General features: G+C 33.4%; 7 protein-coding genes and 1 long non-coding RNA gene across 27 annotated transcripts in view; 3 read left to right on the top strand and 5 right to left on the bottom strand.

The window, feature by feature from the left end:
- The window catches only part of LOC129305856 (phospholipase A1 PLIP2, chloroplastic-like), a 3870-nt gene extending 1392 nt beyond the window's left edge, over positions 1-2478 (bottom strand). The window contains exons 1-4 of the mRNA XM_054946018.1: positions 1563-2478; positions 410-913; positions 109-168; positions 1-16 (exon numbers count right to left, since the gene is read on the bottom strand). The exon at positions 1-16 is cut by the window's left edge and continues 401 nt beyond it. Of these exons, the coding sequence (XP_054801993.1) occupies positions 1-16; positions 109-168; positions 410-913; positions 1563-2189 (1207 nt within the window). The 5' untranslated portion in view covers positions 2190-2478. The remainder of the gene's footprint in view (positions 17-108; positions 169-409; positions 914-1562) is intronic.
- A 5121-nt stretch (positions 2479-7599) lies between these two features.
- On the bottom strand, positions 7600-12230 carry LOC129306893 (dnaJ protein ERDJ3B). 2 transcript variants are annotated; one of them, XM_054947685.1, is made up of 10 exons: positions 11821-12229; positions 11598-11746; positions 11373-11508; positions 10932-11043; positions 10245-10361; positions 9963-10049; positions 8732-8791; positions 8564-8641; positions 8220-8291; positions 7600-8138 (listed from the first exon to the last, which is right to left on the bottom strand). In XM_054947685.1, exons 1-10 carry the CDS (start codon positions 11889-11891, stop codon positions 7980-7982), a joined length of 1041 nt encoding a protein of 346 aa, XP_054803660.1. In that variant the 5' UTR covers positions 11892-12229; the 3' UTR covers positions 7600-7979. The 2 variants fall into 2 exon arrangements, with proteins under 2 accessions (XP_054803660.1, XP_054803658.1); XM_054947683.1 differs by having other exon boundaries at positions 11598-12230.
- Positions 12231-22293: 10063 nt separating this feature from the next.
- Positions 22294-24570, top strand: LOC129305126 (myb transcription factor 42-like). Its single transcript, XM_054945060.1, has 3 exons — positions 22294-22551; positions 22646-22775; positions 23437-24570. Exons 1-3 carry the CDS (start codon positions 22419-22421, stop codon positions 24341-24343), a joined length of 1170 nt encoding a protein of 389 aa, XP_054801035.1. The 5' UTR covers positions 22294-22418; the 3' UTR covers positions 24344-24570.
- Positions 24571-35941: 11371 nt separating this feature from the next.
- On the top strand, positions 35942-39935 carry LOC129307479 (uncharacterized). 14 transcript variants are annotated; one of them, XR_008592387.1, is made up of 9 exons: positions 35945-36559; positions 36808-37328; positions 37467-37522; positions 37765-38171; positions 38277-38367; positions 38476-38633; positions 38728-38851; positions 38938-39037; positions 39171-39935. It is a non-coding gene; the product is annotated as an uncharacterized LOC129307479 (long non-coding RNA). The 14 variants fall into 14 exon arrangements; XR_008592390.1 differs by having other exon boundaries at positions 35951-36559; positions 36808-36875; XR_008592383.1 differs by having other exon boundaries at positions 35944-36559; positions 36808-37522.
- Positions 39936-42062: 2127 nt separating this feature from the next.
- On the top strand, positions 42063-49642 carry LOC129306138 (uncharacterized). 4 transcript variants are annotated; one of them, XM_054946519.1, is made up of 22 exons: positions 42063-42134; positions 42884-42963; positions 43063-43149; positions 43244-43294; positions 43391-43508; positions 43606-43662; positions 44306-44370; positions 44463-44546; positions 45044-45094; positions 45228-45290; positions 45397-45443; positions 45694-45763; positions 45857-45919; positions 46693-46785; positions 46877-46915; positions 47280-47429; positions 47511-47588; positions 47679-47764; positions 47953-48001; positions 48074-48154; positions 48563-48656; positions 48844-49642. In XM_054946519.1, exons 2-22 carry the CDS (start codon positions 42913-42915, stop codon positions 48906-48908), a joined length of 1542 nt encoding a protein of 513 aa, XP_054802494.1. In that variant the 5' UTR covers positions 42063-42134; positions 42884-42912; the 3' UTR covers positions 48909-49642. The 4 variants fall into 4 exon arrangements, with proteins under 4 accessions (XP_054802494.1, XP_054802495.1, XP_054802492.1 ...); XM_054946517.1 differs by lacking the exon at positions 42063-42134 and adding an exon at positions 42170-42467; XM_054946518.1 differs by lacking the exon at positions 42063-42134 and adding an exon at positions 42171-42467 and having other exon boundaries at positions 46693-46782.
- A 177-nt stretch (positions 49643-49819) lies between these two features.
- LOC129306139 (uncharacterized) lies at positions 49820-50657 on the bottom strand. The gene has a single exon (XM_054946521.1). The coding sequence runs from the start codon at positions 50518-50520 to the stop codon at positions 50026-50028; it is 495 nt and encodes a 164-aa protein (XP_054802496.1). The 5' UTR covers positions 50521-50657; the 3' UTR covers positions 49820-50025.
- A 5179-nt stretch (positions 50658-55836) lies between these two features.
- Positions 55837-56939, bottom strand: LOC129307388 (uncharacterized). The gene has a single exon (XM_054948327.1). The coding sequence runs from the start codon at positions 56552-56554 to the stop codon at positions 56282-56284; it is 273 nt and encodes a 90-aa protein (XP_054804302.1). The 5' UTR covers positions 56555-56939; the 3' UTR covers positions 55837-56281.
- Positions 56940-61420: 4481 nt separating this feature from the next.
- Positions 61421-69098, bottom strand: LOC129306086 (uncharacterized). Of its 3 annotated transcripts, XR_008592124.1 has the most exons (10): positions 68835-69096; positions 68535-68665; positions 68311-68396; positions 68081-68175; positions 66314-66410; positions 65819-65933; positions 65555-65709; positions 63947-64072; positions 63530-63844; positions 61421-62339 (listed from the first exon to the last, which is right to left on the bottom strand). XR_008592124.1 is itself a non-coding variant. In XM_054946431.1 (9 exons), exons 1-9 carry the CDS (start codon positions 69014-69016, stop codon positions 63629-63631), a joined length of 1203 nt encoding a protein of 400 aa, XP_054802406.1. In that variant the 5' UTR covers positions 69017-69096; the 3' UTR covers positions 63418-63628. The 3 variants fall into 3 exon arrangements, 2 of the variants coding, with proteins under 2 accessions (XP_054802406.1, XP_054802407.1); XM_054946431.1 differs by lacking the exon at positions 61421-62339 and having other exon boundaries at positions 63418-63844; XM_054946432.1 differs by lacking the exon at positions 61421-62339 and having other exon boundaries at positions 63691-63869; positions 68835-69098.
- Between the last annotated feature and the right edge of the window lie 1202 nt (positions 69099-70300).

Below are 70300 nucleotides of genomic sequence, written 5' to 3'. Positions count from 1 at the left end.
CAAGAATATCCAGCCCCTAAAAAAATCACAAAATACATCTCGTTTTTACCAATTTTAAGAAAATTTCACGATTCTTATCAACAAAAAGTCGGAAAAATTAATCATTACCTCAAATTGAACAGGCTCAAAAAGCAGATTTGCTTGCCAGGATTCTAGGGACTCAGAACCCTGCACATTGAAATAATATTGTAGGAGAAAAGCACACCACCAAAAAAACAAAAAATCCAAGTTTGGCAAAATAATCTAATCACATGCAACTGTGAAACATCACATTACACAACTAGCTATCAGGAACTTGAGTATTTGTATTCTGATCATACTTAGGCGTTTGAGGTTTTACTGCTAACTTCAGCATTTTATAAATTATATTAATTAAAACAGAAGCACATAAAAAATTTATTTGAGCTACCTGAATGACAAAAAACCTAGCACCACTCTGGTCATCATCACATATGAACCATTCACAGGGTGATGAACTTGTTGAGTTCAAATCATCTGCAACAGCCTGCTTCACTTCCTCCTTCGCAGCAACTACTGCTGTCACCGAATCAGTAGTTGCCATCAAAGAAGCTACCTCTGTGTTTACCATGCTGACACCATCAACACTTTCACTGCTTGCTTCAAGTGAACCTTCACCAACCCCATCTTTTGAGGATTTAAATGGAACTACGCTCCTGGTCTGAGCATGGAGGTATGAGGCAGCCGAGGCAGCAACCTTATAAGCAGCCAATGCACTTATCTTGGGTCCGGTGTTCTTTTGTTCCTTGCTTTCTTCTCTTTCATGCTCGTTAGTTTCTACTTCCTGGGTTTCAGCTGACACCCGATTTTTTTCAGCCTTTGTGGCCGAGCGATCTTTTTTATCCAGTGATGAAGTTACAAAACGCAGTCCATAATGTTTCAAGAGGTTCCCTGGCTGAATCAACAAAGCCAACATATAAATCAATGACAGAGCTTTGTAAACATGTCTTTTGATTATACATTGCAAATGGAATTTTTTATACAAAAGATTATGAATCAAGCCCCATCTACTTGCTTACCTCAGAACTATATGAAAACGGCAAAACGTCAATCAGGTGACATAAGTTCCGAGTATCATATTTGTCCAAAAATACATCCACTAAAATATTTAAGATAAATTGCTCCATATCATTCTGAGTTATATGAGCAGAATTAGACATGACACGGGGGAAAAAAACAAGTATTCGGGGCTATACAATTTAAGCATGACATTCATATAAGTAGATATTCAAGCAATGCGATGGAAACAAATCATTCATATTTCAGAATAGTCGCATCCGCATGAAAAATTTCACGAGTTTCTCAAATTTCGAGAAGCCAGGCGAGATTTGACACCTCATAAACCCATTGAAAGAGTACTGCCCCATGTCCTGCCCTACATTGCCTTACCCAAGAAATATGGAATGTCCAGTCATTTCTCGTAGAGAAATCCTTGTCTCCACTAAAATATAAGGCGATTAGCCATGCAGAACAGAACATATGGTATTGACAAACTCCGATAAAAAACAAAAGAGCAAATATAAGATAAAAGAAAAACATCATACCTTGATCTGGGGTATACAGTATGCCAAGCTTCCCAAGTAGGCCATCTGCGCATACAATCTAGCTTCAGCTAACGATACCCTCCGAAGCATCCTTGAAAATGAATCCCTATCCAATGGAATCTCTTTATCACCATCATCAATCTTGCAAGCATCACATGGCTCCTCATTATCACAGTCAGGCCCCTTTATTTGATCGTTAGCCCCTCCCTCCTCTTCGATTTCCGCATCTTTATCACCACCGCTACGCATACCGTTACCCTGTTCACCCCTCCAGATAGATTTGACATGCAAAATCTTCAATACCCAGTTCCCATTCTGGCCCTCTGGAATTATTGTTCCGTTATCTCTGTCTTCTTGAACAGTTTTTTCTTCCCTGTCTTCCACCGATACGGCGTCGTCGATGGCTAACCCATTGTACCTGCTATTTCCACTTCCGCCGGGCCAGAGAGATCTCAAAGGGTATTTAAACGAGAATCTCGAAAAGACGGATTTCTGTGTCGATTCCTCCGTCGAGGACCGCCCAACCGCGCTTACCTGAGATGGGTTTGTCCGCGCATCCAAGGAGCCGCTAACCGAGATCGCTGGAGGTATCGCAGTTATACTACTTTTAAAACACAGGGCATCCATTCTAGCTTTATCTGGTTTGCCTCTGTTCCGGAAGTTCCTTTTTCGCTTTATGTAGAATGTTGAGAGAACGGTCAATTGCAGTGGACGATCCTATCAAATTATGGGCTATCAATAAACACCAGGACCCGTTTTTATTCCCAGAAAGTAGGCTTGACTTCGGTTACCTACTTCGTCTGCTTCGTTTGGTTCTGTATATTACAGAAGAAGAAAGAAGAATGAAACTAAACGAAGGGAAATGCGTCAGGCGAGGATTGAAAGGAGAGATGCGTAATTAGGGCGTTTATCAGGTCACCAACTTTCGTTTCCCTGTCATAAGGATTTTGTTCCTGCCTGATTTTTATATTTTTATTACTTATTACAAGTTTATTTTATAATTTTAAATTTTAATTTGATGAAAATTTTAGACTTAGAAATTCGAGTAACGACGTCGTTGGGGTCAAAAGAGAGATTTCGGTGTTTGGAATTTGCATTGAGTCTCACGTGGATAAAGGGCATTCTGTCGGTTAGTGCAACTTTGGTATTTCGTACGAAAGCGCGTGGACGGACCCACTCACCGATAGCCTGCCTCTGACAGTTGCCGAGTTTGTCAAGGATGTGCCACGTCAGAGAGTTAGACGACTACTGACGGGTCCCTGACCGCAAGCCCGAACCCTCGGTCTTCCTATCTTTCTGTACCTACTAGATGCTACATCACGCTCCCCGTTACCATTTGATCCACTCGCTACAGAAAAAGTTACATTTTTTTCGAATACACGGCAGAGGGGGAAAAACCGCATAAAAATATGAAGATCTTCAACGTCATGAGGTGTTAAAAAAAAGAAAAAAAGAAAATGTGTTAGATTGTAGGGGGTAACTCAAATAATAGATTATAAGAGTCAAGTTGTATTTAAAAAAAAAAGTTGACCTAAATAAAAATAAATATTTTTTAACCCGTATCAAATAATCTTTAAATTATATAAGCTAAATTTGATGGATTAAGTTAGCCCATTTTACTCATATGATTCAGAAAAGAAAAATAAAAGGAAAAGGGTTGGATCTTATGACTTTTGAGATTGATGGGGGCTTGGCTTGATTAGCTCAATTTATACATTTTGTATAAATTTTATGGTTTAATACTTTGGTGTGTCCAGCAATAATTTGAAAATCAGATTAAATTAGACGGTCAAATTGGTTCAACTATCAACCGGATTAACAAGTGGCTTGGCCTGATCGTTTAAGTCGTTTCATGGGTTGACTCATTTTTGAATCAGCTTTTGAATTAAAAATTGGATTGAACTGGAAACTAGGACGGGTTTTAAAAAACCGGTGTTAGACTTTTCAAAATACAGAATTTTTTTCTGCACCAAAAAGAGACCCTGAACAATAACCTAACATCTTGACGGTGGAGGAGGAGGACGCCAGTGGAGATGAAACAAATAAAAATTAAAGAGAAGAAAAAAAGTATATTAAGTGGACAACAAGAAGAAGATGACGATGATAATATTATGGAACCTAAGCTACATTCAAGAGAGACGAATTTGTTGTTACAGCTGTTTTTATTTTTAATTGAGAGAGGCGCTGTGGAAGAGGGAGGTGGGATTGAAACTAATGGAGAACCGAAGAAGATGAGAACAAGAGAGGGATACTTTTGATTTTTTAATGATAAGCAAATATCCATTGATTTTCTTTTGACTGAGCCAAAATCCTTCGAACCATTGGATAAAATGAAAGGAGAATGAGTAAGCACTTGTCAGAATATTAATATTAAATTTAAAATTTTAAAACTGATATGTGGGTATTGAATTTGATAACATTATACGTTAAAAAATTTTAATTTGATATTAATGTTTTCACGAGTCTTTACTTGTCCATTCTCCCTTACTCCTGAGATAAATGAGATGTCCTTAGGCAGCGTGCATATCTGTTCTTCGTTTGCCGCGTTTTTTTTTTCCCCCAACGTCCTGAACAAGAATTTGAAAAGAGAAACCTTTTTCAAATTTTGTCTTTAAAATAATATTTTATACTCTTTTTGTTAAAAAAATATAAAATATTTTTAATTAAATTTCATATTTTAATAAAATAATTATTTATTTTTAAATTAATTTTTTATTTTCATATTTATTCCTATTAAACATCCTATAATAAATATAGTCACTATTAATATATATATATATTTAAAAAAAATATAATGATTACACCTTAAAAGATTAAAAATATCTTATATTTTTTAACATTCAACTTCTTAAAAAATATCTTACATTTTTAAATGGAGTGAGTATACCTTAAACATAAAACTGATTAATAATAATTTAATTTAATAAGGGAAAAGAAAGTCATATTTAAATTTATTTTTAAGTTATCAAAAAATTTGACATTTTATTTAAAATACATAAATTATTATTTATATATAATATTATTTTTATTTAATTATTACATTATGGATTCAACCAATGAACTAATCAATTAAATCATACAAATAATGAACCACTAAAAATTCTAGTTTGATATTTGTCTGGTTGTTAAAATATTGGCATCAAAAATAAATTATGAAAATAAATTTAAAAATACAAATGGGTTGACGGATTGATCATTTAAGCTGTCAACCTTCAAAGGTTGAGTTGAATGGTGCCTTTTTTAAGGAAAAATTAGTTAAGGACCACATTTAAAAAAATTTTAAAATTTCAGTTCAGTCTAAAGTAAAAAAGTCAAAAGAATTTTAAGAGTAAGAAGACCAAAATGCCCTTTACATGTTATGCATAATTTACTAGTTGTTAATTTTCTAATTCAACTTATTTATTTATAAATATGAGTTATAAATTACATGAGTTAATATGTGTCTCACTCGGATCATGATCTCCTTGGAGTGGGAAATCAATAAATGTAGAAATTGCCACTAAAATTTTAAAAAGATAATTTTAAAAATCTCTTAAAAAATAAAAATAGTTTATAATAATTATAATAGAATTCAGGAGTAGATTATGCGTGGGAAAGGTGTTAAACACCTCACATCACCTATCCATGAAAACGGTTACCTTAAGTTGACTAAATAAATTTAACATGGCCTTAAAAGAAATTTAATTACCTTTAATAAAACAAAAAAAAGAAAAGAATAAGAAAAATTAAAAAATATTTATTTGTAAGTTGAACTTTATTCAGGATAAAATTTTAAGGCCTATTTATCATTTAGAGGGATCAAAGACCATATAATTTGGTGGTAAAAATACGTGTTAATTTGTTTCCATTTTTTAGAAAAGGAATTTTTTATTTTTTAAAAAATTAATCAAATTTATATATTTTAATTTATACTTATTTGAGAAAGGAGTTCTTCTTGAAAAAAATATTGAAATTCATGTGGAGATTCAAAATATCTCATAGAAAAATTAATTTATTTTATACTTGCAAATATTCAAAAATCTCACATGACATAGAAACCATTTTCCAATCTATTCATTTATGACAAAAAATTTATTCTTAAAAAAAGATTTCTAAACAAATCAATTGAACATAATGATTGGTGTGCTTGTAGTAGCATATTGTCACACACGGCATGCCAATCGACTAGTTACCTATAAATATTTTAAAAATGTCACACGATATGATTAGGAGAGAAAACACATGAGAGTTTCAAATCAAGTATTAGAGTGGTGTGTATTAGAGGAATATACAATAACATGAGTAGTTCCAAAAAAAAGTAAGGAATCAAAACTTTGAAACTTTACCACTTATAACAATTTAGATAATTATTTCAATCTCCATCTCATATGCAATAAGTAAAAGAAATGAATGGTCAAAATATGTGTTTGAGTTTGTATGGGTGCACATTTAAAAAAACCACACGTAATTCCTATCCTTCCACTTTGTACAAATGAAGGGATGCACTTGGGACGAAAATTAATTTAAACCTTTTGGTTGAATCTGATTGTGAGGCAGGAAAAAAAAAGTGATGAAAAAAGGGAGAAAAAAAAGTAAAGGAAGCAAAAATGATAGAGGTGATATTGAATTAAAACACGAAATGGGAGGGGAACACAAGGCACGCTAGCAAACATATATACACATACAGAGAGGCGCATATGCACACGGGACACTAATACAGTGAATCAACACAAGAACTTTCAAAAAGGAAAAGAAGAAAAAGAATCATTATTAATCATACGCCTCAAGCCTTCGAGATCACATATGATCCTAAGTATGAGAGCATCGGCCTTTCCTTAGAAGAAGAAAGTGATCTCATCCCATTTGAGATCTCATCCCATATTATAATATAATATGTCCCGATGCGTTATCTTTTGGGGCCAATAATATGTGTCATTGTTTGCTGCTTTGCTTGCATACTCAGGAGACACGATTCATTATCCGTTTCACATTGAGCTCCCGTCCCCTGCTTTTGATTATCAACTATCTGCGGGAGCCATTAGGTGTTGTCGGAATTTGGATCTTTCCAAACATGTCCTTTTAGACATTAATTTTCTCTTTCCGCTACTTCTTCTACATTGCCTTTATTAAACTTATTTAAACTTAAATATATTCATTTATTTCAAAATTTATTTAAATTACAATTAAATAAGTTTTGAATGTTGATTAATAGAATTTCGTTATTATTCAAAATAATAATAATAAGACATCCCATTATCAATAACGTTGTAGTTAGAGGTGAAAATAAGCCATATCCCTACTACACTTCAACCTACTTTAGGTTCAATTTAACATATTTACTAAATAAGCTTAAGTTAGATTTATGCATTTAATTAATCCCATTTAATTAAATAAGTCAGGCCTAATTTTTTAAGTTCTATTCTACAAACTTAACAGGCCGAACTATTTATATATATATCTACACATATGTTATATATCACACATACATTAATTTTACTATTTAATTTTTAATCAATCTATTTTTCAAATTTTAGTTATGTTTTTAATTAGATTAAACTTATATATTAATTTTAATATTATTATTTTATTATTGTATTGTAATTGATAAATATTTTTAATTATTATATATTATAATTGATAAATTATGTTATAAGTTTATATTAATAGTCCTAAAGTATATTTAAAACATTTAAAAATAAAATGTGAGCTTATTTAAAGAGCTTATTTTTAAGTAGGCTCTTAAATAAACTTTCAGGTTAGGCCAAGCTTTAGATAGATTCAAGTTTGAGCCGTGAAAAAAACCTTATATGAATTTCAGGTCAAACTCAAACCTTAAACTTATCACACAAGCTCAAATCTATTTGATCAAAGTCTAGCTCAACCTAACTTATTTTTACTTTAGTTGTAGTCTTGAAGAGAGACTTCACGTCCCCAGCTTGAAGTCCAGATGGAAAACAGGCTCAATCTTCAATCCATCTCTATCTTGGGGTGTGTACTTTCTAGATGTTCATGCTAAATTATACGCAGAGTGGCCAATGTTTAGTTATCATCACGAATATCCAGTAAGAACAATCAAATTCGTGGCTTTTGATCTTTACTGTTTCACTCACCATAAGATAGGGCCTTCACAAGCAGCAATTTCTAAGAGGAACTCCCTACCTCTTCTAGGCTTAAACGACAATTTCAACCCTAACAACAAAGGCTAAGGATCCATGGTTTGTTTCGGATCGGGTTGGACTTTCCTTTTATCTTGACAAAAAATAGCACGCCTAAAAGGGCCGTGTGATCCACGAGATTACAACACGAACATTTATATGACAGAAAACCATCACCCACGCGTCAACTAACCAGAGAAAGAAGCCCCAGCTAACATTTCTCGTAACTACCTTTCTTTTGGACGAATTTCCCGTAACTACCTAAAAGCATGTATCATGTATCCTAACCAAGAATTGCTTTCATCTTCGTTTTCTGCTCCTCCGTAAGTGACGTGGGGAACAAAACCTCAAAAGTTACGGAAAGGTCCCCTTTCTTCGTGCTCATATGGAACGGCATGCCCTCTTCTTTGAACTTCCTCACTTCCTTTGGGTTCGTGATTTTCTGCATAGTTAAAACAGTCTGTCAGATGTGTGCTAGCTTAATTCCTTTCTAAAACCAATTGACAGACGGGATGAATATCACCTTCGAACTGATGTCCACCATATGCTCATCCAGGTGTTTAATGGTCTTCTCAAAACCTACAAGAGCTTGAACCTGAAAGAAATAGAACATATAAAGGCTTAACTTTGAGGTTTTCAGTTCAAATGCTGATACCAACAAGTAGAAGCCAAGAATATATATATATATATATATAAAACGCGAAGAGAATTTAAGGAAACTAATAAAATAGATGGGCACAGTTATACAAAATGTCTTCATTAGCGACAAATTCTAGCAACTGGTAGGCTTGTCCCCCTCTTTGGACTGAACAAGCATTTAGTAGTTTAAATGTTTAATACACATATCAACAACTGAAAAATACTTACCAGGTTTATAGTAACAGTGGCGTGCAAGTCATTCCCTTCCCTTCTGAAGACATCATGGGGTGCTGTACGGATGCGGAACTATCCAAGTTCCAAAATATAGTATTCAATATCAAGAACACAAATATATATGACAGACGATATATAAATACAAAAGCAGTAGTTACAAACTCTTAAATCTCCACATTCGCCATCAATCATCGGCTCTCCATCTTCATAAAATAACACTTCCTGTGTAAGGATAAAAACTTGTAACTCTACATGTCAATGATACATCATCAACAGAGAAAAACATAAGTGAGTGTTAAGCCGTTCAATATTCCAATTTCCAAGTACCTTGAAAGGCTACAAACAAAGGTCCCCTCCCCACTCTTTGGCAAACGCTATTTCTCTCACTATCCATTTGCTGTCAACATAAAATCTAAGGCCCAATAGTCAGATGAAACAAACCCAGTCAATAGAATCCAACTCGCCAGCAAATTATTATAGCAACCAGCTCCATCATCTCTTGTTCTCGGTTCTTCAAATTTTTCAGGAAAATTCATCACTCATTCATTCTGAGAATGAATTTGACGAAGGATGGAAAAAGAACAATGGGAGTGACATGATCAATGAAGTGGGTACTTGAGGTGAGCATGAGCCGTACTTTTACTAACTGACCCAATATTTGCTGGCCATTAGGGTTTTTCATAGATTTTGATGGTGAAATAAAATAACAAATTTGTTTATCCCCTTTTTCTTCCTCATTCTCCCTCCATCTCTTTGTTTTTCCCTATTTCTCCCTCATCTCCCTTTTCCCTTTTAATTTTATCTACTTCTCCACTCTTTCCCAATGGTTCTACATTACAAAATCTTTTTATTTGTTGGGGTAACTACAGTACTGCACCCAACCTGAACATACTTTCTTCAATTTTTCCAATAGTTCTGGATACCCTTTCGAGTTGACATTAAAAGCTACAATATAGCGACAAATTCTCCTGAAATTGAACTCAGATCAATAATGGCATAAAGTACTTGTATGTCTGCAAATGAGTCGAATATTTTCTCTCAGTACAGTGGTATGTTTAAAATCTGGAAATCAAGATTGACTGAATTTTCCATTCCAATCAAAAGTAAGAAGTTAAGGACCAAAAATTGGCAAAAAACAGCCTATACTTTAACCATTAACTGATGTTAATTAAAATATGTACTGGAGTTATAAGTACTTAATGAAAAACAAAATAATCAGTTTAAGGACACAAACTAATATTGGTTTACAATTAAGATTCTTTTTGCAGTTTCAATCATCACCCAATCAGAGCATTAGTGTCTTTAAAAGCTTTCTCATAGCGGAGAGCATATGTGCGAACAGCTTGTAAGAGGTAATGATTTAATACTAAAGATAACAGCTTTAAAAGTTTACCTGCCCATCTTGCATGCCTTTCTCAATATCAACAGTGATGAAATACCCCTCCCTTTCATACTTGACATTAGGACATTGCTCACAGACCTGTAAAAGTAAATTCAGAATGATAAGTGAAAATCTCCACTTATTTTAACCACTTGAACAAAATAAACCTGCAACACCCTTAAAAAAAAAAATTCCACAAGGTGATGACACAAGAATTTGCAACTCTGTATTATAAATCAAATATTAAAACCTAAAATGATAAGTTCTATCAACATTTCTAGAGAGGCTGTTCACCTGCTCTGTCATCTGTTGAAACATTCCAGGACCAATTTGCTTGTGGTAAACCTCATTTCTACAGTTACAACGCCTCTTCCCAGGTGCTGGCTTTAAAACATTCTTTTCTCTCCAAGCCTGATAAGTACAATGAAAAAATACAGAGTGAAGCAATCGCGTAAAACCTCAGAACTTCTAAACTTCGTGTGCCAAGACTAGAGCACAGTGAGTCAGTGAGTTAGCACCTAAACTGAATATCACTATGATTCTTGGCTATGGTGTGCTTCAAAATAAATGTATACAATGATATCATACAGTTTGGGACATAGAACAGAAAAAGCAAATACAGAACGTGCTCCAGGAAAATCAAATCTAAGATGATGTGTGGAATATCCGAATTAGAATTTAGATAACTGAGCCTTGTGAGTAAACAAGGGTTTAAAAATAGCAGCTACTAATTAAGTTCTGCTGTTATTATGCTAATTTAGCCTCCTAAAATAGTACGCATTATCATTTATATGAGAACCAATTTGATAATTTCAAATTTGATTGCATCCAAATTCCAGCTATATGATGTTCTGAAATATAAATATGGTAACATTTGCGTATCAGCAGAGCCCTGCCCCTGCATCAGTGCCGAATGGATCTCATCAATAGATAGAAGGTTCTATTCCATTTTACAAGAACAGTTGCTGCGCATGCCCGTACCTTCAAGGAACCTCCCATGTACAAATCTTCCAGGGTTGCATCCAATTCAACAATGACATCATCACCTTTTACAATTCTCTCTTCCTCCTCCATTGAACCTCCACCAAAGAAACTGAAAGAAGCAATCTAACTTGTGAAACAAACCACATATTACACGCATAGAAGTATATCAGAAACAAAATAAGTACTATTGCCCACAAGGTCAACCAACGGTTGGATGAGTATATATGGAAAACAGTTAGAAAATTAGAGTATTTATGTGCCTCACTCTGCTCAGGTTTCATGCATGTGCACATTCTGTGATGCTGATGCAAGAAGAAATTAGGCATAAAATTTTGTAAATACTTTTTCAAATATTCACGAAGATATCACGTAATCAAATAGCCTTTTTAATTCACCATGCCCCAACAGGTTTGATGACCTTGCATATATAGGACTTACGTGCTGAAAATGTCTTGGAAGTGCATTCCCATTCCGCCACCGCCTCGGCCCCCACTAGCAGCATGCTGTTTCAAACCCTCTTCACCGTACCTGTCATAAATACTTCTCTTCTCGCTATCCGACAATACTTCATACGCTAATGCATAAACAGTCAGAGAAAAAAAATTAGAACCAAAACAAAAACATATTTAACTGCCCGATACGAATCAACCAATCCACATATACCATTGTTGATCTCAGCAAATCTCTTATTAGCTTCTTCGTTGCCCTGATTCTTATCGGGATGATACTTCAACGCCAGCTTCCTGTAAGCCCTCTTTATCTGCTCGTCGGAAGCACCCTTCGACACTTGAAGTACATCGTAGTAGCTCTTTCTGCAACCGGTCGAATAAGCAAAGGAGTAGTGCCAAATGTATGCATTGTTGATGGGAGAAAACAGAAAGAATACCCGGCAATGACGTTTACAGTATAGCACAGAACACATAACAAGAACAGAAGCTTTTCTCTTCGAAGCGCCATGAATGTTAAGAGAGGTATGGTTATGGCGAGAGAGTTAGATCTCTCGAAATGCAAATTTAATGCCCTAGAATGAGATCTCGATTCAAAGTCGAAGCATCAAGAATTCAAAATACGGAATTAGGTTTTTCAAAGAGGAGTCAAATGAAGAAAGCCTTGGATTATTGAATCAAGCCCGAATTCTGTTCCTTCCTCTCCTCCCTTGTTATTTGGCTGTCTTGGGTTCCTTCTCTACTGGTTTTACAGTTTCCCTGAGCGACTCCTGATTCTGAAAGTGATTCGGACGATCTTACACGGCAGCGGCATGCTCCACTAGACTCTGCAACGTGTTTCGTTTCATGAAGAACTTGTCCAATCTCGCCAGCCAGTGGTTGATTGAGCCAATTATATCACTACGCGTGGATATTTCCTTGCTTTCCTGGCTTATAGAAAATAATTAAATTAAAATTAAATAATTTACCCAAATTTATCAGCCGTAATGAATTCAAACTCAATCATAATCATTTTTCTCAATTCCCCTCCTACCGTAAATATATTTATTAATATATAATTTATTAATACCATACACATTGTTAAAAAAAGTTTACTTCATAACTTCTGCAAAGCGACTTCTAAATACAATAATACAAATATTATCAAAAAATCATAAAAATATTATAAAACATAATTTATAAGTAAAACCAAAAGAATCCATTTGTTAAATCTTAAATGATTTATCTTGTCAAAACAAATTAAATGATATATAAAGTAGGGGTGAGCAGACAATCTGCAACCCGTTAAACCCGCCCATACCCAAATAAGACAAGCGGGTTTTCACCTGCCCATTTAGTTAAAAAAACAATCGAATTATTTTTACAAGCTAGCCCGAATTTAGTTTAAACAAGCAAGATAGACTACAAGTTACCCCTTGAACAACTTATCCTATCCTATTTACAAGTAAGTAGATAACTATATTAAATAAAATTTGCAATGATGCATTTTGTCTCCTTCCCTTGAGAATGAAAGGCCAAAGTCCAAAACCCTCATTCCATAATCCAATCGCTCTCACTCTCGTTTGTCTCTGACTCATTGTCACAGCTACTCACCCTCGTCCAATTGTCTCCCCTTACTAGTTATCATTGTTGTCCCTCATCTCTCTGAGTCTCTGAGACTCTAATTATCACATCAATCCTCTTGCTTCTTCTCTTCAGATTGAAAAACCTTGCCGACCGTCGTCTCTACACCTCCCTTAACCCTCGTCATTGTCATCCCTCAACAGCTAACGACTTAAGAGTAGTGGCATTAGATTTGAAGTCACAGGGATATCATCATTGTTGATGTTAGTTATCTTCTCGTCACTACCTACTTTCAACCTCTTAATCTTGACATTTGTATCTCATCCCTTTTCAATAACAGCTTCCCTCATCTTGTCTCCCTCATCTCTCAAACTCATGATGTTGAACTTTAAAGCTACTCACCTGTTCTTCTTCGTATCTCGCTTTAGTCCAGATATTCAACAGTGGCACGAGCATGATCTGAACTTGAAAACTATTATGATATTTTTTTTGTTTGATTTACCTCTATTATAGTCTTTTAAATCTAAACTTGTAGGTTTGCTATCCTTCTTCTCAATCTAGGTGCTTTGATCTTGTTACATGTTTGGTCTGCACTTTGCTACTCAAATTTCTGATTGTCTTCCATTTATTTGAAGCTTTATCTCCATTTGGATCATTTTAATTTCTGACTCATTTTCATTTGTAATGATTTCTAATGCAGTAAAAAAGTTCAAATTTAATATTATTGTTGATCCTGGACAAAGAAACTTTCACACTATGTATATGAACCGTTTCCCCTTCTCAAATCTAGTATAATGCTTAGAATTTTTCAACTTTTGTCTTTATTATCCACATGGACATTCATAAGAAAAAACGGGCTAGACAAGCACGTATTTACCCACCATGGCTAGACTATCTCATTTGAGAATAGGTTTAAACAGGTTAAGCACAGGCTAGCCCAGCTAGATAAAATGAGGCAGGCTACAAGCTCCCCGTCGAGCTAACCCACCCCACTCGTTGCTCAGCCTTAACATAAAGATGCATATTTAAGAATTTTTATCATACAAAGACACACATTTAAAAATTTTTACTCCTTTTATTTTTTTTTAATGGAAGAATTGAAAATGAAAGCTCATGTCCTTAGAGGTATGATAATAGAAATATGATATCTCTTCCAACTAATTTTAACATAGGTTTAAATGATAATTTGAACCCTAAATTATATATCCAAAGGTGATTTAAATATTAAACTCATTTTTTATACATTCTGACTCTTACATAATTACACCCATAACAATCCCCCTTATTGTTAATTAAGCAACTGGCTGTTACTTTTTGATTGGCGGGGCCCATAAATGCATTACTCTAACTCTCTTCACCTTTCTCTCTTATACTCTCTAACTCTCTCTCTCTCTCTCTCTCCTTCCCTCTTTTCTCACTCCTTCACCTTATACTAGAACTAATCCACAAAATGGAAATATTATATTTTTCAGAGTCAACAAAGAATTCAAACCAAAACCACTTCACATAACAAAAGTAGGGGAAACCCAACCAAGTCTACAAGCCAACAACTCAATCAAAAAGTCAAGGAAAAACAAAAGAAAAGGAAAAATATTAAAGAAGAAAAGGGAAACAAAAATGAGGAAGCAATTATCCTATTGGAGGATTATGATTATACCTTAAATCCCACTAAAATAGCTCTCCTCTCAGATCATGTGATACATGCTGCCACTCCCTTCATTATATTAAGTATTATGTCAACGTAAGCCTTCTTCAATGCCATCAAGACACAACTTCCAAAGCTTGCCAGATAACTTGAATGGTGCCCAAAATAGTTAATTTACAAATAATTCCCAAGGGTATACATTAATAATCCAATTTGAGCAGTTTCCAACATTCAACTCCACAATCTCTCTTTCATCGAAATTACAAAACCACTCCCAATAATACTTAATGGATTTACTAGGTCCTAACAAGTCATATTATCATTAACAAGCCATTGAACCACCATTAATGACTATTAAACACTCCCAACAACTATATTTATTACCATTTTTGAGTATTAATGGTTCTAGAATAAGTGACACATATATACATCTTTACACTTGTGCTTATTATGACCATTGTTTTTACACATTGAATCTCATATAAGATCCAACCATAGAGAGCTTCTTAGTTGTTGGTGAACGCAAGTCACTTACACTTATCTGACTCAATCTATGTTAAGTATTTCCTTCCTTTGACCCTTTTTTCTTTCAATTGCTAGCCTCCCCTGCCCTTATCCTATGCTTCTTTGGTCTCCTTAGTAGCTTGGTAATAGGTGGTGGCTCCTTACTCTATAAGTTTAAAGTGTTCTAAAATCTCTTACCTCTAACAAATTGCAATTTCTCCCTATAACTAGTCAAGTACAAGGTCTTATGATACATGGCCTATTACAGGTCTTATGATTCAAAAATACAATGTGCCTATCTAGACCTTCGATTACATCATAACCATTATCTCCATTGAAAAATATTGTGTAACTCATAGCTAAGAACATATTGCTCTTAAACAATTCTACAAACACATTTTGGATTTTCTTTCCACTTCTTTACATTTTTTTCAATCTCTGCCTACTTACTTATTATATTTACTCGAACCCCATCAAAAACATTTTTATTATTGGCAAATATATAAAATCATCGATCCTTACATTCAGAGATTCACTAGAGTTGTTGTCAACAATCCATGTTAAACTCTTTATAGTAAAATATGCTCTTACCCATGTTTGAGGGGGTTGTGATATCGCTGCCTTAGCTGCTTGCTTGCTCAATCTACTAAGAGCCTTCATATTATCCTTGAATTGTTCTTCAAAAGTGCTCTAAGCACATACAGAGATTTTTTTTCTCAACTTCTTCTTCCCTTAATCTCCTACTCCAATATGCATATAAATGGCATGCACAGAGTCTTTATTCAGCATTTGGAAGCACTTCAATTATAGCAAAGTTCAATCTTTGTAAATGAGCAATAGAGATATTTATCATATCAAATAAATCATAAGTACAAAAAAATGCAAGATTCAATTATACCTTATGCATATTAGACATGAGAGTGACATTATCTCAATTTCCTAGATCCTAATATTTTTGTAACCATTACAAAAATCATTTCCAATTAACTTTGTTCTCCTTTTGAGTGAGAGTAAGTGCTAATGGAAACAAAGAGTCATCAACATCAAGACTGATTGCTGATAATAAAATGCCTTTTGCATGCCCCTTCAAGAAGGTCCTATTGAGACTAGTAAACCTCCTACAACCACTTTTCCAACCAACTTATTAGAAAAAAGAAATCAATTTTAAGTACCATGGTATTGCAAACAAGTAAGCAACTCAAATGGGAAAACCTAAAATTACCCTACATTATATACATCTTATTAAACACTAGTTCACCATGCTTTAATGCATCCCTACTCAGCTCCATATTCATGTCAGATCCATGATTGGAAGTCCTCAACTCAAAGACATAATATCTTAAGTTGGCAAATTCATCTTTATAGCTCCCTCTATTTCTTCCATAATCAATCTCTTTACCCTTTTACGCTTGTGAATGCTTACATGTAACGTCAACTCATCTACAGTGTCCTAATTTATGTCACTAATATTGTATTACGGCCTCTTTTACACGTTGGTTATAAAGTACCCAACTAACCACTTTATAGATGCCTTATTATTCTTGTATACTTTAAGACATTTGTGCTTATAACATAAGGTCCTTAGAAACGTATAACCCAAAGAGGTAGGTTTTCTCACACCTAGCTTTCACTTTTTAGGGTTCACTCTTAATACAAATAAGTTTAACTTCCGGTTGTATAGCATACCTATCTATGGTACTCAACACCTCCTCCTTATTAGCAAATGCCATGCCCAACATGACAAATGACTAAGTTTGGTCCATAAAAGTCGCTAGGCCTTTTCTCCTCTTTTAATGGGCCACCACTATTAACATCTAGGCCTAATTTTTCACTATCTAGGTCATCCCCATCTTTAAGGTCTCTACTACATTTACTAAATCCATTATCCACTCTAATGAAGTCCTTAACTTAAGAATCCTTACTCTAACTTTTAGTGTCTTTACCATCACTTTTAATTCTTCACTGTCAGTCTCCTCATTTAAACTTAAGCCATCATTTACAGCATTGTCGTGATCAATATATTAACAACATCACTCTCAATCACTTTTACCCTATATTCTCACCTCACATTGATGTAAGCCAACTACCAGTAATACAAAAATTGTCTTTTAGAGCATGTCTTTTGAAGTGCTTTTAAAAAAAATGCTACTAAATAGGGAGGTTAAACCTACATGAGCTTTAATACGCTAAGTCTTTAGGAGCGCTTGCACTCCAAAATGAAAGGATAAAAATTAAAAAAATTAAAACCTTTCAGAGCCCTCATTTACTGAGCGCTCTGATAAGTTTGAATACTTTTTAAAAAAAATTGAAAAACCTTTTCTAAGTGCTTTATAAAGGAGCGCTCCTGAAGGGACATAAAAAATGGGATATTAAAAAAATCCTCAACCTCTCAGAACGCTTAGAAAAAGAAAGCTCCTAAAATGAAAATAAAAAAATTTTAAAAATAATATTAATTATAAACCCCACCCCCTCGATACCCATTCATCAATACTCTTCAAAAAATAAAAATTATTAGCCCTTTGTCTCTCTTCACTCTCTCTTTAAAGTTGACATATTATCTACCCCCATCACCCATGCCATTGTCGAAGGTCCTCACTGGAGCACGATACATGTTTCGCCATCGTCTATCGTCACTCCATCCATCTTCTCCATTTACAAAAGCCAAAGGGTCGTGATTCAAATCTGAATCGCATATGTCTTCTAAGCTTCCTCTCACCATTTTACCGTTGATGGTGCTTCTTCCCTGCTCTATTGCTTCCTCGATCTGAACTCTATGTAAAGAACCATTCTCTTTATTGTCATTCCCTACAAGTATCCATCCCTTTTTTGCTTGAGCGTTGCGATGAGCATCTCTATCAGTAGCCAAGAGCAACATCCATTATAGTTAAGTGAGTGACAACTCTATCATTCCCCTTCTTTTCTAAAACGACGGTAAGGGTTCTTCCTTTCTAATCATGTAAGTGTTTCTTGTGATTTCTTCCTAATTTTATGCATTATCTTTTCATATATGAATTGCTTTTGAATCGTGGTATGTTTAGTTTTCAATCCAATTATTTCTTTATTGGCTGGTAGTTTGTTTTAGCTTTTTGTCAAATTCATTCTATCTAATTTTGGTTCAAGAGGTAACGACAAATCCTCTCATTACACGAGCAAATCTTGAGAGTAAAAGATTTGATAAACCATAACTAATGAGTGTGTTCACTTGACTGTAAGGGAAGGATTGAATATTGGCAGCGTTGAACCCTTAGACTATTTATGAATAGTTACTTGAGGCTGAGATTGTATAACATCTGTGGACTATGATAAATAGGAAATACGAATAATACCTTTTTGCTTATAATTCTAAGTGGGCATAACTAATGATTAATTTGAGAATGTGAGAGTAAATTTGGTAGAATTATTTATTTTCTGGTTAAGAGAGCATATATTTTAGAAGAAGTATACAACTTTTTAAATTTATGTACAAACTCCTCTATTTCTTGTAGTGTTTTACCGATTACTTATTGTCTATAGTTAAGCTAAAGTTGCTAGATAGCAAAGAAAAGGAGTTGGTTCTTGGTTGACTATTTATCACTGATGTTTTCTTATCTTGGTATTTCCTATTATTATTATGTATCACTCATTTGAGTTGATTTTGCATTCATTTTTTTGTGAATATTTTGTATTTATATTTGTGAGCAAGGTGGCCAAGAGTCAACTAGTAAAAATTACTCTATTTATCAAGCCATAGCAGTAATTTTCCTATAGACGTGATTGTCATTTAGAGCATTCTTATAGGATATAACCTTATTTCAAGTTGAATCACTTCTAGATAGTATGAAATGGGATAGCAAAGGTTTAGTAATGGTAATAGCTCAAAATATGAACATGGGAGCCATTCTTATACAAGGTTTTACCAACAGAGATGCTATAGTTGCAACTATATCATCTCGCAAGGCAACATTCTATAGTTGGTCACAATCAACATTATGGACAAAGGGAGAGACCTCTAATAATTTTACTAATATTCATGATGTCTTCCTTGATTATGATCATGATTCTGTAAGATCCTTTTTTCCTCTCCATACTAAATTGTTTTATTTTGACTTTAATAGTTCTCATGGAATGTAATCACTTTTCTTTTGTAATAATGTCTTTTAAATTATATACATTGGGAAGCTTGAATGGCCAACCTATCACATTAGATTAGAGACATGCTATTATATATCCGCCTTTGACTTGTTAAAAAAGCAAGAGGTTAGCTTGAATCAATCAATCATTGCATTTTTAATAACCAATTGATTCACTAATTTGGGTTGAATAATAATCTTGTCTCTTTTAGTTAGTCCTTTTTCAAACTTTTAGAGCTTGAATAATAATACTCCATGAAAAGACTCGAGGAAGATATAAAAAATCAGAGGAGGGGATCTTATAGTATAAAAAAATTATTGTTTCATCTTATCTAATCAAAAGATAGGTAAGTTTTGGTTTTTGTTTGATAATATCATATATTAAATAATTGTACCAAAAAATTATGTGTGAAGTTATTTGTGTTGAAATATTAAATTGTAAATAGTATGATTAGTATCTAACTATATATATATATATATATATTTTATATTATTTATGTTATCTAGACTTTTGTTTTGTGCATTTTTTTCAGGTTGGCATTATTATAGAATACAATTTTATTCGTTTTAGATATTATTTTTGCTCTTATAGTCCAATATTTAGTAGATTAGATTGGATTACAAATCTATGTACTAATTTTGTGATTAGAGTGGTTGATTCAGATTGTAGCTACCAAACTCAAAAACATTGTATTTTATTAAATTTTAAATGAAAGTTCATTATTTATTGTTTTATGGTGTTTAAATTTCAAATATTGTACATCAATTTATGAATCATGTAATATTGTAAAACAAAAATGATTGTTTAAAAAAAAATTGAGCCTACGAGAGTGCTTCAATTTAAAAGCACTTTGGTAGGTGGATTTATGGGAGTGCTTATACTTAGAAGCACTCTGGTAAGTCCACTTACGAGAGCGTTTCTTAAAAAATGCTCCTACAAGTCTTTTTTTTTTTTATTTGTATGGGGATGCCTATAGGGGTACTTTTTACAAAGCAATCTCGTAGACTATTCCTATAATGCTCCAAAACATATAAGAGTGCTTTTGAAGCCTCTTGTAGGGAACATGAGTGCTTTTGAAGCACTCCTGTATGTTCCAGAGCGCTAGCTACAAGGGCTCTTTTGAAGCGCTCCCGCAGATGAAAAATAAGCACTTCAAAAAATTTTTTTGTAATAGTATACTTTTCCTTTCATTGCCTCACACTCACCACCTATACCTCTACTTCCATCACCAGTGCCCTTTGACTTAACAAGATGATGGGGTTCAATATGACTTTCACAATTACCTTTAACTTCTACAAAGTCATTGGTGCCCATATACTTAACACACTCATCATCCTCATCTTTAACGTACTCAGATATCTCAACTTCAATAGCTTGAACGATAGGCACATACTTCGATATCAACTAAGTGATTACCTTCTCGTATGGCTCTTTGCGTCTCTTCACTTACTCTATGAGGTCATCAATATAATTTCAATCAATACCACCAGGTTGCAAATGAATATTTGGAAATGCCCCTCCATTATTATCCTCTCTAGAACACTTAACTCATCTTTGAACCCAGACCCATGTATAGACATCTTTAACAAAATAAACAAAATAGGGTTTTAGACTATAAAGATTGCTTTCCTTACTTGGAAATCGACTGCGGACAAAAGATGTGGAGCCTTCAATTGGGACAAAAGAATCATCTATGACATTCAACACAATGTATGCAAAGCTCAAGCCAGAGATTCAATGTCCTCTTTTAACTTTTTTGCCTTCAAGCCCTTTTTGACTTTTTGGAATTTTGAGTGATTAACCTAAAAACTCATTCAATTTCAAAGAAAGTTATTTAACTCAAGCCCTCTTCGACTTTTTAGAAAATTTAAGCTAGGCAATTTCCATTTGTGTATCTCTAAGCCAAACAATTTCCACTTATGTACCTCAACACATGTCACGTTGAGCTAACGTGGCTGCCAAATCACCACATTCCGGTTGAAAAATGCTTGCTAATGGTCAACATTCTAGATCCGTTAAAATGAGTCGGCATTGCACATTTGACAAACTTTGATGGCAGCATTATCCTTTTTCTTGGTTTAGGGTGGTGGACTCACCTGTCAAGATACTTTTGGGGCAAATTAATATGCACCTTCACTCTAAAAGAAACTCTATCTTCTTTTTTGGGGGTGGACTAGATAGTTTATTTGTCGGGATCCCTTCGTCCTTTCACGGTGGCCAGATCGGCCCAAATTAATCAATGCAAACTAAAGCTCGAGTAAAGTCTGCAACGTCATGACTCTTTGACTGCACTTAATTTAGATCCATGATTTGATAATCATATCCTCGCGTAAGCTTGTAAGTTATACCGAATTAAGCTCGTTATCAGATTATTTGCCATCTAGACACGAACATGGCTCGACTGAAAGGAGTGGGAGATGTAGCACTCGTCCGAACTAGCTAGGGACTGATTACCCGTGCGCACATAGATCTTTCATGCTGTATCATAGAGGTGATTTCGGTGATCTTAAAAATGTGTAAAGAGAGTATTTTAATTAATTTGTTTGTTAAAAGGGGCCTGCATATGACAATGCACCCTGATAGAAAAGGATCCCTTCTTTTAATAAATTAAAAGATCTGCAATTACACGTAGAGTTTCGATATTTGGCATACAGTAGAAAGAAGACTATATAATCAATAGCATCTGGCAAGAATCACATACGATCCAGCTTCAAATTAAATACACATATGCATCATGGATGCAGTGCCAGGTAGGTCTAATTTTGATCTATATACGTGCGCGCGCGCGCAATGAATTTGATTGGAGCGGGAGCATGCAGCATATATAGTCCTATATCCAAGCATATTCAGGAAGTTGCGCATGAATTAGAAGGAGAGGCGTGGGAAGGATGCGTGTGGAAGAGTGTGAGCATGAACGTGGTAGACGTGGAAGCCCCGCAAGGAGGCATCGAAGGTGGACGAGCCACGATGGTGTTATTCAGACACAACGAACGTGGCACTTTGTGCCACCACATGTATCTCCATCAGCACCCCTATTCCCCTACGACCCCACTTTTCCCAGCTCTATATATTAAATGTCGTCCCTTTTTGCCTATCCGTGCTCATGATTCAAATATTGTCCTATCTGGACCTCATCCCACTTGGAGCGAGCGAGACCTTCCTCCTAATCTAACCATTATATTTATTTGGCGCTTTCTGCTTTCTAGCTCAACAGATATGGGAAGAGCACCCTGCTGTGAGAAAGTGGGGTTGAAGAGGGGCAGATGGAGTGCCCAGGAGGATGAGATCTTGACTAAGTACATTCAGGCCAATGGGGAAGGCTCTTGGAGGGCTCTGCCCAAGAATGCTGGTAATACATTATACATACTTCGCTCTCTTTGAGGTTTTCGAGTCGTTTGTATCTATTCATTGATCTTGTACTGTTGCTCCTGTCTCCTTCGAAGGACTGCTGAGGTGTGGGAAGAGTTGCAGGTTAAGGTGGATCAACTACTTGAGATCTGACCTTAAAAGGGGCAACATTTCTCCTCAGGAGGAAGAGCTCATTATTAAACTCCATTCTTCTCTGGGCAACAGGTTAATAATGTTACTGCTATGGTATATATGGAACTTATGAAACAAGAAGTTAAACCCCCATCAATCTCCTCCTAATTTATTTAATAATAATTTAAAAGGATTTTTTTTTAAGGAAATTAAAGTCTGTATGAAGTTGTTTAATTTTTCGCATTATCCATTTTATGCAAAAAGGCTTACGACAAGAAAACAGCAAAACTACATATTATATATAATTACACACACACATATATAAAGCTCTGTTTTCGAATCTGCTTTTGTTTTTTTGTTTTTTTGTTTTTGTAAGAAATATGTTAACTGGGTTAGTCTTCTCCAGACTACACATCTATACCGTTTAATTTTCTTTTGTAAATATAAGGGCACAATATTTTTGAAAACAAAAATCAAGAAGTGAGAATTATGTGTAATGAAAGAATGAATCAAAATGCAATAACAATCCGAATGCTTGTATATTTAAATACATAGATATGTTCGCGCATGTAATTAACACGAAGAGCTCAGTTATATAATAATAAGAACCCGAGTCGTACGCCGCTAAAGTAATTAAAAGGAGGAAATTGGATCATGCATGGATAACTGCATTCAATAAGACTGTGCTGGAGAAAGTGCACAAAGGAGGCTAAGAGTCTTGTTGGAGCTGGAATATGAACACGCTAAATTGCAGGTGGTCCCTGATAGCGAGTCACTTGCCAGGAAGAACAGACAACGAGATAAAAAACTACTGGAATTCTCACTTGAGCAGGAAAATCTACGCCTTCAAGAGGCCGGTTGTTACGGATCAGACTAAGCAAGCAGCTGTGACCACGGACACAGTCACAGCCAAGCCGGCAAACAATAGTACAGCAACCAAGCGCAAGGCTGGCAGAACCAGCCGTTGGGCCATGAAGAAGAACAGAAGCAACAACCAAGAGGCCAAGGAGAGAACGAATCATAACAACGTAGCAGCAGTTACAGTGCCACCCACGCCGTCACTAGAGGACGAAGGCTTGTCCATAACAAGCGTCATAGACTTCGAGGATTTCATGGCTCTGGATGGTGACAATACGGAAGACAGAGTAGAGAGAGAAGAAGCAGGTGAGCCAAGTAACAATGAAGAAAGCGGAGATGGTTTGTTGAGGTTAGGTGAAGAGAGAGAAACAGAGCAGACAACACTGGAGGGTCTTGAGGAAGGCGTTGATGGTGGTGGGGAGTCATGTCTTAATGACATGGTGGACACTTGGTTGCTGGAAGACGAAGGTGGTGGGCTTTCGAGCTTGACAGGGGGGGGAGAGAGAGATGATGAGGTGTCATGTTTTGATTACACAAGGGCGTCACGAGAGCAGCCAGAGGGTAGCAATAATAATTCTGAAGACTGGTATTCTTGCTCTTCCATGCCTTCCCTGTTTGAATACGATTACTGGAATAATTGGGAGATTGATGTGGACGATCAGTTGATGAATAATAACGAGTCGCGGACATGGGACGATAAACAAATCGTGTCTTGGCTCTGGGAAGACGATGATTGTCAGGTTACTGGAATCGCTGATCCTGATGAGAAGCAAAATCTCAAGCCGCGTTTGATTGTTTCCTGACCTTCATATATGTACTATACTCTTTAGAATGTTCAGTCAAAAGGAAAACTCTTGCCCTGGTGGTTTAGTTAATGGTGACGAGTCAATGAATTAGGTGATAGACTTTGATTTAACTTTAGATTTATTGTAACATTATTGTACTTGACGCTCTGGCTGAGGAGGTGCTGGGTGTGTTACTATCGTGAATAATAGCAGTACGCAGTGGAATTACTGCCACGTACTAATAACTTATATGAGGTTCCATACTTTAATGCTTAATTAGTCTGCCCCACATGCCACTGACGCGTGAAGACTTCCCCGGCAGGCTGCAAAATTAATTATTTCTTCGAGCAATGCGCCTTTTTTTTTTTTCTACAATTAAAAACATGATAATGTAAGTATCTTTTCCATACTGAGATGTGGAAAGATCATGAACAATGGCCCTTCACTAGACAATTAGGTACCAAAATAATAAATTAATGCTAGTTAAATTCTCAATAAAATAAATTATAAATATAAATTTAAACATTTACAAATAAAATTTTTTGTTATAATTTAAGAGTTGTGTTTGATGTTTAAATACTTAATTATAATTAAAAATTTTAAATTTATAATTATTTAAATTAAAATTTTTAATTATTTTTTTTAAATTTATCGAGGAGTTAATTATTATTAGTTCAGAGTTTTATGACTTAACTGTTATTCTTCTAAATTGATAAGTGATTGCCACTAGGAATACGTACGAAGTACGAACCCATACATTGACTCTTTATAATCTTATTGAAAAGTGAAGTGTGGGTTCCGAATAAATTAAATGTACCCTTGTTCCTAATCATGACGTCCAGAGAAAAGATTATTTTTAATTTTATTCATTGAATACTTTATTATTTTTTTATTTTATTTTTTTATGCTCTTATTAAATGTCATAAAAAAAATTTTAAATTTTTTTCTTATTATTAAATATGGAAATAAAAAATTATTAAATTTTAAAATAAAGTTAATAAGGTGTAAGATTTTTTTTTATTTCAATAAAACACAATGAAAGTTATTTATAAATAAGATGATAGGAGGTATCATATATATTGGTCTCCTTTACCACGATTTAGTAGAAAGGTGAAGTTAGGTAGAATCGGTAATTCAAATGAGGTTTAATAAGCTCAAACTTATAAAAAAAAAAATTATATAGTCAAACTCAATCCCAACACTCTCAAGTTTCAATGCTATTCAGGCCGGTCCAAGTGAAATTAATTATTTTTTTAAAAGAAGCAAAGACACTACTATTTTCATTAAAAAATATAAGGTATTTTTTTAAAAACTTAAATATTAAAAAAATGTAAGATATTTTTAGTCTTTCAAGGTATAATCATTGCCTTTTTTTTAAAAGTACCCCTATTGACTTTATATTTATTATAGGGTATTTAATAAGAATAAATATAAAAAAATATGGTTAGTTTAAAAGTAGGTAATTACTTTATTAAGGGGCAAGATTCGATTAAAAATATCTTACATCTTTTAATGAAAGGAATATACTTTTTAAATACTTAAAAATGTGGGATACTCATGTTTTTGTAATCTAAAGGACTAAAAAGTAAGATTAAATTGCATTTAATTGACATTTAATATTTTTAATATATTTTTTAAAATTTTAATAGTTATTCAGTGAATTGCATCCGGTGCTCATCGTTTGTGATGAGCACCACGTGCTCATCAAGGCTAAAAGTAATTTTGACCCTCTATTTTAGCTTTATTTAATCCCTACCTTTTATTTAAATTAATTTTTTAAATATTTTTAATATTATATTTATTAATTTTAAAAGTATAAAAAAATTTAAAATTTATATTCAGTGAATTGCATCTGATGCTCATCGTTTATGATGAGCACCGCGTGCTCGTCAAGGCGAAAAGTAATTTTGACCATCTATTTTAGCTTTATTTAATCCCTACCTTTCATTTAAATTAATTCTTAAATATTTTTAATATTGTTAATTTTAAAAATATAAAAAAATTTACAATTTGCGTGCGCGCGGGCACAGGCGTGTGTGTTACCAATCTAGTCGATACAAAAAAATTATAATTTTATAATTTAACCATACAAATAAACTCTGTATAATTCGGGTATAACTTAAATGACCTAGTTTAATATTAAAAAACTTATAAATTTTATAAATTAACCATTTAAATATACTCTAAATATTCCAAATTTAATATATTTTTTATATTTTTATTTTAATAAATATAATATTAAAAATATTTAAAAATTAATTTAAATAAATGACAGAGATCAAATAAAGTTGAAATGAAGGGCCGGGGTTGCTCTTGACCCTGATGAGCATTCGGTGCTCATCATTATGATAAGCACTGAATGTGGACACGTTATTCAAGTGTCCAAGCCTATAGCTTGGCCCAAATTTTTTGTGGTGCTTTTTTGTTAACTCTAATCATAAATTTGTCAACTTTAACTCAAATTTTTGTTGTTCCTAAAGCTAGGTGGATGAATGATTTATAAAGCTAGGTAGATGAATGATTTATGAACGATGGAGAGATGACATTTTGACTAGTTCCTAAGTCCAACTTCCAAAGACTGAGGGCCCCCTTGGATGCATGACTTTTAGTCTTTAAATATATTTTTACATTTTTAGAATGTAAGATATTATTTGAAAATTTTATGATTGGGCAAAATAATTTTTTGAATGAACATTGAAAAAGCTATTTAAAATGAATTTGAGAACTTAACTTTTTGAAGCTTTTCAAATTAACTTTTTAGTGTTGAGTTTTTGAATTTATTATACTGCCTTTATTCTCTTACAGTATTTATTACGTGCTATATTTTATTAAAATTTAAATTTAGTGCAACAGCTATAAGGCCAAATAGATTATATGAAAAGGTACCTTCTGTATATGAAAAAGAAAGAGAATAATATTTTATAAATCCTATTTATAAGGTATGCCATTTAATATTAATGACTATTGAATTATTTATTATGTAGTTTTTTTCAATGTTAAACTTTATTTTTTTTATTCTTATTATTTAACATGTTAAATTTCATGTTATTTTAATTTTTTTTCACATTTTTAATATATTATATTTACATGACAAAAATTATAAATGATCATAAATTAATATCCCTTTTGATCACTATATATTAAAAAGTACATTTTAAAAGAATAAATTATCATTAATTCAAATAACTTTCAGTTTATTAAACTGATTTTTAAAAAAATGTATACAAACACAAATTTTATTACAATAACTAATTTCCATTAACTGACTTTTGCTAAATAAACTTTTAATAAACTGAAAACTAAATACACACTGACCCTCTAAAAAAAACACATTATTTCATTCACTGCAATTTTATGTATAGTGTAACATATGCTATTGATTCCTTATTATACCATCATTAAAAGGTTAAGAAGATAGAATGTATTATTAAATTGTGTATATTTATTCTATCAAAAATTATGTATATTTAATAAAATAAATTTTAAAATTTATTAATTTTTTAAACAGTGATGATAAATTTTATAGTTGTTTTAATTATGATAAAATATGTTAAAAATGACTTATAAATTAGCGTGTACAATTTTAGCAATGAATGTTGACAATAACAAGTGTAATAAATTAAAAGCAAAATATTTTACTTGGGTGCTTATCGCTAAATAGAGCCAGTAATTTAAGCTAAACCTGACAGATCGGCTTGAATAAATTCAAAAAAAAAATTAGAATTTAGCTCAGTGAAATTATACTTTTTTAATGCTTGGGCCTATTAGGACAAGTTCCTTCAAGTTTGAATTTTGCCCGTATACTCAAATATAGAAAAAATTATTTTGAAAATTATATAAAATATTAATGAATTCTTTAAATTTTAAGTTATTTTATACTAAGACACCATATATTGGGTACATAGTTATAAGTTTTTTTAAATTGAAAATATTTATAATGTCATATGTTTATTATTTTTAATTTATAAAATATCTCAAAATAATATATAAAATGTATTTTAATACTCTCTCTGTTAAAAATGTAAGGCATTTTTTAAAAAGTTAGTTGTTAAAAAATATAAAGTATTTTTTATCTTTCAAGGTGTAATTATTATCTTTTTTTCAAAAGTGCTCCTATTGATAATGACTTTATATTTATCGTAGGGTGTTTAATAAGAGTAAATATAAAAAGATGGTTGAAAAGTAGGTAATTACTTTTTTGGGATGAGATTTGTTCAAAAATGCCTTGCATTTTTGAATAGAGGGAGTATTAATTGTTAAATTTTAAGACCCACATATTTTTTAGAAAAAGTGAGTCTTTTACATCGTTTAAGTATCCCAAAAAATATACTTTATGTTTTAGAAAATAAAAATAATTAATTTAAAAGTAAGAAGTTAAATTAAAATTAATTTAAAAAAGAAACAAATTGACAACTAGGTATTTAAGCCAACTCAAAACCTGAAGAAATTCAGGTGGGCTTGGTCATCCAAGTTATTCAAGAAGTTCGAGCCTATTTGGACCAAACTCAAATAAACTTGATTCGCTTGAAATATTAGCTCTACTGCCAAATGATACATACTCTTTCAGTTCTATTTATAAGGCGTGAAAGGAATTTTTTTTGTTTGAAGCATTTAATAAGAGCAGAAATGTAAAGAGAAGTATTAAAAATTGACAAGTGTTTTATAAATAGAATTAACAAATTTATTTTCTCTCTATCTTATAAATAGGATGAGAGGAGTATTTTTTAACAAAGTATATGAGTGTGGGTGGAGGGATCAGGGAGCATTGTCTAGGGTGACAATTAAGGCCATGTTTAGTATCAAATAATCATAGATTTAAAAATGGAATTGGAATAAGAATCCTGGATAAGTGTTGTTTAGTATAGCCTAATCACAATTCTTAAGAATCTAGATTCAAGGAGAAAAGCCAAAATTAAATTCCATCCTCTTAGCCATGAAATTGGTCCAATTCTCTAGAATTAATTTCTATGCCCACCTCTACCCCTATCATCATCTCCTTCTCGTTGCTAACTGTCATCCTCCACCCTTACCCATTATCATTTGCATCTAGCCATCATAGTGTTAGGCTATGACCACCTTCATCGTTAGCGACAACACACCTTTTAGATCGATCAACGACTTCCACTCAATAGGTGATTGCTATCTTCGACCTCTTCTCCAAGGTTCTTAGATCACGATGATGTTTCTTTTGACTGTTTAAGAGCCTTTGTAGCAAAATTGCTCAGTAACATATCACAAAGATGATGAATCAAGGACTTCAGCTCTTAATACTTGATCAGGATTTGATTCAATTTGATTTAGTGGTTAATGGCTACTCGGTTTTAATAATATACCCATGCCCTGTCTTGTGTTGTTTGCAAATCCAATAAGGGATTGCTTTTGTTTATTATTCATTTTCAAGATTTTATCATTCTTTCATACTCAACTCATGAGAATTATTGCATCATCGTCATGCACTTGATCTGCACAATGGTTGTTGAAACATGTATGAGGGTCGTGGCGATGGCATTGTAGTTGCAAGGGTGTCATGTTGAAATATTTTATTTTTTCAAAATATTTTAATTTTTTTATTTTAAATATATATACTTATTAAAATTATATCAAAATTTCATCTTGTTATTAAATATATTTTTAAAATTTAATTCAATTCATATTCTGATTTTAATTTTGATCTTGATCCTATAAAAAAAAAAAACTCTCCCACTGTATTAAATGGGGCTTAATGAGTAAACTTGAGAACCGCATTGTAAATGTCGGCGTGGGGCTCCACAGTCCGTTGCTAGGATTTGTCGTGTTATTGATGTAGACCCTCCGACAGCACTGCCCTTACCAGCCACAGGCACGCCAGTCGAGTGCCATTAATACTGCCATTTAATTAATTAGTCTCACTGGTCACTTCCGCTGCTAATAACTTCTCCTGCTGCCGCTGCTAATATTCTTCGATCTTGATCTTGCCGCGCACCTAGCTCACTACCGCGTCACCATCTCACAGTCTTCACCGTGCAACGAGGAATTAGCCAATGAGAGGAGCTCAAATGAATTGAAGAAGTTTTAAATCATTTGAATGGCACAATGACATTGGTTACTATTGCAATCTTTTCGAACCATTAAATATACAACATTCGTGTAAGAGAATTACATTCGATTTGTTAAATAAAAAGTAACATTAATATTTGTTATTTTTAATTATTAATTTATTAATATTAACAGTAAATTATCATACCCGTTAAGAATTTATAACTGATATTAGTAATTAATAAGTAAAGTCAGTAATTTAAAAATTAATATTACTGCTTATAATTAAATAATTAATATCAAGTCTAATATAATTATTGATGCGTTAGCTCAATGTAATTTATAAATTGTATTAGTAAATTAACAAATGAAATTTGTAACAAGGGAGAATTTCAAATAAATACTTAAGATGTGACTTAAATATTATTGGGTCTCAAAAAAATTTAAAATTTTAATTCAATTTAGAGGGATAAAGGTGAAAATAATTTCAACCGTAAAAAAAATTAAAATAAGTACCATTTACTTGTTATACATAATTACTGATTGTTAATTTTCTTACGTTACTTATTAATTTAACAATATCACCTATAAATTATATTCGTTTGTTAAACAAGCAGTAACATTAATTATTAATTTATTAACTTTAATTATTAATTTACTAATATCAGTTATAGATTAGAAGACCTGTCACTAATTTATAACTGATATTAGTAAATTATCAAATAAAGTCATCAATTTAATAATTGATATTTTTATTTATGATTGAACAACTAATGTTAATTTTTATATAAAAATTGATATGTCTATTTTGTAATTTATATAAATAAATTAACAAGTAAAATAAAAAAATTAATAATTAGTGATTTTGTATAATAAATGAAGAGTATTTTAATTTTTTTACAGTTAAAATTATTTTCACTTTTTTTTTTAAATTAAATTAAAATTTTAATTTTTTCAGAATTTAATGCTAATTAAGTCACATTTCTTATTCTTATTTAAAATTATCTTTTTAAAGAGTGACCTTTTGCAAGCGAGGGACATAAGTTGAACAAACGAAAACGCGTGGAACGGCCCAGCAGAGGGTAAAGACGCTGAAGTTGTACGATCACGCAAGGGAGGAAGTAGAAACCTATAATTAATTGCCTTACTCGTTTTGTCCTTTTTATAAGAGTGAGCGTCAAAAGTTCAACTTCTTATTTGCACGAGCAAGATTCTAATGACATAGGCCTCTTGGAAGTTTGTACGATCTGTTGGTTTCCGGTTTATGTTGTTTCTAGTTTTATGAATCGAGCCTGCAGACTTGTTTCTGTTTTTTACATAATTTTGTTTGTATGTGTGGGCCTTTGGGACTTTTGTTCTAAAGACGCTTTGGTTGGCGTCATTTTATTTAGTTAATAATATTTGTCGTTGACTAAAAAAAACCCAACTCCCTTTTTAATTTATTATCACTCCCTTTATCTTTTTTATAAAATATTTTAGCAGTGACTTGCTATTCTAAAATATAAAACGTTTTTTTTTTACAAAATAATTTTTATTAATAATAATTATTTTAACATTGCCCTCCATTATTTTACTTTTTAAATAAATTTATTTTCATCTATTTCTTATTAATAAATGATATTTTGAAATTTTATAGAAAAATTAAAATCATTAACTATAACCCGGCCCGCAATTATAATTATGGCATGTGATTTTTTAAAATTTATTTTTATCTGGATAATTTTGTTTTTGAAAATGGAGTTGAGTTAGAACACGTCCAAAACTGTGTGAGTTTTTGTCACCATAGCTTGAGTTTTCATATAAACTCAGTAAAAAAAAAGATTAATAAGTAAATAGAACCTTGAATTTTTGCTCGAAAATCATCCTGGACCTTGAACTCTTAAAACATACAAAATAAATCCTAAATTTTTAAATTAATAAAAAGATAAAACCATGACCGTTAATTTTTTTAACGCTGTAACTATTCACGTGGTACTATTCACCATGAGCCCCAGTTAATGCTAATATATCATTATGAATTAGCGTCACAAATCTTAAACTATTATGTCAGTAACGTTTTGGACTTGAACTTTAAAATTTTGAGCAAATTATCCCATCATTTATGTATAAAATATTAATCATTATGTAAACTAAATTAGCTTCAATATGGTTCGCCATAGTAAATACATTGTTAGCCGTGGCAAAACGACCTATAATTTTATGAAATGACATTTTTTATCTCTTTTTTGCAATATTTTTCAAACGATTGGTATATCATGTTTCTATATATTCTATAACTCTAATTTAAATTTATTTTAAATAATATTTATTTATTTAATGGTGAAATTTTGGGTTTCCATTTGTAAAAAAGTTTAAGTATTATAAGATTTTACACACGATGGATGTGGAAGCCAATGATTTCATCAACAAATTTAAAATTTAAATTAATCAGTTAATTAAAATTATCTAATATTTAAACTTATTTTCAAATGAGATACCAAGTTTTCACCATTAAATGAATAAACATTATTCAAAATAATATTAAATTAGAGTTATAAAGTATACAAAAGCATGAGATACCAATTGTTTGGAAAACACTGCAAAAAAAGGCAAAAAATATCATTTTGTAAAATTATAGGTTGTTCGTCATGACTAACGATGCATTCATTGCGCGAACCATGTTAAGGCTAATTTGGTTTACATAATAGTTAACCTTCTATATATAAACGTTGGGGATAATTTACTCAAAATTTCAAAATTTAAGGTCCATAACGCTACTAATGTAATAGTTTAGGGTTTAAAATGCGACTAATATAATAGTTTAGGGTCTGTGGTGCTAATTCGGAATGGCACGTTAGTATTAACTAGGCCTCATAGTGAACAATACCTATGTGAACAGTAACATCATTGAAAAGGTTAATGGTTAAGGTTTATTTTGCTATTAAGTTAAAAATTTAGTGTTTATTTTGCACATTTTGAAAGTTCAGGGTTCAGAATAATTTTCAAGCAAAAGTTCAGAATTCTATTTGTTCATTAACAAAAAATAAAATAAAATACTTTCCCCTCTCATTCCAAGAACATCTCATTTCTATCCACACTCCCACAATTTGTCAACTTTCAGAATTGCAAGATTAAATAATATATCTTTATTTTATTCGAGTAATTCAAAGATAATAGCATCAGCAAATATTATAATCAGATGCACTATCAGATGATAATAGGTTTAAAGTTAAATATAAAATAACTTAGGTCAGAGAGGGCGTTGATTGAAAACAGCCCAAAACAATTTACATCATTCAAGAATTGAAAGTGATAGAATAGAGTAAAAGTTTGAGAGAGAGAGAGAGAGAGAGAGTAAAAATGATAAAATGTAATAATAAAGTATTAAATCTCCATGATATCATAAAAAAAAAGCACTAAACCACCAATTATGAAAAAAAATAATACTAAACCACCATTTTTTAAAAAGAGAAATGAACCCCATAGTCTACACTTGGGGAAAAAAAACTCATGTTCAAGTCTGTCACTCCATTGGTTATGTATATCATTCAAAAAGCACATGCTCTATATTCAATAAGACCAACGGGGCTTTTGAAGACATCTCATTTTAGATGGTAGTTTCCTTTCTCGCATGATTTATGACAAGGATATATAATTTCCAGACGTCAAGAACTACGAAAGCAAAAATTGCTACAAATATTTGCAAAATAAGAATAATTTAAAAAGAGAGAGATTTTTGCCAAGCAACTTGAAAATCACAAACCTCATACTTAGAGATTGGGATGTTGACAAATGACAACATCCCAAACTCTATTACATTGTAAGCATGGAAGTGGAAGCATTCAATATGCAAGTTGTAAAAATCTCCCTCATAGCATCAATTACTTGATCAAAATCAACTTAGTAAACGTTGGTTAACCCAAACAGTCAAACTTGAGCTTTTAAAACATAACATTAACAATTATAAGATCCTGAGTTTTAGTCTTAAAACACTCTAAATCTAGTTATAGATAAGTTAAAATCAAAGTAAAATGTCTAGGGAAGTATGGAATACTCATTTGTATTTAAAACCATTGAAAACAAGGTTTAAAACATCATCAAGGCAAAACTAGAGGGATCCGGTGTGGCTAAGCATGCTGTGCTATGGCATGCCATCTCTATCCCATATGCAATGACACATTGCATAAAACTAGACAGTAGAATGCTGTCAAATAGCAGTTTGAGGGTTGAACTTTTAGCGCATCCCAAATGTTCATCCAATATTTGATCAAGGTGATGCATGTGTCCCCATAAAACTCTTTTCATACATTATAAGCTTGACATTGGTTTTACTCTTAAATTATCTCATACAAAGAAATTGAACATTCAAATATATTTAAAAATATTTTTCACACATATTCACAACCAAGGTATCTCAAAACATAATTCAAGTACCAAAAGCTTAAACCAACAGCGATATCATATTCAACAGACTTGGGACAATGTTATGTTAAAATATATCATGTTTTATATAATTATTTTGTAAAAATAACTATAATACCCTTATGTTAAAATATTATGTTTCATATAATTATTTTTGTTAAAATAAATCAAAAGCAGAAGGTATATTAAAATTAACATCATCAATTAGTTGATAAAAATGTATTTTCATATTATTATATTTTAAATTCAAATAATTTACATTAAAAAAAACAAAAGTGGGCACGTTTTTAAAAAATGAATATAACAATGTAAACATATATATATATATATATATATATATTATCATAGTACTTATGTAGTTATACAAACAAATTCTTACATATTATCGAAATTAATAAAAGCACAATATCACTAATATTGTTAAAATTAAACATGGTATTTACAGAAACAAAATCTCCAATGCATTAATCACGGAAAATATTATATATACCAAGGTCAACCTGTCAATGCATCATGACAAAATATCTATTTCTCCAAACAAAAAGGCCACCATGCCACCGTATTAGAAATATGATATTATATACTTTCTCTATTTAAAAATATAAAATATGTTTAATTAAATTTCATCCTCAATAAAGTAGTTAATTATTTTTCAATTAATCCTATTTTTTTATATTTATTTTTATTAAATACCCTAAAATAAATATAAAATTATTATCAATGGGCGGTTGCCATAGGCAAGTTAAATTATTAAAATCTCTTCACACACTACTCCTCTACTCTTTTTCATATGACACTTTTAACATATTTTATTAAAATTAAAAAAATTTAAAATGTATTAACTTTATTTATTTTTTTAATTTTTTTATTAAATATAAATATTTTAACAATATTTTTTTAACATTTAATAAAAGTTAAATAAAAAATTTGGGATAAAAATTTAATAAAATAACTTATCAATAAAATAAAAAAATATATTCTCTCTCTACTTTTTTAAATGTTTGTAAATTTACCATCTATACCAATAAGTAATGTCAGACTTGTATTTAATTCTCTTTTGACCAAATGGAGGGGCATTGTCATCCATTTTTGTTTGCAGTGAATTGCAAACATTGAACAGTGCGTTGATGATGCGCGCGGTGCCTTGTCTGGATGTATAACGGGGAGATAGGGTGGTGGTACGTGTCACTCATATATATAAATGTAAAATCACAAGGCGTCGGATTCGGATCTTTTTAACCCTAAATCAATGTCAGCAATGAAGAATAAGAGACAGGCCTTCTCTACTGGGCATGATTGCATCGCTTCACTGCTGCGAAGATCATGATCATGAGCGTCGCAACTGTATAGGAGCATTACGTTCCCAAGTCCAGTGCATGCAATTATGGAAGTAGCTAGCTAGCATAACATCGCCACAAAAGCAGCACTCTCTATATTTGTAAAAGCACAGGGATGGACATCCTACGCCATTGAAAATACACAAACGAATAAAACTGGTTGTTCGTCATAAACATAATAAACCCTCCAGATTCCGAATCCCAGGTACAGAGCTGATATACAATATAGGTCCTCTACCATTAAGGCGAACCGCAACATGTGGAGAGGTATCACATCTGGGTCGTGGCATTGGGAGCGTTCGGTTTTCTTGTCCTATCTTCCTTAGCCCACGACGTCCTCGTTGTCACCCAAGAAATCATCGATCAGGAAGTCGGCCGGCACAGAGGAGCTCTTGTTCAGTTTTACGCCCCTTGATACATCCAACATTTTTGCTTCATTATGATGTAAAATCTCTGGGGTGATCTTTCCTGTGTTTCAACGGTTCGAATTATTTTTCCTTTTTCGTTTCACCGCTTTTTCAGATTTGTGATATGATGCCATAATCCCCTAATTTCATTTCGGTCGGGTTTCAGATATTCTTTGTATTCTTTAGTTTTTTTTCCCCGGGAAGTGTCACGACGAATTAAGTGATGAAATTAAAGTTCTATCAGTTGTTACTCAGTCAAGTAAAATTCATACTCAAACGCTCTTTTCTTTTCTTTTCTTTCTTCTTTGTTTATTGGTGATAGGTGTGATCTCTGTAAAAAGTTTGCCCTTTGGAGTATGAAAAGTTAGGTACCAGCTTCAAGAAAGCCAGGTCTGTTCTAATCGGAAAGGTTATATAGCACTCTGGTGTTGTTCTGCCCTTCACGCCTTTTGAATGCTGCATGCATCGCCCATGTTCATCTTTGTGATTGTTGGCATATTTTAGCTGTAATTTTCCGCTAAATAAATATTTAAACCTAAAATAAATTATCTGCAACAAACTTGAGAATATCTTCAGAAGGAATTGCTTTCTTACAAAATAATTTACAGTTAATAACATTTGACAATTATGTTGCTTCATGGGGATATCCTTAACCACTGGATAAATTTTAGCACTTTTGTTTTCTTTCTTTCTTTTTCCTTTTCTTTTAAATATTGAGAATCCATTGGGGTTACTTGTGCTGCGGGTGGAATGTGATCAACACTAGAGTTTGTGCCAAAAATATGGCGTTTCTAGATGCCCAACAATTCAATGGTTTCCCCTAGAATCTGTGGAACCCAAAAGGTGAGTAGAAAGTTCAGCCAATCAAAGGATAATTTGATTAAGTTTTATATCTGATTGCCTAGTTTCTTACTTAATTTGCTTTCCACTTTTCCTCCCACCCCTTTTCACTTTGTGACCCATTTTGGAAAATTTTTGAAGGTATGAAGGGCCATGGACCGCAGAATCTCTTGCTGAGTTTGTAAATAAAGAGGGAGGTACTGGCTGACACTTTTGAAGCCGTGTGGCGTGCCTTAATGTCTAATTATATCAGAAATTTGTGTAATTTCCAAGGAAATATAGTTCAGTAATTACACAGAATCATATTCTCAAGGAGCCAACTTGCAACTGTAAATCTTTAAATTTTAATTGACAGTGAAAGTTCACAACGCCACATAAGTAGATTCCGTGAATTTTAAACATTGAAAAGTGAAAACTGCACAATATTGTTTGGTCTTAGCTAGCACTCACCTTACCTGGTGAGTGGGGTGGAGATACCTGACCAGAGGATTGGCATAAAAGCAGGAACCAAGGTGAAGATTACTACAGACTCCGTCCAAGGTAGTGGTACTGACTCCCAACAACTTTGATGAGGTCGTCTTGGATGAGAACAAAGACGTCTTGGTTAAGTTTTATGCACCACGTACTCACAATTTCTTTTTGGTTTCTTATGGTTATTATTTCTCCTTATCTTTAATTCACACAGTTTTTGGGTTGGTCCCAATTTCAAAAGGCAAAGGCTATGTCTTGTTTTCAATTTCCTTCCTATGTTATCATGCGATTTTGAGTCATCTCCATCAATCAGTTTCAGATCTTACAAGTTTTTCTGATTTTTCCAGGTGCAGACATTGCAGAGAACTTGCTTCTGTAAGCAAGCATCTGTACTAGCTGTTCTATTTTTATCAATTGTAGGGAGGCTTTAATATCTGCGGTATTAGGAAACGTGAAATTTGGCTCTGCTTTTCTCCTAAGACTTATGAGACGGTGGCTGCGGCATTTAAAATGGAGGAAGGGCGGTGATCGCAAATCTGGATGCTGACAAGTATAAGGATCTTGGGTCGAAGTAAGATGATCAATTGCTAATCCAGATTATATTAGCTAGGGAACAGTTCAGTGTTCCGGTAAAGGCAAGTCAAAAGGATGTTACTGATTATATACTAGTATAATGCAGGTATGATGTTAAAAGCATTTCCAGCATTGAAGTTCTTTCCAAAGAGCAAGAAAGCCGGTGAAGTTTATGGGGGAGGTAGAGACTTGGATGAAATCGTAGCTTTCATCAATGATAAATGTGGCACAAGTAGAGACCGAGATGGACAGCTCACGTCAAAAGTCAGTGATTCTGAATTCTGAGAGACATTCAAAACGCTATATATGAATGAAAAAGAAAACTGTCGCATTTCATATGATTAACGTTTCCTTATAGGTTGGTATAGTTGAAAGCTTGGATGCCTTGGAAATGGAGTTTGTAGGTGCAAATTAAGAAGAGAAGAAGGCCATAGTTGCCCGAAGGGAAGAGGAAGTAGGGAAGCTTAAGGGGCCTGCTCTAGGTTGTACGTGCCTATGTATATATATATATATTATTACATTTACACGTTTGCCTCTCACTCAACATCTGTAAGTTTTAACATATTAGGTACGGGAAGATTTACTTGAAAGCTGCCAGGAATTGCATGGAGAAAGAGTCTGATTACGCCAAGGACGAAATCCAGCGCCTGCATCGCATGCTTGGCAAGGTAGTAATACTGTTGTTGTCTATAGGTTTGATCATTAAATTTATCCAGAGATTATTAAAATAACATGTATTTAAGAATTAAACTAGTAACATTGAAAAATCCATGTAGTAACAGTATTTTTTGTTTTCAAAAGGCAAGGTCGGGTGAGTGATAATTTGGGCGGTTAAGTGGGAAGAGCTGTACTGGGGAAAGTCTTTTTCCATTGCGTGAATGAAAAGGCGGTTAAGTGGGAAGAGCTGTAGTGGGGAAAGTCTTTTTCCATTGCGTGAATGAAAAGACAGATATTGTTGATTATTCATTCTGAGGTGGGTTTTGATTGGTGCGGCCTGTGAGGCCAGCGAAGGCAGACGAGTTTGCTATAAAGAAAAATATATTGCGGACATTGGAGTGACAGCAGAGTGGGATCCACCGACAGAATTGAATTTTTTTGGAAGATTTTGAGGTGTTGAACGTACACATTGCCACGCCAGCAAGTCGCTTTCTCTGACGTTGATAATTTATCAACACCTTGTGCTGTTGTGCATCGATCTGCACAGTACTGCTACATGTTAAATGCCCGTTTTGAAGAATACGCTCGGCTTCAGGGAAGCGGAACATCTGGGTATGGTTTGCAGTCTGATGAATTTGTTTTGGGAAGGGTACATCACGACCCTTCACCACATGCCAATGAACGAGTGCAGAGCACCACTTGCTTGCCTCCTCGTTTTGTCTATTCTTCAACTTGTCTCCCTGCTTTAAATTAGTTGTGACAGGATTCTGGGTCAACGAAAAATAAACCATACTGTTTTTTCGCTTTCAAAATGGAATCATCTAGTCATTGAAGTTGATGGTTGATGTTGGCCATCACCTGTCATCGTGTAATGTGTACTCTTTTTATAAATTATTTTTATCAATCTTATTAATATTAATATAAAAAAATAAAAAATATAAAAATATAAAATTTTAAATATATTTTTATATAATAAATTTAAAAAATAATAGTATGTTATGTCCCTTTTACTAATATATTGCAGGTATTTAAAGAAATTTCTTAAATGCTATGATGTGAAAAGTATTTAGTAAAATGTGATATCAAAAATTGTTCAACTTGGGAATAAATTTGAGGTTGGAACAAATTATTTAAGTCAGAAAAATATTTATCAAAAATTATATTTTTATTCAATTAAAAATAAAATTGTTTATTTTTTTATTGATGTGACATTTATGAGTCATTGTCTTTAATGCATTTAAATTTACAATAATTCAATCAAATAAATTTTATGAGTCATTATTTTTAATGGATTTAAATTTACAATACAATGTCTATTTAGTTTTTTTTATTTTTTATTATTATTAATATTAGAATTAATTTATTTTTAATGACACTTGAATATTATGTTTTTATTGGATGGAACATGGATGACATAATGCACGAGCTAATAATTTATCTAATTTCATATATTCCTAATTTTATAGGGTGATTGTTAAATACAATTAGAGGTATTATCAAATATTATTTTACAAAATTAAATTTATAGGATGCGTTTGCAATTTTTTAATTTTTATTACTAAATATGATTTTATTATCATATAAAACTTATAAACCAAGAAGGTGGGAGACTGTCTTCTCTTCAACTTAGCAACAATGTTATTATTAGTTTTCGAAAATATAATTTAAAAAAATTAATAAATATGTTATAACTTAAAAAAAAACACTATGAGATGTACTATCTATATAATGTATATAACATTTTAAAATTTATAGTTATATTACATATATACGTATTCTTGCACAATTCTTCGCTAGTTTTCATTCTCAGTGCTATAATGAATAAATATACATAAATCATAGCTTAAAAAATTACCTTAAGCTTGAAAAAGTAGAAAAATATTTTAGCGAGTTCAAGCCCGTTCTCGAACCACCGTTTTTGTGCCGCTCCGACCGATTCCCGGTTTTGCCTCCAATATCAAATTAGACACCAAGCAGATTTCCTGTTCACCAGTTGAATGGGATGATCCAACCCAGTTTTTTAATCATTGCTCGAGAGTTAAAACATGCCATAGAATAGAAAACTGACATTTAAAATAAAAAAATGTAATCAAAGAACGAAAGAAAAAGGTGAAGGGAATCAAGGGATAATTAACTTTAAATGATGGTAAAATTTATTTTACGTTCTGTTTTATTAGAAGACCCGATGGAGAGCTGCGAGTTCTAAATAAACTACACGTGTGAGATAATACAATTTTTTTTTGGTTATAAAATTTATACTAATAATATATATTGGTGCTTTATATCCTGTTTCTTTGTCTCCCTCGCTTTTATATTTTCTATGGAGGGGAACAGTGAGCAAGGGGACCACGAATGGTCACCAATGATGATTCTGATGAAAGAGTGAAATAAAAGTCGAGGCGGAGGGCATATTACGGGGCCAAAGGAATAAAATGTGTCCATTTTCCGGAGAAGAAGCACAAGAGAAAAAGTAGAGCGAATCGCTCGTAAGAGCCCGAAAAGGTATTTTTAGGAGTTTATGCTGCTGATTCACCTCACGGTCCTGGCTAATCATTTATGAAGCCCAAATTTATTGAATCATAATTATGCCACATTTTCTCAAAATCTTATTTAATCTAAAATGTGAAACATTAAATAAGTTTCATATATTAGTGTTTTTTTTTTCAATTATGACATTATTTTGTTATACTTTATTCAAGTAATTAATGGAATTGTTTTAAGTAAATAAATATTATATTTATTTCATATTATTAAAAAACATGAAAACTTTAAAAAATTGAAATTAATTATTTTTTTAAAATACAAACTAATTAACAATTATTTATATTGTGATTTCCACAGTCAAGTGTAGACTAACAATTTTGTAACTGAATATCAAGGGCGTTAAAGATGTGCTAGGATAAAATGAAAATGAAAATGAAAATGAAAAACATTATTAAAGTAAGACTTGTTATGAATTGAATAATTAGCGTGCAGGACGGAACAAAGGCTAAAAATGACATGTTGCGGTATGATTGGGCAGAAAGAGGTGCGAAATGGACAGTTTCAAGCAGGGAGGTCTGAAAACGGAGGGGATGCAGGACTTAGGAAGGCCCATTTTTTAACCAGGTTTTTTCTTTTTAGGTTTTATTTGTAATTTTAATTAGATAGATTATATTAGAAAGGGACCTCCGGCTTCGGCTTCAGCTTCGGCAACCCAGGAGAGTGCTGCTGTCTTCTCAGCTTTCTCGTTATCAACTTCCACCTTCCCGCTCTGATATAAACACAAACATTTTGGTCCCAATTCTGTACAGCAATACACACATAACACTATACCTCTGATAATGAAGTACGTGTTGATCACCGGTGGAGTCGTGAGTGGTCTGGGCAAAGGCGTGACGGCGAGCAGCGTAGGGGTCGTGCTCAAGGCCTGTGGTCTTCGTGTCACTTCCATCAAAATTGGTTTTTTGTCTTCTTCCTCTTCTCATTTTCAATTGTTCTTCCATTTCTTGTCATACAGTTCTTTCGCTCTGAATCATTGCCTTCAATGGTATTCTGATTACTTTGAATCCCTTCTTGTTCTTTTTAACCGTTATTAAACGTTAGTGTTTTTATAACCTCTGGTCAACATGATTCGTGGGATGTCTTCTTTCTTGAACAATCTTAGTCTCCTATTCAGGACGTCCTGTATGTTGTTTATGCTTTAGAGTACTTCACTTTTATTCGATTGGTTTCCTGTCAAAGCCGTTCTGTGTACGCTTTTTGTTTCTGTCTGCTCGTCTTTTTATAATTCTCATTTTTTTCCCCATAGGGATATATGGGCAAATCAAATAATTTGCAACTTCCTTATGCATCTGTCCTCTATACTTTTTTTTCAGATCCATACCTGAATATAGATGCTGGTACCATGTCTCCTTTTGAACATGGAGAAGTTTTTGTTCTTGACGATGGTGGAGAGGTTTCATTCCTTCCATAATATATCTGTCCGTGCCTGAATGTACTAAGGTCATATAATATTGACGAATTATTTTGTTGCCTTTGTTGCTTGGCTTGGAAGGTGGATCTGGATTTGGGAAATTATGAGCGCTTCCTAGATGTCACACTTACAAAGAATAACAATATTACCACTGGAAAAATATACCAGGTGCTTTTACATCTTCCGTGAATGAATGCTGTGCTGAAAAATGAAATTACTGCACACTTTCATAACTTGACTATCATCTGTGGTTTCTGCTCAGTCTGTTCTCGAGAAGGAACGTAAGGGTGATTACCTTGGAAAAACTGTTCAGGTGATGTACATGTTATAATTGCTATTATGTGTTGCTTGCATACTCATATTGTACCGGCGAAGAGTAGTTTACTGAGTTTTTGGGATGTTAATACAGGTGGTACCACACATCACAGATGCCATAAAAGATTGGATTGAATCAGTTGCTGTGATTCCTGTGGATGGGAAGGAGGGACCAGCAGATGTTTGTGTGATTGAGCTTGGAGGCACTGTGGGTAAGAATTTTTGTGAAGTAGAGATGCTTCTTTTTCATTCATGTTATCTTGGTAAATTCAGCACATGGGAGTATTTTTTTTTCTTTTGCTTTTACAGGTGACATTGAATCTATGCCATTTATTGAGGCTTTACGGCAATTGTCCTTTTCTGTGGGTAAGTTCATTGTATAATTTTCTATTAAATTAGTGTTACTTGTGCAGTAACTTGCTGTGTGCATACTATTTTGAGCATGGATTTATTTGTCAAAATTAAATATAACTAGATTCTTCGGTTCTTCTTTCTATAGCATGATTGGGAGAGTGTCTTTGATATTCTTTGAAATTCTGTTGGTTATCAGGATATATTCAAATAAGACAGATTTTCGACGATACAGGAAAATCTAATATAACGAACTAGGTCTGAGTTTTATGGTTGAATATGATAACCTTAGTGCTACTATTTTGTGATGTCAGCCTTCTGCGTTGTTCAATGATGTCTTCATTTGATTTGCTCCTTGTTTATGAAAATTTGTCATTTTTATCTGAGGACTAGACTTAGGTAAAGTATTTTTTTTTTGTTTTCTTTTTCCCCATAAAAACAGAACACATTGAATAACTTTTCTGAAAGACTCAATGATATAATGCTGAGATGTAAAAATCTCCATCTGTCCCTTTTTATTATTATTTGAGAACCTACTAACAAATATATAATGAGCATAACTGTGTTTTCTTTATTTTCTATTTGGCTATGAAATTTTTTTCTTGTGGCATAATAATTTCTTTTTTTTTTAATTTCTGCTTTCATTATTCCTTCTCAGGCTCTGACAACTTCTGTCTCATCCATGTTAGCCTAATACCGGTGTTGGGTGTTGTGGGAGAGCAAGTAATGTTCAACTGCCTGTGCATTATAGTTGCCCACTATTAGTATCAATTAATCATTTTCCCTCTTGTTTGGCCACTACATTTTGGTTCCAGAAAACAAAGCCTACACAGCACAGTGTCAGGGAATTGAGAGCATTGGGTTTGACTCCTCACCTTTTAGCATGTCGATCTGCTGAGGTATGCTATTACACTATTTAGTACCTAAATGAACTTAAATGATATTACTGGGTAACATTCTTTTGTTCCCTTTATGCAGTTTAGACATGGACATGCTGCACAAGTGTTAATATTATGTTGGCTTTCTAGATAGCATTCATTTATATTTAGTTGATGAAAACTATAACTGCCATTTCAGATGAAGATTTTAAACATTTAGTGCTATTGTTTTATTTGTTATATCGGTGCGTGCATGTACAGACCTTTTTACCTGCTCTTTGAAATTGGTGCATATATGTAGCTTGGAAAAGGATTAGAAGATGACTTAATCTTGTTTGTTAAAAATTCTCATTGCCTCTTCAATTCTTTATTAGACTGAAATGATATATTTTATTTCCTTATTCTCATTTTTCTTGTCAGAAGAACTGGTGTGGAGTCTTTTGTACTTTTGAAATGCATCCTTCAGTTTGGCCATTATGTCTATATTAAGTAAAATATTTTCATGCTGAACGTGACAGCCTCTTTTGGAAAATACGAAGGACAAACTCTCACAGTTTTGCCATGTTCCGGTAAGTTGTTGGTGAAATTAGCTTGGTGCTTGGTGTTCTGCCGTTTGCCAACTAGGGTTCATTTTCTTAGCTATTGAACTTAGTTTTTGCCAAAAATAAAGTTATTGACCAGAGTTTTTTATGGTCTCCACAGATTGATAATATTCTGAATATTCATGATGTTCCAAACATTTGGCACATTCCTCTCTTACTTAGGGTGGGCTTTCTAGGAACTTTTTTTTTCTTTTGGATTATAGTGACTCATGGCTGCATTATTTATATACTGTCTGATTATCTCCTTTATGATTGGCTGATATTTTCAGAACCAAAATGCACACCATTCAATTTTGAGGCAGCTTGACCTACTCAGGTGAGTCTTGCTTTACCCTTTACGTCTGTGAAAGCCAAAACAATATATCCTTGTCTGATATCTTATCGGTTAACCAGGGTGAGATATATCCATATTTGTGATTATGGTTGATTATACTATGGCATCTTATGCGAGATTTATGCGTAATAACTACATTGACACAACACAAAGCCAAGGCTTTCTTTTTCTTTGGGATATTAATTTGATGGCAGGTGGTGTTAATTTATTTCATTCTAATGTTTTGTTTCAGCATTGCTATGCCTCCTGACTTACGGAGTTGGACAAAGATGGCTGAGACTTATGATAATCTTACCGATACTGTTAGTACCATGATGATGAATTTGCAATGCTCTTTCTGAATGCATGTTATATCATATTGTGCATGTGAATAAGAGCATTATGACATTTTACAGGTGAGAATTGCAATGGTGGGGAAGTATGTTGGCCTAAAAGATTCATATTTATCTGTTATGAAGGTGTGTTATGGCTTTTATTTTGTTTTTAAAATGAGCAAGAAAATGTAAATAATTCTAGTTTTAGATCTTAGCTTGTTTATTTAGGTACCAAACTAATTTTCAATAGAAAAACTTATTGACTACTTGATGGTTTGGTTATAGTATTTGATATTTTGATCAGTGAATTCTGAAATTTTGCCTTAGAGTAAAGTGCATTTTGGGCGTTTGATCAATACCAATTATCATTTTATGCTTTATCAAGAAATCAACCCATCCAATCAAAGAAAAACGTAGATTGGATGGGAATGAATGTAGAAATACTAAGTTATTTCCCAGCGAATTGGGAATTTTTTTTCTTCTCTAATTTTTTTATATTTTGTAATGCATATATGAGTAACCGATGGATCATACCAATCAAATTCCTTTTTTCCATTTTAATGTAAATAAAAATGTTAGTGAAAAGAAAAAAATCACAGTATACTTACATATATACTTCTACTCCTGATTGTTTCTATAAAGTGATGTGTAGCTGATGTCATTTTGTCCTGACCATGTTAGTAAAATTATTATTTCCTGTAGGAATATAAAAGCTTTGTTTAATATCATCTAAATTTTAAACAACAGTGTTGGGGGGGTTTAATCTTCTTGGATTTGAGCTTCATGATTTATGGGAAACGAGTTTTGACTTTTGCCATCCACTTGTTATGATTCAACAGAATGGACCATCAAGTTTCTTGTTCGCTTGTGTAATTTTAGTGTGTAAATAGTCTTTGTTATGCTTGATCTGCTTACAGGCTCTTCTGCATGCTTGCATTGCATGCTCCTTGAAGCCATCAATTGATTGGATTGCAGCTTCTCACCTTGAAGATGATAGTGCAGAATCAGTAGTGATTTCTTACAAACTGCATCTGAAGATATTCTGTTAATTGTCAATCTGCATGTAGCCAGCTTTATTTACTTTTGATTTCGCTCATTTAGGATCCAGAAGCATATGCTGAGGCTTGGAAGACTCTGAGGGTAAGCTTTACATTAGAATATTATTATCTTAGTGACATATTTCACGATCACTTTAAAGATTCTCTTAGTTCTTTTTATGCAGCCTGCCTATAGTTTTTTAATAAAAATTGAATAGCAGATCTGATTGTTAATGATTGAATACTAGACCTTTTTCTGTGAACATAGTATCTGGAATGTATCATGGGCAAATGCCAAGGCGTGAGGTTCTTTGCTCTTTAGTGTGTTTGAATTACTATATTGGTATGAATTATGACTTTGTTAGAACTGTTGGGCTGCCTTTGAAATTGAAATTAAACAATTAGGGAAGAGGTCTTTGGTATTTGAGTCGTAAGTCACGGCTGTTGATGGAAATTGATACTTGCAGGGGGCAGCTTGTGTCTTGGTTCCTGGTGGATTTGGAGATCGTGGTGTGAGTGGTATGATGCTAGCTGCCAAATATGCCAGAGAGAACAATGTTCCATATTTGGGGATTTGCTTGGGAATGCAGATTGCTGTGATTGAGTTTGCAAGATCAGTGAGTAATATTCCTGTATATGTTGTGTTTGGTTCTGTTTTACCTTATGTTTTTATGTTGTAATTTGATGGTGGTTCTTAGGTTTTGGGTTGGGAAAGGGCAAACAGCGTAGAGTTTGATGCCCAAACGCCAAATCCTGTTGTGATTTTCATGCCTGAGGTACACATTTGTCCCCCCTTTGCTCACTTATGCCAATTACAAAAATACTCCTAGTCAATGGATGTCGTTATAATACATTTTCACATGCAGGGTTCACGAACCCACATGGGAAGCACCATGAGGCTAGGATCTCGTAGAACACTATTCCAGACGCCTGATTCTATTACTTCCAAGTTGTAAGTGATGTTTCCGGCACCCCCTGCTGTTTTTATGATATAGTTGGCCTATTTCATGGATTAAAGAAAGGGCAAAAAACATACTTATTAGCTGAATTTGCTGCAGTATATGTGCTTTCTTTTACCCATATTGTAAGAGTAAGCCTTTTTTATACTTGCTACCATTATTATGTGTTCCTAAATATCAGGTATCACAACTCACAGTATGTGGATGAGCGGCATCGGCATAGATATGAGGTTGGCTTTTGTTTTAAAAGAACATAACGCATTTAGTTTGTGAATATTACTTCAGCGACGTCATAATGCCAGGTAAATCCAGATGTTATTGGAACGCTGGAGGAAGCTGGGCTAAAATTTGCTGGAAGAGATGAAAGTGGAAAACGAATGGAAGTAAGTTTTATAGTCCAGTGTTGTTTGGATGAGAAGCAACAGTAATTAATTATACTGTATTTGTTATTCCCGCTTTTCCTTTTTTTTTTTTTGACTGAAGCTGAAATTCATTCAATAGCTGAAAAAGTTGTTGTTTTCCTATTGTTTTGTTACATGGAATTTTTGTGTGTTTGGGTGGCCAAAACGGGAAACGCAGAAGCAGCCCTGCATTTCACTTCATATAGAAAGTGATTTCCTCAAATACACACTGGGTTATTACTATAACTGGATTGAGTGTGCTGCACTCTACAACTTGATTTCCACCCTTGTTTTTCTGCACATCAGGGTTTTTTCCCCCTTGAAAAAAAAAAAAATACCCCCTGGATTTTGGTGATATTAAATGATGATGAAATCCTTTCTCTTGAGCAGGTCCTAGAGCTTCCAAGTCATCCATTCTACATAGGCGTGCAATTTCATCCTGAATTTAAATCACGGCCTGCTAAACCCTCTGCTTTATTTTTAGGTAAATGCTGGTCATTATTAATCTTTAGAGCAGCCGATTCTTGTGCATCCTGTGGGTTAGTAATTGCTAACTTACAATAATGAACTCAAGAGATTGTCATGTGAATACCAAATTGCCAACTGATTATATCATTATGGAGTCCCCAATTTACGTATGGCTAATTCTTAATCTAATGTTGTACCTGTAGGTCTGATTTTGGCGGCAACGGGGAAGCTGGAAGCCCACGTCAGTGGTTATGAAAATGGAAGTTAACGCACAATCTTATGCTATTTTGACAATGCCATAGTATTTTTTTTTTTTTAGGATGACGTTTTTTCCCGAAACAAAAAAGAAAGATGGGGGTGAAGCGATTCCCCGCAGTTGGGTATAAATGCAGCTGCCTCAGATTCGTTTTGATTGGTTCCAAAAGCCTGTCCACTATATCGTTATTTGGACGTCTCTTTCACTTCATAGCTGTTACTAAGGTTCAGTATTTTAATCAACCGATCCGGCATTAAAATCTTTTGACTCTGATGTAACGCAAAACATAGAGCTGTGCTATAGTATGTTTGGTGCACTATCAGGATGTTGATTACAGGCATTAAGCTCACCGTTATCCCCAAAATCCTGCCTTGTTTTATTTACAAGATTTGCCCCTATTCAGTGTTCACCTTGAGTTCCATATTATCTGATCTGCTTTCCTTGGTTGCCGCGTTATCGGTATGTATGCAGGTGGACGCAATATTGACCTCACACTTTCCATCTGTTTGGATCATGCTTAATTTTGTTCAACATTATGAAGATTTAGATCGTCGATCACTTGTTCAATCTTGAAAATTTGGAGAATTTTGTATTTATATATTTAATTATCATTTTCAGTTGTGTCTCATTTAATCTAGAAAATAGTAATGATTCGCTCTTTCGTCTCCCACTATTATTTCTTTATTGCTTTTACCTCTCATAGTATACTAGGCAAAATAATCCCATGTTACGTTCAGTTGCTTTTCTTTTTCGGTTTTTTGGCAAAGGTTTATCGGAGAGAAGAATGTGTATCTAGTATCATGATATTTCGTACTGAATCTACTATAAAAGGATTGTAAAGCATTTTTCATTTTTGGCATCTCTTGAAAGAAAAAGCACTCGCTGATACCAAAAGAAAATGCAGTAATAACAAGACCGTAACGATTCTAACAGCACGTTCTTTTGTAAAAGAATTCAAAATTGGAGGGTTGATATTTATTTGACTGTGATATGGAATATAAACGTTGCAAAAAATAAAAAAAGAATGTAAATACTCAAAAGCTCTGGGTATCTACAAGACTCCCGCAAAATGGGTAGACTTAAATTTCCGAGAAAACAGAAGAATTGCGCAAAGAAAGAAGCAACGTCGTCAACAGCTGAGTCTGGTGGGTGTTTCACTGTACTGTAGATAAGAAATCTGTCTTTGGAGCTTCATCTGCTGGTAGAATTTAGCAATGAACTCCTCGGCTCTCGCATCTATCCCTTGGTCGTCGGCGTCGGCGTTGTCTTCACATCCTTGGTAACAGAACTGATCATTGCCGTCTTCGCCGTTAGCATAAAGGAGATCATCGTCTCCGTCATATTCAAAATCAACATGCGGATTAATGCAAGGGATGTGAGGCAAGTGGAAGCGCATGGAGGAGGGACGATTGAACATGGGGGTCTTATCGAAGGAGAGCTCGCGCTCGCAGTAATAAATATGGCTGGGCGGTGTGGTGTGGGTGAGACGTCTCAAGTACTTGGGAAGAAGACGCATCTCCGTCACAAGCCTGCGCTTGAAGACTCCACCTTTGCGAGCCCAAAGCAATGCCAGCCGCAATACCTTCCACGCTCTATGAGCAACGTTACGGTTCTCAATGCCCATTATTGAACAACGCGGCTCGAGAGGAAAGTGTAGAAATTAAAATCTGAAAAAGCTTGTGTCTGACTGTGAGTAGAGGCGTTGATGAATGACGATGGTGGTGGTGGTGGAAGTGGCAGAGAGACGTGGTAGTTTATAAGGGAGTGGGAATTTTGGACGCGTCGTGAATGAAGGGGACAAGAGCAACATGGTAAATTCCAGTATAGAAATGTGAGAGCTATGGCCTATGGGCGGTGCCAGCTAGTTTAGTCAATGATTTAACGATGAAGTGTTGTAGCTGTACGCGGGTATCAAGCTGGACTTGTTTTGTCGACTTCCTATTTTGCCCCTGGTTTCCTCTTGCTGATTTTATCAACTGGCGGTCAGTACATGGTTAACAACCAGTATCCCAAACATGATCCATTTTGGTATTTATCTAAGTCCGAGAAATCCACATTTCCTAGTCTTGGTTTTATGTAGGAGTTGAGCAAATTTTTTGCTCAATTCACAATATTTGTGAAACATTACTCAGTTTGAAAGGGAGGATCATTTTGGTCATATACGACAACACCACTTGAAGGAAGGCTGCCTTTTGGTTGGATGTTGTTGGAATGTGGTTACAAGTTGTCAAGCATAGGACAGGGAAAAGATGATGGACTTTGTGCAAGCAAACGTTTGCTTAATTGTGTTAAACTAATCATTACAGAAAGTAGGAGAGGAACGGAAGGGCGTCCGAAGCTTCCAATTAAAAGCCCAATTTCGTTGAAAGGAGCTTGCCCTCGTGTCGCATTCTCATTGGTTTACCTCTCAAACCGTGTCGTTGCCGCTTGAGAGCTGTGCCCAGTGACGCGTGTGATTGATTTTGTTTGTTTTTGTGCGCGCGTGTGTGTGTGTGTGCGTGTTTTTTTTTTTTTTAAGTCTTCAGAAAGCGATCAGGGCGTAATTTGAAAGGTGCATGTGAACAGGTTTTCGTTGATTCGCGTTCACATTCGTCTTGTGGAGCAGAACATGGGAGTAATTAAAAACAGATACGAGTGTAACTGGGGGGAAATCTCATTTAGGATCCCTTGATCACATTCAAAAAAAAAAAAAAAGCGTTCCTTAAACTTTAAAAATTCATTTCAAGCTAGAGGCATTCGAGTGGAATTAAAAAGTAGGGTAAAATTACTTCCATCCTCAGTCCTCACTCTGAAGTCTGAAGCAAGCGCAGGCATGAATGGGGGAAAAATTTAGTCACGCCAGGGGTCCAGTACCAAACCTCACAACAACGTCAGAAAATGCGTTCCATAGCACACGCCTCATCTCCACTCAAAATATTGTTGTTATATATTTGGAATTCCATGACATAGTGAATTTGGCGTGGCATGATATGGTTTGCTTCCCTTCTCTTTTAAGAATGACATGCATAGTCACCGCCCACACTTGCAAATAAGAAATTTAACGTTAGATCTCTGTTTTTTTGTGACTCCAACCTATTTTTACATGATGACTCTCTCATAAAATTTCATGTCCAGCCTTCTTAAATTCCGTTACCTGCCGTTCAAACCAACATATTCATATTTCTCTTTCTCCTCCCTTCTCTCCCATCTTAAATAGATAGACCTTTTATAATTATGAACAATTTCATATAAAAAATAAATAATTTCAATATGAATAATGAACAACTCATTTTATTATGATTATAACACTTAAAATAAAATTAAAATTCAACACATGGTACAAGCAACTTTTATAGGTAAATGAATAAATTTTTTTACTGTAATTATAATACTTAGAATAAAATTAAGATTCAGTTATGAAAAAAATAACTCCTTTAGATCAATAAAAAATTTTATATGAAAAAAATGAACAATTTCAATAAAGAATCAAAAGGGAAGGAGACAATAAAGTAATTTTACTTAACATTTTAATTTTACTTTAGTGAATTTTCAAAATTTAAAGGGCTTTTCTTTTTTTTTTAATTAGGTGTAATTAAGGGTTCTTAAATAAAATTTTTTCTATAATAGGAGTAGGGACTGACCAGCTGAGGTCAACGGCATTGCACATGAGGAGCGGAGACGAGAGGTTTAAGGAGTACACGTCTCGATCCTCTCATTTAAGTCCTAAAACTGATTCGCGTACGGCGCAGTTTCTATACGGCAACTTGGGTGAGGCGGCGTCAACGTCAACACCCAATCACACAAACCTCAGCTTATTCTTTATCATCATTATTTCAGATATCAGTTGTTACTCCGAACCTATCATATAAAATTCTAGCATTTTTCTTGATACAACATACTTTATCTAAAATATTATTATTTTTTCTCTCCTATATCCCCAACAAATTCTAAAAGTTCTTAACTAGTTGTATTGAGAGTAATTTTTGGAATTTTACCAAAAAAAACTAATTGTATTACTTCACATAAAATTATAATGAGTTTCTTATGAAAAGCCACCCTCACAGTAGTTCAGAGTGCAGCTTCAACGTGAAAATTAGTCGCAACTGACAGCTAATTGCAATTGTGTTTGTTCTCACGGAGGGGAAGACTGCGGGGCACTGCTTTTTCTCCCACTTGGTGAAACCGCCATTTAATTTTCAATTCAGTGGACCGGGAAGGAGCTGTGGAACCCAAAAATACAATTTTAATCTTGAAAGAATTTCAGTTAAAGGCCAAAAAATTAATTTTAAGTGAGTCAAATTTTTTTTTTTTGAAATTTCAGTTCATTTTAAAAAAAAAAGTTAAAAGCATTTTAATGACCATAAGATCAAAATATCCTTTACTTATTATACAAAATCACTAATTATTAATTTTCTTATTATACTTGTTAATTTATCAATATAATTTGTAAATTATATCAACGTCAGACAATTAGTAATATTAATTAGTCATTAATTTATTAATTTTACTTATTAATTTACTAACACCAATCGTAAGTTACAAGACTTGTTAGTAATTTATAAATTTACAATTAATGTTAGTAAATTATAAGATCTATCAGTAGCTTATAATTGATATTATCAAATTAACAAGTAAAGTCAACAATTTAATTACTGATGTTGCTGCTTATAATTGCAAAACTAATCTCAAATGTTATATAATCATTAACATGTCGACTTATATAATTTATAATTTATATTCATAAATTAACAAGTGGAGTAAGAAAATTAATAACTAGTGATTCTGCATAACAAGTGAAAGATATTTTAATCTTTTTACCGTTGATTATTTTGACTTTTTTCCCATTAACTGAGCTGAAATTTTAGAAGTTTTTTGGATCCACCTAAATTAATTCTTTGCAATGGTCCTCAATTAAAATTCTCCCTTTAATCTTTATATTTTAAATTCCTAAATCCTTTTAATATTTATAAAAACTTTAGATATTAAAATTTTTAAATAGTTTTAATCTTTAGTATAATTTTTAAACAGTTTATAATTGATATTAGCAAATTAACAAGTAAAGTCAGCAATTTAATTACTGATCTTGCTGCTTATAATTGCAAAACTGATCTCAAATGTTATATAATCATTGACATATCGACTAATATAATTTATAATTTATATTCATAAATTAACAAGTGGAGTAAGAAAATTAATAACTAGTGATTCTGCATAACAAGTGAAGGATATTTTGATCTTTTTTTCGTTGATTATTTTGACTTTTCTCCCATTAATTGAGTTGAAATTTTAAAAGTTTTTTGGATCCACCTAAATTAATTCTTTGCAATGGTCCTCAATTAAAAGTCTCCCTTTAATCTTTATATTTTAAATTCCTAAATCCTTTTAATATTTATAAAGACTTTAGATATTAAAATTTTTAAATAGTTTTAATCTTTAGTATAATTTTATTTTTTAAAATATAGTGATCAATATTTAAATAAAAAAATTATACATTTAGCCTTATATATTTTATGTGCTTGTTTTTAATTAAATTAAGATATATGTATCTATTATAGATTATTTATTTTATAACAAATTCTTGTTATTAATATTATTAACATATTAAAATCCACATATTTTGATTTAATTGGATGAAAGTATATTAAGTATTTAAGGGTAAGTATAAAAGTCTTGCCTTTTAAATAATTAAAACTATAGAGATTGAGTTGCAAGAGTTAAAGTTAAAAAAATGAGTTATAATTAAAACTTCAAAAGCCAAATAATTAATTTTTTCCAAAACCAATTCTCATTTATGATATGAATTAAAGTTGTAGATAGATTATGCAGGATTGGATGTAATTAAATTGAGTTAGCATCGTAGTCCGAAAAAATACATAAGTTTTGATGCAATTTACAATTCATTTCTCAATGTCTGCAATTTAGCTGTTTAATATAGGTTTTATAATTGTGCCATATCATCAATTGATGAAGGGTTTGGGTTAAGGTACTGAAAATTGAATTAGGATCATATTGAACTAATCAATACACCATGGTTCAAGAGTTGACCGAAAAATTTTCATACTTAAACTGCGATCAAACCAATCATAAATAAAACATTTTATTAAATTCATTAAAACACTGAATTAATAGTTTACCGGTTCAATCAAAAAGTTGATTCAGATCTACTGTATGGTTGTGGTATAAAATCATGCATAAGCTTTTTCTCCCCCTTTCGTTTTGACAGTTAATGATTTCAAGAGTTGGGTATCATTTTACAAATTCCGGAGATCGGTTTGTCCTTATTTGAAGATCTATCGGTCAATTTTCATTAGATGATTAATTGCTCATCCTTCGTCGTTAACAGAGCAAGAATTTAAACCTCCGTGATACTTTCGGCTTTGTCCCGCCGTTTTCATCAAAGACCAAAAATCTAAAGCCTTCCATCATCTACGTATTGTTCCCACCATAACGCCTTCTCACCATCATTTTTTTTTTTTTAAGAATTACACAGAAGTCCAAGTTCAATTTTATAGACTTGAGGTAATTAATTATCTTGAGTAGAACCTTTAAATAATACCCCCCCCTTTCTTCTCCTTTCTTTCTTTCTTTCTTTATTTTTTTAAGTTCTTCGCCATGAATTGACCTGGAAACTTGTGAGAGGCCAATGCAACATTTGCTGCAAAAATTATCCCCACTTGATAGTGACTGGTAGAATGATCTTTCTATAATACAGAGGGGCTCAAGTAAAAGAAATAAAAAATCACGTTATTCGGAAACAACGTGATTTTGTTTTGACATATAACGATTGATATTTAAATTAACTAGTTAACTCCGGTGGCAAACTTCCCAAGCCAAAAAGTATAACAATCTAGCTCGGCTCCTGAGATGAGTTTGATGAGTTAGCCCCTCTATATCACCTGATCAAGCAACACACGCGCACGCACTAAATCAATGGACATTTTCTCCCACATGTTGTCATGGATGAGCAACGAGCGATTATTTTAAGAATAATTTTTGGGCCGAGAGAAAATTATTGGGAGAAAGCCCTTAAAAGTGCATGATAAATGTTGTTTTCTTTCTAATTTTCTTGTCATTCTAATAAGTGGAAATAGAGAGAATAGTTTGGTGAAAGAAAGAGTATGGATGAGTCACCCCTGAGTGAATGCTGAATCTGGGAATCCAAAATGGAGGAGCATCAAACCAGACAGCACCCCAGCAGTTTCTCAATCATCGATGATGGTTTGATTAAAACGGACAAACCACGAAAATGATCAACGAGGAAATGTCAATATCACGAGTGAAGACGAGATTCAAGTCGCATACTCCTATATCTTTAATTGTTGCCACATCAGCATCAATCGCAGACAAACAAAATGCTGGCTCGACGTGGCTTGTGATGTGATTGGACCCAAATCCAATGGAATGGCTCAGTAGCCATGGACGATCTGAGAGCACTTATTCTTGATCCACCGGAGCCCCTTCCTGAGCGATGTCTTCACCTTCCCCTCAACCGCGTACACCTTATACTTGGCAATCCTCTTCTTCCTCCTGCCCTCCGGATCCTTGAATCCCCACGGCTTTGCTGCGCTCACACTTCCCGGAACCGGTGAACCTGGTCGCCCCGTGTAGCTGCTATTGGAAGTGTAGCTTTTGCCGCTCACGATGCCGTATGGGCGGTGACCTGATCCGGACCCTTCCATGGCGCTGATCGGAATCAATGGCGCAAGGGAAGGGAAGAGTCGGAGAGGGAGGTCGGAGGCATGGAGGATGTATTTAACAATGATAGAGGAAGTGAGGAACGAGGTAAAGGTTAGGGTTTTGGGGGGGGGGGGAAGGGGCAGAATGGGGAAAATATATAATGAAAGCAAAGCAAGGAAACGTGTCTTGAGGGAGAAATGTGCAACGGTTTGCAAGTTGGGACAGGGATGAGTGCAGTGCTGGGAACTCGGAGTTAAACAAAGGAAAGGAGGAGCGTTTCGATTTGTTTTTATCGAAACTCTTAAAGAAAAGAAAAAGGAGAGCCCATTTTCAAAGGCTTCTGGCAAAACTGTCTCAGTTTGAGTGCTTGGCTTGGTGGACAGGTCCTCGCCTTACGCCAATGAGAAAATCGACGCCTTTGTCGGTTATGGTCATCGTGCATCGCATCATTATGTGGAATCATTTATGACAAAGGGAGGGTTATTGCAGTTCATAGTGGCAATGAAGAATGTGGCTCGAGAATGTTTTCCTGGGTTCTTGACCAATAGAAGGCTGGCCAACTTTGAGAAAGCCAACCAGGAGGCACTGGAAAGTACGTGGAAAAGTGAACCATGATATCACTACTTGTCAGGTGCCCTCAAAAATTTCAAAAGCAAGATTTTCATGGAGGAGGGACAGCCCAAAGCTATACATTAGTCATTGGGTTGCTGGAGATTATTATATATATTTACGGTCCTCCTCTTCCTTCTCCCCTACCTATCAGGTAATTGAGGATTTGAAGTGGCACCACACTATATATAGTATACATCAGCGCCGGATTTGTGCGATGTAACCCACTTAATATGCAAATATTATTATTGAGCGATGGAGATCAAGAGAAGAAGCGGGGAAACTACCGCGACGAGCGTCCTGTTTGATGGCTCTTTCTGTAATCCGGATAGAATTGAGAATGGGTTAGTGTGTACAAACAAGGATACGACGTCATTTCTATCACACCTTTTTTGGTTTAATTTGGGAACGCCTCCCTCAAAAACTTGGGCCTTTGAGTCTGCTCGTGGCGGTGCTTTTCCTTGTTTTTCTTGGGCTTCTGTTACTGCGAAACCAAGTAATTTAAGGACTGTTTAAAATTATTTTTATTTTATTATTTTAAAAATTAATATTTGTAGAATATATTTTGAGAATAAAAAATAATAAAAATAAATATTTTTTTTCATTCTCTCTTATTCTTTAAAATAATAATTACAGAACACCTAAAAGTTATTTTTATTTTTCTATTCTCTAAAATAATATTTTATTTTTATTTTTCAAAACACTTTTTAAAATCATGTTACCAAACAGATTTTTTTATTCTGAAAAACAAAAAACTGTTCTTAAAATAGGTTTTCAAACAGGCCCTTAAATTTTTGTGGTGAAATGGGGCCATAACATTATCACCAAGCACGTGATTATACACTCTTTTTTTATTACTGTTAAAAAAATTATCACTTTTAATTTATATTTTTTATAAATAAAATTATTTATTTCAAATTTTATTGCACATTTTTTAAATCACTCTTCATAAATGTATACTTATGTTAATTAACATAGGGTGTTTTAATATACTTTTTTATTTTCAGACATAATTATTATAATTACTTAATTTTTTTTAAACTGTATGATATAATTTTTTTATATTCCCTTCATTTCTACTTGTGGGAGAAACTGTCATTTTTTACTTTTTTTTATATAAGCAGAATCACCCATTTCAACAAATATTTATTACATATTTTTTAAATTACCTCTTATAATTTATATTAATGAGAAATAATTAATACATACTTATATTGATTAACATAGAAAATTTTAATCTAATTTTTTTTATTTTCAAACATAATTAGTATGATTAAATAACTTTTTTAAACTGATATAATTTATATATATATATATATATATATAAAAACGGAGGGAGTGTATAAAAATGGAGGGAGTACCTTGCTATGCATGCATTAGTCTAATGCACAACCCTTGTAAATTGTAATATAATAATGGACCATGGGTGGAAAATTCAATATTATTGTACATGTACACAGAATGCAAGGACATGTGTTCAGTTTCAAATAATGCTAACACGCACTCCAACACATAGCCAATCAAAGATTCCGCGGGACAATGAAGGTGGCAGGAATTTATAGGAAAAATTTATATGTAGATTAGAGCAGTACAGAGTCATTTCTTCCAGCTCGCATGTGAACACATAGGAGAATGAATTAAATGGAAGTGAGACGTGCGAGCTGTGATGAGTTGAAGCTTAGCTTAGAATTCGGAGGCAGGAATATTAAAATCTTGCGATATGATTTACCAAGCTGTATAGTCCTATCAATCAAAGAATGGTATTAAATTCACAGGACCGCGTGAAGTAGGAAGGAACATGTGCATTTGGGTTTGTATTTTTATAAGTCGATCCGATCGAGTTTAGGAAATTTGAGGATGACGAGGAGACGCACTGAGACATGATTGAAAGCTCAAGGCCCACCGCATTGGGCAAAGGTCCTGCAAGAGTGGTTCATGGCGCTTGCCATAGAGGCTTGAGTTCACAAGCAAAAAGCCAACTTCACGGGGATGCATGGGAACATCCACGTAAAGCTAATGCCCCACTGCACGTTGTTCTCTGGCCGCCTCTGACTACGGTTTTGCTTTCTATTTCACCTTTAATTTTTGTCAACTTCCATTCTCTAATTATTAAATTAAGGTTCGTTTTTTTTAAATGTGGATTAAGGTTTCATTTTTTTTTTGGTACAATTAAGGTTTCGTTTTTGTCAACAAATAAGTATATAAATTTTAAAACTCCTCGTCATCTACTCCTGAATCAACGCAGAGAACAAACATTATCAGCACGGAGAAATATGGTACTTTACGTTGCTGGGATGAGATGCGTACAATGTTTAACCCGATAGATGGTTACGTCAAGAGCACTTTTTCTCATTTTGTGCTGCAAGCGAGACTTGGTTTTGCTCTGACCATGAATCGCAGCTCGATCTTTAATATTATCTTCTATACCACACGCAATTTTGTTTTTTTTTTTAAAGGTTTAGATTGATAGTTTGCACTAGGAGGGACAAGGTTAGCGGATCCTATTAGTACTTATAATTTCCACTTTTTTAAATAGGTCCATACACTTCAAAAATTAAAATCATGTTAAAATTACAATCTTGTAAATTTTTCTGGGCAAAAAATTTAAAAAAAAAAACACATAAGTTTAACATTTGACAAATCAGCATCTTCTCAAAAGGCGGGGATTTTCTCTTCTTCCTTTTCCATCCTCTTCCATCCATTATATCAAAATTTAGATGATTTAGATTTAATCTCCTTTAAAATTATTATTGAAACATTAAAGTATAAAGAATACAAAATATTAAAATACAAATTGCTAAAATTTAATATGAACAATTAAAAATACCGTAAAAAAAAAATAAGAACATTGTATAGGAAATCAAGCCTGGACCATCATAATCTTGCTCTAATGGTTAGAAATTAAGAAGAAGATGGGAAAATGATAGAAAGGAAAGAGGAAAGAATACTCCCCCCTTCTAAACATTGTCACGCCAAGTGGACAAATCAGGGATAAACCGTGAGAGCCAGCTCTGCTAACCATGAGAATTATAGAGATTTTTTTCTTAAAAAAAAAAAACAGGTTTTTGGATATAGGAACCTCTTTTGAAAATGAGTATAAAGTATAAGTACTAATTAATTATTTTTTATGCAAAAAATTTAGGCTTCTTTGTACCATGTGATTTAGGGCCCTTGTTTTGTGTATTTTTTTTTATCATCAAGTTTGAGATATAATTGAATATTAAATATAAACATATTTTTTTAATAAAGATTCAAACTATCTTGTGTGTCGTCTTGTTAAGGTCTGTAGGAATGAAAATCCTCAAATTTCTTGAGTTGGTAGAGTTTAACCTTGACGTTACAATTTTTAGTTCATTTATATGAAAAAATAAAAAAAATACTCTCATTTTTTAAAAAATATAAAGTATTTTTAATTAAATTTCATATCAATAAATTAGTTAATGATTTTTAAAATAACACCATCTTTTATATTTACCTTTATTTAATAAGGTATTCTACTTAAAAATAAATATAAAATGATTCATTTATTAAGGACATTTAAAAAAATACATTAATTATACCTTGAAGCATTACAAATATCTTGCATTTTTTAAAAAATAAACTCTCAAAAAATTCCTTATATTTTAAGGAATGGAGTTAAATTCTCAAATTTCAAACTTCACTTTCAACGCTAGAGACTACCTTTCAAGTAGGAGAGGAAGTAGGATAGGGGCTTACAACTTAACTTACTTTAGGCCTAACTTAACTTATTTATTAAATAGGTCCATGTTAGGTCCAAGTATTTGCTTAGACTCATTTAATTAAATAGGTCAGGTATATTTTTATAAGTTCTAACATACGCGCATAACAAGCCGACCTATATATATATATATATATATTATGTAATATGTAATATATTATACACACGTTAATTTCACCATTTAATTTTAATTAATTTTTTTATTTTTAATTATATACTTTAATTAGGTTGGACTTATATATTAATTTTAATATTTTTAATTTATTATTGTGTTGTCTTATAATTGGTAAATCCTCTTAGTTATTGTATATTATAATTGATAAATTAAGTTATATATATGTTAAATTTAATAGTATTAAAGTATATTTGAGATATTTAAAACTACATAAACCTATTTAAAGCGCTTACTTTTGAATAGATTTTTAAATAAACTTTAAGGTTAAGTTTTAAGTAAAATTAGGTCTGAGTTGCACAAAAATGCCTTATATAAGTTTTAAATCAAACTCAAATCTCTAATACATCATGCTTTAAATTTATTTGGCTAAAATTTAACCTGATCTAACTTATTTTCACCTTTACTTTCAAGTCTACCGTCTTTCTTCAAACAAACAAATTGGCAAAGACTTGTCGTCCTAGTTCAGTAGTTCTTCACTTGTCTGTTGTCGGGTGTTGCGTTGGTCAATGGATCAAGGATAACGTTGCTGGGTCCAAGGCAAAATCTCATGAAGCATCACCAGCTAAAAATTTACAAGGCCCATCTATGTTGAGAACCCAGCAACTCCGTTAACCAATTCCTTCACTGTCGCAGCCCTGAGCTCAAGATTTGAATTTTTCTTTTTCGTTGCTGCCAAGGTTTCAGGCATTCAGCTCCTGAATTTTACGTGAAACCCTCCGTCTCGTTACAAAAGAAAAGCGAGAAGGTACCCTAGATTTGGACAAAATGCGCCCAAGTGTAAATATTAATGATAAGCATGTGACCAACAAAGACGCTAACTATACAAGTGGTTTAATCTTACAAGTACACTTCTATATCACACGCATACACGCCAACAGAGAGTTCTGTATATAAATATATATATATGTGCATAACACAAAAGGAGAATTACTTCAAGAGGCAGTTGGAAAAAGCATAGCAGGATGCTAAATATGGTGGGTGTGAAGTAGAAGTTAACATTTTTGCTAGTTGTGTTGTGGATCGGAAGCCGTGAAGACCTTGCTGAGCCTGCTTGGTGACATTCTGGCGGCATCACCGCCTCGCACGTTTCTGCTGCTTCCTCCGCCACAACCATAAACCGCCCTGTATGCTAGCGCTCTTCCCAAGTGGCCTTTCTCATAGTATCTGTTGCTTCTTGATTGTGGTGCAGCAGCGTCTTGGATGCTCCAACCTACGGTGTCCGAGAATTCGAAAATACCTTTCTCACTTGCCATTTTTCTGACGACTATGCGGAAGCAAATGGCAATGCAGTAAGCAGACAGCCCGGCTGGTACTCTTATATAGTGTGGGGAAAATGATAAAAAAAAGGGGGGGGGGGCTGAATCGAGCGTAATAATCAAATATGAGTTACAAGCTAGAGCTAAAGATGTTGAAAGACTGAAGAAAAGGGTTCAGCTACCAGATCCCTAGGGCTCTTTACCAGCTAACATGGTTTTTTTTTTTTTTTTTATAATTCTCTTGCAGCACAAGAAACCCAATATACCAGCTATCTCATCTTATCCGAACATGTCCACTTGTCCGTATAGTTTCTGAGAATCTTATTTTTGTAGCCCTCGTAATGGGAGCTCGTCTTGCCTTTTGTTTTACAAATTAAATGCCATTTCAAGAACTACAGAATAGATTTAAACATTGTGGCATTCCTGGCTAGTTCATTGGAAGAGTATTCTTAATATCATTAAAAATAAAAGTGTAAGACAAAGCTACGGCACAATAAACTGATTGTTTTGCTAATTTAAAACAAATTTCACCTTTAAAAATCCTTTAGAAAATGACTTCCTACATAGACACCCTCCTCGACTTGTCGCAGTCCAGTAGAATTTTAATTCATAAAGTGAAGGGTGAGAGGAGAGGAGAAAAAAAGTGATTGCGTGACTCTGAAACAATGCTATGTGGAGTATATTGTCTGCAATTTGGAACCTACTTTGATCTTATAACCAGATGCCACAACTGATCTCCCTCTCTCTCCTCGGGCCAACTTCTACACAGTGATTTCGATTAAACCATTTTAATCAAACACGCAAGGGAGGTTAGGAGAAACTGGAAGGGTTTAAACTTGACTGCATGCTGATTAACCGGCCTTCTGATTAAGAGGTTCAGACAGCTAAGATCAAGGGAAAAAATCACCGACAACTTTATGTTAAAGGTTTAGAAATGGAATATGATGCGTTTCCTTGGAACATGTCTACAACCCCCCCCCCCAAAAAAAAAAAGCCTACGTCATCATCTGCAGACGATTTTGTTTTGTTTTATAAATAAACAAATGCCTTTCTTGCGGATGAAAACATGAAAGGGGCCCCGCAATGTAGACAAAAACAAACATACCATAGACCTTGCACCCTCTACAAACACTTGTTTACTTCATATGATCTTTTAGTAAAATATTATCTTACACATCTCTAAAAAACATCATCTTACATTGAAGGAGGAAGCTTGATCACTCCGAAGTTATAGTCACACACTCATCCCCTCCATTTGACTTCTTCCATCCTATCATCAAATATCTCTTCAGCCAATTCAATGAAGCACACTAAGTCCCCCAGCGTCTAAAATCTTACCAAATCTTTCGGCAACCACGGCTAAAGTGGCATTGCTCTTACAAAAAGCAAACCTGACGTATCTCTTCTGGCAGTAATATTCTTCATTAGAAGCTTCTGAATTGGGATGAAAAAATCCTTGTCCTGGTACAGCCACCACCCCGGCTTCTACTATTAGTTTCTTAACAAATTCTACCTGAAAACCATGAATGTATTTGTTCCTACAACTTCAGATAGAACATGACAATTTAAATATTTCTCAAACTAAATTTATCAGGAGAGGAAAGAAAGCACATACATCTGAATGGGGATAATCGTCAGGAAGCTCAGCAAATAAAAAGAAGCCACCCTGAGGTTTAAACTGTACCTTTAAACCAACTCGAGCAAGCAAATTGATAATATAATCTCTTTTTGATCCATAATCCTGGTTATAAAATAAGAAACATTACAAAAAGATGAATGAGAAAGATAGCAGAAACGTAATTATAAAATCTATTGCAAGCCCCATTATTCACGAATTGCTAACAGAGATTCCTTCCTCAAACCCTAAACAATTCATGAAAGCGATGTGACCCTGTATGGCAACCCAATTGGCATCCAAAATGTCATTCTAGGTGACATTTAATATGACATTCTATTTGGCAATCCAATCCTAGATGGTAGCATGTAAGTGGCATTACATGTTATCAAATCACCCAAAGCCAAGTCACCTAAGTGGAGGAAAACCCAGGTAAAGATACTTATATTCAAGAGGCTATAAAATGTGTTGGAGTGCAAATTACTATATTAAAGGCCCAACACACAAGTATACACTTGGAGGAGGCAAATTGGGCCATAATCTTCCTTTAAGCCCAAAAGTATATTCTATGTCTTATTCTTCTTTTGAGGCAAAGGCTTCAATAAGCAAGCTAACAAAAGGCACAGGAAAGTTGTCTTCAAACCTGAAGATTGGGCTTAGGTACATCTAGGTACATCTCAGGCATAGGAGATTTTCAAATTTGAGGAAGACAAAGTTGCACCCAAAAGACGATGGACCTTTTCAAGTGATGGAATGAATTAATGATAATGCTTGCAAAATAGACCTCCCTAACTTCTATAGGAATGTGTTAACTACATTCAACATTACAGACCTTTCTTCATTTGATACATGTGATTCGAGAATGAATCCTTTTCAAGAGGGACGGAATGACAAGAATCAAGGAATGAGTCAAAATCCAATATTTAGTATCTTTGATCTGTTGTAATGCATTAAAGGATCAATGACTAAATCCAGAGCTAAGAGGATGAAAGAAGCTCTAAATTCATTAATTAGGGATGTCTTACATGATCAAAGAATCCTAAAGACAAATGGAGTTCTAAAAGACCCAAGAAAAACTCTTACCATGATAGGCCTAACTTAAGATACTCAGGCCCATAAGTACATTCAGTTTAGTTAATGTTATTTTTTTAAAATTTAGGAAGTTAGTTTATCTTATTTTATTTTAATATTTAAGTTTGGAAAATTTGTTCATTTTGTTTGAAATTCACATAAGGATAAAATATATCTATTGGGACATGATTTATTCATTTTGAATCCTAGATTAACTAGGATTGCATCATTAAGGCTTTTAGAAGTTTATTTAAACAATTCAACCTTTTGTATTTAAAAAAAAAAAACTTCATTGAATTTATAATTGAATTTTCTTTCAATTGTTGGTTATTTCGATTAATGTTGTTCTCTTTGAAATTTCGAGTTATTATGAACTATTGTTCGGTTGACTTATATCAGAAAGTCCACCTTGTTATCATTAAATCGGCCTTTTGCCCCCAGGGTTTCATTATGATATTAAACTTTAGTTGTATGGAATATGGTCATATTGAAAGATGTACACTCAACAAGAACAACAATTTCATCTTGGCCTCTTACTTTTCTCATTGATTCAAAGTACTCAGGGCGGCTCCTCAAAGCAGTCAGAGCAGCTTCCTGAAAAGGTGCAGGAGCAGAATCCGTGATTCTGACATGAATATTTCTTATTGCAGATGCAATGAATGGTGGGGCGATTGCCCATCCAACCCTCCAACCTGTTTGATAGTAGACCGTCAATAAAATTATGTTATTCTCATAAAAAAAACGTGAGAATTTAAAAAAAGAGTATATTTCGGGTACAGTTTGGTTGCACGCAGCATTGACCTGTGACACTATATGTTTTAGATAAAGAAGAAGTTATAACAGTCCGTTCTTGCATCCCTGAAAATGAGGCAAGGGAAATGTGCTTTGCATCGTCATAAGTCATATGCTCATATACCTGCATAAAGTATCAGGAGAAAATAGCACGCACATGTTAACTAGATAGATTTTCCTTATCTACTAGAAAATTCAATAAAGAACAAATGAGGCAAGGAAGATAATATATAGTTAAAATTGGAAAGTTGATAATAGAATAAGCACACATCACCATAACATAACATAAAAGCTTTGGCACTAAAACAAAATGTATATTTCCCTCTCGTTATATTTAGCAGCACAACCATCAGCAGATTCATATGGAACACGAGTATGCATTTAACAGCATTACCATCAGCAGCTTCATATGGAACATGAGTATGCATTGTGTATCACCAGATAATTTCTCGTTTAAACCCTCAAACTGAAATTCCGCCAGCATGAAGATAAGGAGCATCATACTTCATCTGTTATAGCCAGACAATTTCGGCTGCAGCATGCTCCAGCAATAGCCTCAAGTTCGCCTTTTGTGAAAACTTTGCCAGTTGGATTGTGAGGACTGTTTGAACTTTATGTTAGCATTTGCATAAACCATAATCTGAGGATAAGCACATCCTCTAAACATTCACTTTCACAATGATTCTGACAAGTCTTGATGGATTTCATTTTCCAGAAAGATGAAACATTAACAAAGAGATTGAATGATGAATTTACCGGCAGAATATAGAGAAAGGATTTTAAGAAACAACTGTAACGTTCACACAGCTAAAAGCCTAACCCTTGGTTTCGATGGGAGAAAATTAGAAAGGGTTAATGAGCATTTTAAATCCTAAAGTATTATGCAAAAAGTACCATGAATTCTAAACTCCTAAAATATGCAAAATGGACCATAAACTTCTAAATCCAGAGCAAATTTCACCCCTCCATTAACTTACAGATAATACCGTTAACTGTTGACTTAGTGGGATCCAGTCAAATACTGATATGGCAGTCCCTTGTTGACGTGTCATCAGTTAATGAGCACCATAGACCTTAAATTATTGCGTGAGTAGCATTCTAAACCCTAACTCTTAAATTCTACAAAAACTTTCTTGAACTTTGAAATTCAGATCAAATTACCCCCTATCGTTTCAATGATGTGTCATCCCTCCTCACATATTAATAGTGTTCTCATCTTTCTGCCTTTACTAAGTTCGTTAGTAAGGGGATTTGAGAGAACAATGCTGCATCTCTCTCAATTGGCCTTGAGCATCTCTTTAAAATGCAGGAAAGAATTCATTCTCTGCAGCCTCAATTACTTCTTGAATTTGTTGATGAAATCGTCGGTTTTTGCATTCATCGTTTATAAAATCTCCAATTTCAAACCCATTTTAAATAGTTAATTAAAATTCTTTGATACTTAATCTTCTTTTCAAATGAAATTTCAAGTTTTCACCATTAAATAAACAAACATTATTCAAAATAAGATTAAATCAAGGTTATAGAGTATATCAAAGCATGAGATATCAATCGTTTGAAAAATATTACAAAAAAATGAGGCAAAAAATGTTATTTCACAAAATTACGGGTCGTTCACTGTAGTAGACCACGCTACAGCTAATTTGATTAATATAACAGTCAACGTTCTACACATAAACGGTTAGAATAATTTGCTTTGAATTTCAAAGTTCATAGGAATTTTTGCACATTTTAAGAGTTTAAGATTCAGGATGTTACTCATGCAATAGTTTAGAGTCTGTGATACTCATCAACTGATAAAACATTAGCAAAGGGCTGCCACATTAGCATTTGATTGGACCCTACAAAGTCAACAATTAATGGCATTATTTATAGGTTAGTGTTGGTGTGTAATTTGCTCTAGATTTTAAAATTTATGATTCATTTTGCACATTTTAAAAGTTTAAGATTCAAGGTGCTTTTCACGTAATACTTTAAGGTCCAAAATGCTCATTAACTTAATTAGAAAAAATACCAAGAGAGGAAACTTTCAAAAATGGTAATTTTTTAATTATTTTTGGAAGTTTTCGGTCCTAGCATTCTTTCCTCACTGTTTTTCCTCCTATCCAAACCATGCCTAAAAGTTTAAACGGAAGTAGCTAGATTGGTGTGTCTTTTTAGTTCAGGTGTAAGACAGGATTTTGATTTTCATTTTTAGAAGAACAAGTTTGGAGCTTTCAAGATGAGGATGAAGTCTATTTAAAGTTCAATGTAGTTAAAGAAATTTCCAACCTGTTCAACACGATGGCTTTTGTTCTTTCAGTAAATGAGTTCAGGAAGTTGGTTAGATCCAGGGTCCATTGAGGGGGGTCAAGTGGCACGTGTACCTGTGATGCCCATAAAGTTCACCAAAAACAAATAGACATTAGATAATTAAAATTTCAAACCAGCCAGTTCAAAACGGGAGGCTGCAAGACCAGACTGCAGGCTTTATAATACTGCCAAATGAATTGAAATCTTACTGGGATTCCCCCGGCAAAAAGAATGCAAGCTTCATAAGTTTCATAAGAAGGGTCGAACACAATGACCTCGTCACCCGGGTCAATTACTGTTTCAATTGAAACATAAGATAAAATGATTTGGTCAGCTAAACAAAAAAACGGCCAAAGTATCTAACAAACTCATTGCTCGTGCTTAGGGAACAAGACAGAGTAATATATATATATATATATACACACACACGTACTTGCGAAAATTGCTGCAGCGAAGGCCTCAGTTTGACCACAGCAAATAGCTACATCTGTAAGAGGGTTGATGTCTAAACCATGCATTTCCTTCACTATCTTTGCCAGGAGATCACATATTCCTTGCACATGCCTGAAATTAGAAACAGTCTGTCAAAATTCAAATTAAAAAAAAAATGAAAAACAAGGGGGTGGGCGAGGCTAAACGAGCACACAATCTAGATTCTAAAATACCTGGAATCAACTTCGTTTATTTTGGGAGGCAAGATATTTGAATAGTCTAACAGTTACAGAAAATTCACCTGTACTGGTTTAAGTCAGAAGCAATGGCAGAAATGGCGGCATTTTTTATATGGGAAGGGGCAGGAAAGTCGGGGAAGCCCTCGGCGAGATTGACGGCGTTGCAGCTCTGAGCAAGGAATGACAGTTCCTGAATAGGAGACGACGCTAGCTTCTTTGCAGAGCGGGACAACTTCCCTTCCATTTTCCTTCCTCAATACCCTTAAGTTCGCCTTTATCTGTTGGTGCCTTTACCTTATCACTCCCTGTGCTGTTCAGATTCCAACACGCTCACGTCTTTTTTCGTCGACTTTTTTATTGGCACCCGAATTTGTTGACCTTTTTTTTAAAATTTTTTTTAAAAACAATTAGTTAATTGATATAAAATCAAGCGCAAATATCCGATGGTCTGACAGAAAAAGGCAAGCTGATGTTAAATTCCTACTCCTATTTTTAAATATAAATTTTAAATTGATTAATATTAATAATTATGCTTAAAATTAAAAATTCTATACTAAAACGATCTTGTAATTAATAATATTATCAGATGATTGAAAAAATGTCATAAATACTTTTTAAAAATCATTAGTATCACTTTGTTTATAAAAAATAAGAAAAATTATATAAAAAACTTTGCTTACATTTATTTAAAAACGGAGAGGATTACCGTCACAATTCAATCTAAAAGGCAGTCGAAAAACCAGACTCGATCAATATCGTCGTCCAATCATCATGGGCTTCTTTCTCTGTAACGATGTGATTCACAAGCCAGAGCAGATATGCGCGAGACAAGCCGATAGCCCCAAAGGGCAATTTGACTGCAATAGTACAGACAAAAAATTAAAAAATATAAAAGTTGGTTTTAATCAAACAAAAGTTATATACTTTATTTAAAACAAAAAATTGATGTAAGAAGCTGCCTTTTTTCTCTGCGTAAATAAATCATTTATTTTTTCTATTCTATTACTCGATATTTTAAAAAATTCGAAGATGTTAACACACAAAGCCATCATGTTTTTGTTATTAATTAATGTCACCATATCTTCTTATTTATATTTTTTATTTTTTATTAATTAAAAAATAAAAAGTTAATATGTCGCTTCTAATTTTTTATTTTTATTTTAAATATCAACTTATCTCTTTGATTTGAAACTTTTTAAATTATTTAAATAAAAAATTTTAAACACATAAATTTTAAATATTAAATTTGAAATGTGATATTTTAAATATAAAATTTATATATAAATTGGCATAGATAACAATCGCGCACAACCGGAGTTGACATTAGCCTAAAAAAGAAGTGATAATATCTTCAAATTTTTTAAGGTACCAAGCAAATAGAATAAAAAAGAAGAAAAATTAGATAATTATTCACATAAAGGAAAAGAAAGGGAAAAAACTATTAGCTTGTCACGTTAATTTTTAAATAAAATATAAAACTTGATTAAAATCAACTTCCATACTTTTATATTAGAAAAAATTTTAAAAC

This window comes from Prosopis cineraria, unplaced genomic scaffold, assembly GCF_029017545.1.
Source record: "Prosopis cineraria cultivar Desert tree isolate PC_DT_omini unplaced genomic scaffold, ASM2901754v1 PC3, whole genome shotgun sequence".
Classification (NCBI taxonomy): Eukaryota; Viridiplantae; Streptophyta; class Magnoliopsida; order Fabales; family Fabaceae; genus Prosopis; species Prosopis cineraria.
The sequence above is the reverse complement of the archived record's forward strand: the minus strand, read 5'-3'. Positions and strand labels throughout refer to the sequence as shown.

What these genes read in the sequence shown, in the direction of transcription:
- LOC129307388 (XM_054948327.1), bottom strand. Translation starts at nt 56,554, where the DNA reads ATGGAAGGGTCCGGATCAGGTCACCGCCCATACGGCATCGTGAGCGGC.
- LOC129306086 (XM_054946431.1), bottom strand. Translation starts at nt 69,016, where the DNA reads ATGGAAGGGAAGTTGTCCCGCTCTGCAAAGAAGCTAGCGTCGTCTCCT. An exon ending in CGCTGCAGCAATTTTCGCAA is followed by an intron (nt 68,397 to 68,534) that starts GTACGTGTGTGT and finishes CAATTGAAACAG; the next exon opens with TAATTGACCCGGGTGACGAG. An exon ending in ACTTTGAATCAATGAGAAAA is followed by an intron (nt 64,073 to 65,554) that starts GTAAGAGGCCAA and finishes TTTTATAACCAG; the next exon opens with GATTATGGATCAAAAAGAGA.
- LOC129305126 (XM_054945060.1), top strand. Translation starts at nt 22,419, where the DNA reads ATGGGAAGAGCACCCTGCTGTGAGAAAGTGGGGTTGAAGAGGGGCAGA. An exon ending in GGCTCTGCCCAAGAATGCTG is followed by an intron (nt 22,552 to 22,645) that starts GTAATACATTAT and finishes TCTCCTTCGAAG; the next exon opens with GACTGCTGAGGTGTGGGAAG. An exon ending in CATTCTTCTCTGGGCAACAG is followed by an intron (nt 22,776 to 23,436) that starts GTTAATAATGTT and finishes GCTAAATTGCAG; the next exon opens with GTGGTCCCTGATAGCGAGTC.
- LOC129306893 (XM_054947683.1), bottom strand. Translation starts at nt 11,856, where the DNA reads ATGTGTTCTGTGCTATACTGTAAACGTCATTGCCGGGTATTCTTTCTG. An exon ending in ATTTGCTGAGATCAACAATG is followed by an intron (nt 11,509 to 11,597) that starts GTATATGTGGAT and finishes TTTATGCATTAG; the next exon opens with CGTATGAAGTATTGTCGGAT. An exon ending in CCACTGTTACTATAAACCTG is followed by an intron (nt 8,292 to 8,563) that starts GTAAGTATTTTT and finishes TATTTCTTTCAG; the next exon opens with GTTCAAGCTCTTGTAGGTTT.
- LOC129306139 (XM_054946521.1), bottom strand. Translation starts at nt 50,520, where the DNA reads ATGGGCATTGAGAACCGTAACGTTGCTCATAGAGCGTGGAAGGTATTG.
- LOC129306138 (XM_054946517.1), top strand. Translation starts at nt 42,350, where the DNA reads ATGAAGTACGTGTTGATCACCGGTGGAGTCGTGAGTGGTCTGGGCAAA. An exon ending in TGAGCTTGGAGGCACTGTGG is followed by an intron (nt 43,509 to 43,605) that starts GTAAGAATTTTT and finishes TTGCTTTTACAG; the next exon opens with GTGACATTGAATCTATGCCA. An exon ending in CATATTTATCTGTTATGAAG is followed by an intron (nt 45,920 to 46,692) that starts GTGTGTTATGGC and finishes ATCTGCTTACAG; the next exon opens with GCTCTTCTGCATGCTTGCAT.